Here is a 70,028-nt window from a genome sequence, read left to right on the forward strand (position 1 = left end):
AAGCCTAGGAGTTAGAGTTGAGCGCATGAGGCCTAGGAGTTGGAGTCGGTGTCGAGCACCGTGAGGTCTAGGAGTCGGAGTCAAGCACCGTGAGGCCTATAAGTCAGGTGTCGTGAGGCCTAGGAGTCAGAGTAGGGCGTTGTGAGGCCTAGGAGTCAAAGTCAGGCATCGGTTGTCGTGGGTCTTGTTCAAATTATGATTTTACGTGCCCTTTGACCTTTAGGCAGCTTTGATTCTTGACTTTGACCCAACCATGTGGAGGCCGACCACCCACCACATCACAAGTCTTCCCTTCAAATTTAGTCGAAGGAGGCAGTAGTCTGACTGATTGGACTTAGGTGTGTTGTTACTGTTTGATGGGTTTAGGGGACCTTGGGCTTGGTCATGTTCACCTGGGTTGCTGACAATCGTTGAGTTAGAGTGACTAGACCATGCATTGGGAATTGGTGAGATCCCACACCGTCAATTAATGCTCGTCGTAGTTGTGGCGATGGTGATCATCATGGCAATCAACCTGCCATTAAGCTGGGATTGCTTAGGTAAGGGTGCCAAATCACACGATCCGTTGTCAGACCATGCGGAGGGGATGACCGAGGTGATAGGTGCCACGTCGTTTAATTTGATGGTGGAGCCTAGATGTCTGCCTTTTAGGGCCCCCCATCGGATGGCTCGTGTAGGCGTGATTGACCTTTATTAAGGCCATCGCTTGTGAGGTGTCAGTTCATTTGACGCTTCTTCTTTCCCTTCCGCCGTTTCACACGTCCAACAACCTCTCTACTCCTGTAAGTTTTTCTTTTATCCATTAACTTTCCTAGGTTTTAGCCATGGCCACCGATGAGGCTTCTCCCTCTCTACCCTCATTTGAGATCACTCCTTCCGCTTTCACTAAGGAAGATAGGGTTGCGTTAAGGTCCACCTTCGGGGTTCCTCGCCATTATCGTCTCTGCATTCCCCAACCTGACAATTGGAATAAAAGAACTAGAAAAGTAGAAAGAAGTGGCCAAAGAGGTGTACCCCAGGGGGAAGGGGGCGGGCTTTTTATACTCTTCCCTCCGATAAAAGGGCAAAACCCACTATCCATTGTTCCTCATGTGTTCGTTGAAGGAGGGCTATGTCCTCAAAGGCCCCCTTACTTTATGACACACGCCGTCCCACATTTCCCCAGTATGCATTACTAACGCTGCCCCACAGTCCCCACATTCTCTACTAGTTTTGCTATCTTTGCCAAGGTCGAATATCATACCTGTCGAGGTTGGGTAACCTCAGAGTCAAAGTGGGTGTTGAGAGAACATAGGAGCTGGAATTGGACGCTGAGAAGCCTATGAGTCAGAGTTGAGCGCCATGAGACCTAGGAGTTAGAGTTGGGCGTCGTGAGGCCTAGGAGTCGGAGTCGGGTGCTGGCTGCCATGGGTCTTGTTCAGTTATGATTTCACGTGCCCTTTGACTTTTAGGCAGCCTTGACTCTTGACTTCGACCCAGCCACGTGGAGGCCAACTACCCACAAAATCAGTATTCATGATAGCTGATATTGGCCAATGCTGAGGAGCAACTTGAAAAACGGGAATGTACTTCTAACAGTCCTAACCTCATCGTTTTTTGAGTTTCATAAAAGGCAAAAGGAGTTAGTTGTGAGCTGTCTGAGAAAGAAGTTTAGGGAATACATGTCTAGTTGCCATGAAATAAGGTGGTATATTTCTGTCTTTCTATTTGTGTATTGTTGATAATTTCACCTTTTGCAATGATTATTTTTTTGTTAATCTTGATCTGAAAGTCCGAGACAGTTCTACAAACAAAACCTCTCAATCCAAGCATGCACCTAGGATTTTCAATCTTGGCGTATGCCAATTCCAGTACAGGATTTTCAATATGTTGCTTTGTCTTCTTTCTGCTATAGGTAATTTTCTCCTATCCAAGGTTACCAAGCTTCAGCATGATTATTGGTATTGGTATTTGTATCGGCCATATTAAAAACTTAGTATTGGTCATATCAAATTTTAGAATCAATTGTTTTAAAATAGTTAGAAAAAATAATTAAAAGATTTTAATTAATTTTATTGCTAATTTTAAATTACATAACACCCCCATCTCATATTTTTATTTTAAAAATTAAAATTAATAACTCTGAATATGAAACTTAGTTGTTTAAGTTGTATTCTATTTTGTTCCAGCCTATCCACTTTTAAACTATCACATACATAGACAAACCCTATCTAAAATACCTATATTTTTAATTCTTAAATTTAAAACTAAAAGTTATTAATATAAATTTTAATTAATATGGAAACCCTTTCATATTTAACATCGTCTAGGTGATTTAATAAATGCCTTATATAGATAACTACGCATTATCTTATAAGTAGATGGATGTACCATTGATCCTCGAAGCATCATTCTTTATGCTCTTGAAGTCAAAAACACTTCTCAAAGTTTTACAAGAAACAACCTCCTTGGCATTGCAAGTACCCTTGTAAACGACTATTGTTGCATTGGGATAAAGTTAAGGATATTGGCACTTGAACACTATGAGCTAGTCCCACATGCGTGCCAATGACTCTCCTCATGTATGTATGCTTCCATTTTTTATCGTAAATCCCACAACTCATGTTGCACAAATGCCTTAAGTTTGGTGAGCTCCTAAGTGATGGATTGCATATCCACATGGTAAGCATTTTTGCAATTGAGAATGACCTTCTTGGTGGCATCATCTAGCCCACCACATTCTGTCTCTACCCCATCTGGACATTTGGTGAGATCTCCAATAATGGACTTTACCTCAGACATATCTTCCTTCAAGCTATTGGCAATAATCACCTTTGATGCGGCAGAAATATACCGCCACACTAGAGATTGATGACAAAGCTTCCTCTCGCGACGTGGTCGGACCTGCATGGATCAACATGCATCAGAAGGCATTGGGAATCATCCCAGCGAAGCCTTCGATACTTAAGTCATCATGGGTGCCATGGAAGAAAATAGAATAATAAAAATGTAGAAGAAGTAAACTAGGGTTGGTGTTTCATATTAGAGAATTTTCTCATATCATTGACTTTACTATTTATAGAAGATCATAGTCCCAAACCCTAATTAGTTATTGGATCTCTGAGGTTGCAAGTTGTGTATGGGTCATCCCCCAATGTAGATCGCGAGTAATTGAGTTGGATATGCACCATAGAGGTTGGACTTGCTGAGATGGAGGGAGATCCTATTCTCCAGTATCACAAGCCCCTCTCTGAGTTAGACTAAGCAAAATCGAATGAAGTCCGACTTAGGGAGCATGGGGGTGCTTGGGCAGCTGAGCTATAAGAGCAACCTATATGATGTAGCAGGTACAACTTATATGGCGCATATCCAGCTTAGTTACTCACGGGCTATATTAGGGTACACACTACTTGCAATCCGCAACCTCAGAGATCCAATAACCTGTTAGGGTTTAGGATCACGATCCTCTATAAATAGTAAAGTCAATGATATGAGAAGGCTCTCTGGTATGAAACACTAACCTTAGTTTTCTTTTTCTATGTTTTTACTATTCTATTTTCTTCCATGACACCCGTGATGACTTAAGTATCGGAGGGATTTCGTCGAGATGACTCCCGGTGCCCTTTGATGCGTGTTGATCCATATAGATCCAACCATGTCACGAGAAGCTTCGCCATCGATCTCTAGTGTGGTGGTAGATTTTTGCCACATCGACCTCTATGGTGGCTTGCACCTTGGAAATAGCTTGCTCCAAGGTAGCAACCCATGCTTTAATAGCATCCGCCTTTATTGTCTTGTCACATCTACCTTGTGTTCACTGCTCCTTTAGTGCTTGAGATTGATTTCCTAGGACGGTGTCTGATGCCATTACTTTGCTAAGCACAATACTTGTATGCTGAATGCTGGAAACTTTGCTTTGGTATCTACTGTCACAAGATTGCTTCTAGTACCACTCACCTCTGCGGGCACTTAGACAACTTATTCCTACAGTTGCTAAAGTAAGTCTAACTCACTAGAGATGCACACTAGAGAAGCTAAGAGAGAGATTGAGAGGGCTTGAAAGATTAATAAGTAAAGAGAACTTATTATTCTTGAGGAAGAATCACAAATTAAGGGGAGGGAAAGATTTATAGGCACATTCCTTCCAAATATACAATATGGATCACTTTTTATCTAATCATATACATTATTAGAACATTATCTAAATGATAAATAAGATTATAGAACATTATCTAAAATGATATCAGCCAAGTTTGGATGCACTCTTCCATTCCCCATCAAACTCGGCTATCTTTATTGAATCGGCTGACATTGACAACTTGAGCTGAGGTCTGTCTAGGAATGGTGAAGTGTTCATAGGATTTGGATCCTACAATTTATCTAATATAATTTATTTTTCATATACGAATAGATATATTATTGATTCTATTTAACTAATATGTTATTTTTGCCTTATGCAGCAAGTCATGACTTTTATAAAATGGATGATAAGGGCAAATGTTAATAAAAAACCATTATATCTTGAACATTTTGTTAGATGATACCATAAAAGAAATGGTCTAATTGTACTAAATGTCAAACTTTAAAATGTTGTGCACTCTTATGTATAGACACTAACTCATGTTTGTTGGGTTTAAAATCCAACCTAAGGGAACATATGATCCTATTAAGTTCTTGAAATATTAAATCAATTCCCATTCTATTTGAGATTTAGATGCCCATTGTGGATAGTAAGATTTTGAACTCCAGATCACTATCTTGACAACTTTGCTCCGATCAACACTTAAACAACCTCTGTTGTTTAGATGTAATTTTTTCCCCCAGCGAGTCAGATTCTGTAATGTTTGTTCCCCGTTTAGCGGGCCTATTACTCCATTCTGACAAGTCATTGTGGACTCTAGTAACTGTCCCAGGCCACACACTGGTTTCCCCAGCACTGCACCTCCAACTAAGCTATTCTTTTTTGCCATACTTCCATGGAAGAAGCAAAGTAGTACAGATATTTGCACTTGTTCTATTCCTTGTCATTGTTGGTGTAACTTTTCTCTTAGAATACTGATTTGAGCTGGTTCTAGGAACAGCCCACACCACATATGTCAGCAGCAGTAGGATTTTTTTTCCCTTCATTTGTTCTTTTCCCTGGCTTGATTTGACTCATGTTAACTTTTGGAGAGAAAAATTACTGCTTTGAGTTGATGTTCTCAGAACCTTGTTTCCCTCTTTTTCTCAATATAGCTTGCCTGGTCTGTCTGCTTGTTCCTGAACCTCATCTCATCTATAGTTTCGACTTTGTACCAATCATGCTCTGGCTGTTTCTTATTGGTTTAATCAAGTAGCTGCAGGACAGTGGATTGTAGTGTGATACTTCCATTCATACCTTGGCATTGCATCTAGCTTTCTTAACTCGATCACTTGGCCTCAAGTGGCTTGTTGTACGGGGATACTGTGTCATAGGTGTTCTAGTTGTCTTTTTCTGCAGGTTGGGCACTAGTGTTCTTATCTATTGCGATCGGAAATGTGTTGTCCTAGTTCTACAGTTAATGGTGTTATCTTCCAGCCATAACAATGTGTTTTTTTTTTCTTTTTAAAAAACTCAACTAGGTCCGTTGTTCTAGCCAGACAAATGAATAACTGGTTCATAGTCATCTTCAAGTAGTCTCAATAGGAGATTATTGTGTCCCCGGGGCATAGTGCCGCGGTAGAACATCCAGGTTGTCACTCAATACGGTTCGATCCCCAGCTACGACGTATTTGCAGAAATTTTCCTCCAAATGGGGAGCGCAATCAAAGGATGTTGGACATCTGGGTTGGCTGTTGTGTGCACTTTTCGATTTATGGTGGCCGATGGGAAATTTTTATCGGGCCAAGCTGGTCACCCTCAGGGATAGTCAATGAGGTTAACTAAGATTTATCATTTAATAGGAGATTATTGCAATCTGCCAATTCAAACTGGACGTTGACATATGGCAAAGCTGGCTGTCGGGTTTTTACTTTGATTTTTTATTTTTTTTCTTGTTTGAAAGAAGACTTCTCTGTTACTTTAACCAATGATTAAAGGATTATCTCGTGTTGTTTTTTTAATCTCTAGCAGAACGATATAATTTTGATTGTGTATCTTGCCTACATTTAACATACTTTACACTTCTAAAAGCTAAGTGGCACACATGAGTTTTTATAATATTTATATACATTGCTTGTTTACTCTAAATATAAATTTAACATAATTAGAAAGTCAAATAATTAAAATTTTGAAACAACAAATTATTAAGATATGTTCTCATAATAAAATGAGTTGCGTCAGATATGGATATCGGATTGAAGTATTAATTTTTGTAGTATCTAAGTTTAATTTTATAAATTTTTAAGATAAATATTAAATAATGCTGCAAGAAACTTATATTAAATTTATTTTCTTTATATGTCTATAAAGTTCTTTGAGTTGGTGCAGATTTTCTTTACTACCTTTAGAGCGTGTTTGGTTTACAGTGATTGTAGATAATCTTAGTTATTTGTTCAAGGTTAACCTTGTTTGATTTAGGTTATGATGAATTTCCTGAGTAATATAGCTTTACAGCCACATAACAAATGACTTATAACTCCAAAATTCGATTACCTCGCCAGCTTAAGGTTTTTAGCGATTTCGGAGGTTAATGAAATTTTTTTCTCAAAATTATCCCTTTTTTTTTTTACGCCGATGACTTGTGAGCAAAGTGGTGGTGGCGACGAGCAGTGGCCAATGAGCAACGACGAGGAGAGCAGTGGCGACAAGGCGAAGGGAGTGGTGGCGAGGCGTGGCGACTGGCGACAGCGAGACGAGGCACAGGTGAGAGGGTGAAGACAACACAGTGATCGGATGAGTGAACTTAAGTTTTTTAATTAAAATTTTAGTTAATTGTATCAATTAACTCCTAACTGAAATAGAGTAGTTTAAATAGGCTTTTTCAAACCCTAATTGAATTATCCTATTAAAATATATAAATTTATTTTAAAATTTTAAAATTATAAATAAATTATATTTATTTATTATATATATTATCAACTTATTATTATCATTAATATTATTAATTTAATTTACTTGATTCTAAAAAAATTAATCAAATATCAAATTGATTTAGTTGCAAAAATATCTAGGATTGAACCAAGGATAATACAGTAAATGTTAAAATAGGTTATACATGAAACTTCCAAACAAACAAATTTTTATTGCATTTTCTAAAATTGAACCAAACAATCTCAAATTATATTTTATTTCTCATAATCTTGATTATGTGATTATTTGGTAATCATATAATCAAAGTTATGCATGATAATTTGAATCGTACACACTCTTAATACTTCAGCTGGCTGCTGGTGTTTTTTTTCTTTCCTCTTTTAGTGTTTTGTCTCTTCCTTTTAATTGGTAGACAGATTCAAAAGAAAAGTCAAGAGAAAAAAAAATTCCGATCACGATGTGATTGCTCCCAGATTTTGATAAACCAAGAGGGAAAGATTTTCTATCACGACAACTACCATTAATTTTGTAGTTTTCTTTTATTTCCTTGTGAAACAAAAGAGGAAGTCGAGGGATGATTCATGAAAAATAAATCTTTTTGTCTCGTTTGTTCCGGACGTTGTCATTCAAGATAAGCCACATCTCAATTTCCAACCACATGAGCAACAAGTGACATTTACACTTACAATATAATATCGATATTAATCAGCTCTCGGAATGATATGGTTCAGCTGTGTCAATGAAACATCGATCCACATTTGAGATGATATCTTTATCCTTTGTCTTTTATTTGAGTCTGTTACATGGAGGGAAAGAAAATTTGATACATCGAATATGCACGACAATGAATGACTATATGTATGTGGTATTTTTAGTTGGAACTCTTATTTTGTTTTTAAAAATAATTCTGGTCATCCTAAAGACTGTTTTGGTTGTCCTCTGGTTTCTATGTTATTGCGTGATCGTTGCACCTTTGCAGGTGTGATAAAGACTGGTTTCTGAAATCACATGCACGATTGACTATTAAATCAAGCTGGTTCACTTAAGTAACCTTGAAATTTCCAGTTAATTAGCTTGACCGCGCATGTTGGAAACAGATTAGTAGCCATTAGACTGCAAATTTAAATTATCCACAATTTAAATAATTTACCAGGGCAAGATGAGAACAATAGCATAATTGTGGAGAGGAAATTTCAATTTTCTCTCCATATTTCTTTCTCATTTCTGTAAATTTGTTTATAGAAATATCATATTTTGCAATCTAGTTCAGCAAATCTAACTGTCCTTTGCATCTTAACTTTATTTGTTCAATTATGGAGATCACCATGTGAGCTTGCAATGGGATAAACTAGTATCCAGTGGTCTTCATAGAATGTCATAGGGCAATTCAAATACAGAGCAACTACCATTAGCATTTTGTATAATCTATATCAATGGAAGGCCTTCAAGCCTCCATATTTATGATGAAAGCGGCTTTTGAAGACCTTGACAACATATTTAAAGGTTCTTACTATCTGAGCTAGTCAACATCTTTAATTGCCACGGGTAGTTGCACAGGGCCCAACTGACCATGACAGTTGTTGTCCATTACTCTATCAACTCTTTTTAATTGACAAGATTAATAGGCAGTGGAATGCATTGAAAAGTCTAAGTGTTCGTGATGTGTACATATCTGAATGAAAAACGAGTTGGTGTTATCCAAGAGAAAGTTCTACTACTTTAAGTGGTGATCAATTGGAGCACGAGAAAAACCATCTAGGAGGTAAGTAATTGAGTCCATTTTATTTAAATAATGTATAGCTTTCACATGCACGATTTGACTTTGATTTAATCTTTGTCCTCCACAAGTCAAAGATTGAGATTAAATCAGCCGGATCGTGATAATGTTTCTTATAATATTTTTTGTTTTCATTTTGATTGGTTTGTAACAATAGAGACAGCAATGGTTGTAAATCATGAACTAGTAGTATTCACTGACTGGAATGGTTATGTACTTGGTTTGGGCAATGAAAACCACCTGCTGCTTTGTCTGAATTCATATTTGTATCATTCAGGATCACTACTGTTTATCCTTACTCGTGTCAACCATCTATTGTTTCCTATGCTGCATTGTCTTATTAACATTTATTATTATGTTGCTCCTGTAGCTTTAAAAAACTATCATTAGCTCTTTTCTAACTTGCTAGCCATGCCTGCCTCTTTTTTTCTTTTCCTTTCTAAATTATTGGTTTAAATTGCACGTGGTTCTTGCCATCTTTATCAGCAAGGAATCAAACCATAGATCCTAGTGGCTATCTCTGTTTTTGTTTTTTTGTTTTTTTGGATATGTGATGATCTTTGATGGACAGAAGGTGATCTGTTTTTTTTATCATGGAAAACATTGGGTGCATGCAGACAGGGGAGGGAGATAGGAAGAACGGCCACCATTCTTTGACTGCGACGCCTCTGGGGATCGGTTTAGCTGGTGGGCACGGCATGGTCCGCACGCACAAGCCGCAGTGTCACGACGCCAGGCAAACAACTGTACGATCTTGCTTGCTCGGTAGATATGATTCTGACTGTCTCTTTACTTGTTAAGTCAACCTCCGATGAAATGCTTTCCTAGTGCATATATCATCCCCATTTACCATGGGAAAAAAAACTAATATGAAGAGCGTTCACAGGACTTTTTGTGAAGCCCCTTTGCCATCATTGACTCCGAGTGAAATCGATTTAACCTGATCAACAACCAAGATTACTTTGACCACCGTAAAAACTCTATTGATACTAGATTTATCTCCGCCAATAATTGTTTGGTCTTGTAACGATAAATTAAATCCAGAGGACTTCCGACCAAAGGTTTAATGACTCTCTTGGGCGAGGTTAAGGTTTATCACTCTTGCTTCAAATGGGGAATAATTTTATATCACTCTCTTGTACCTTTACAATATATGGAGAATTTATTTCTACTAGTGTGGCGGATATAGAGACCTGCATGTGATAGGGCCAAATCATAGGTCAAGTTAATAGGTCAAGAGTCAAGCAGAGTTGGATGTCAAAACGATCATCCAACTTGGTCCATTAGACTCTTTTAGCTCGATTATCTTACTTGATCCACTAGACTCTTTCAGCTCAATCATTTGACTCCCTTTACTCGGTCTATCAAACTTTTTTTGCTCAGTCCACTCGACTTTTTTAGTTTAGTCACATATGGTGAGGACCTATATCCTACATGGTTTATCATACCATTTTTCTTAGAGAATGTGAGTAAAATAGTTGTTTCTCTTGAAAGACGTGGACAACATAGTTGTTTCTCCCAGAAGACGTAAGCAAACACATGAATAATGTAAGGGCATTATTGCAATCCTTTAAAGGTTGTCTACTTCCGTAGGTGCAAGAGATTGATATCTTTTCTTTAAATCCTTCTACTATTCTGTTGCTTTATGTTGTCTCTAGTCCTTGTGCTAACTTGAGTGTCAGAGTGATCACGTCGAGTGCAACCTCAACACCCATTCTAATCTATAGTTGAGTTTTGTAGATATCCCAGACACTTTCTTCACCTTCAAAGCCTCCAATATCCCCCTTCAGTAGTTGTTTCCCATTGACTTGTCAGATTACGATCTCAGACATGATTGGCGTCATATGTGGAAATTTGCTTGAGATGAGACTTTGAGATGGTGGAACTTGGTGTTGGGTTGCAAGGGTGCAAACATAGTCCCACATCTAAAGTACATGAAAAAGATCATGGGGTTAAAAGGATGGAAAGTATCTCCATTGGTATGAGGCCTTTTGGGGAGAGTCCAAGAACAAAGTCATGAGGGTTTAGGCCCCAAATGGACAATATCATGCCATTGTGAAGATGTTTTGATTCCATCCGTACTAATAAGTGGTATCAGAGCGAGACCGCTCTTCACCGGACTAACCACCGGATGAGCCATGATCCAGATCTAACCATGTGGTTTGAACCTTAAAATAAAGGAAGTGAGTGCTCCCGTGTCTGAATCAAGAGGATCAGACACCAGGTGAGAAGTCCTAGTAGGTCGGGTGGACCGAGAGGCAAAAAATCCTAGTTGCGACTAGGTGGGAAGTCCTAGTAGGTCGGATGGACCGAGGGGCAAATAGTCCTAGCTGCGGCTAGGTGGGAAGTCCTAGTAGGTCGGATGGACCGAGGGGCAAAAAGTCCTAGCTGCGGCTAGGTGGGAAGTCCTAGTAGGTCGGGTGGACCGAGGGGCAAAAAGTCCTGGTGGATCGAGGATTCAGACATCAAAAACGACGTTGAGGGGGGCATGTGGTCCTTTATTTGAGGGAGGATTGTTGGGTTGCAAGGGTGCAAACATAGTCCCACATCTAAAGTACATGGAAAAGATCATGGGGTTAAAAGGATGGAAAGTATCTCCATTGGTATGAGACCTTTTGGGGAGAGCCTAAGAACAAAGCCATGAGGGTTTAGGCCCAAAATGGACAATATCATGCCATTGTGGAGATATTTTGATTCCATCTGTACTAACACTTGGGAGAACTGTCGAGGGTCTTAATTCCGCAGGAGACGTAGTTTGTGGTGAGACTATCAAATTGGATTCAGCAAAGACTCCCTTTGGCGAATTTGACTCCTGAAGAAGTACTCATTAATGTCTCGACGGAGGTGTCACCTATTTCCAGTCAATTGTCGATGGATCTAACAGGCCTTGCCTTTGCCGCCTTTGCTAAGCAACAAAGTAAAATCGTAATCCTTCCTGAAGAACACTAAGATGGATTGATGGTAGGAGAAATGCCTCTGAAGTGAAGGCAAAGGACCCTTCTTTGGGGAGGTGGTTCATCAAGACATGTCTTTCTTGATCCAAGTCTTGCGTGATGAACTACCTCGTAACTTCCGGAAGCCTCAACTTGAAGAGTATAACGAGTTAGCCGATCCCAAGGACCACTTGAGTCAGTTTGAGAATGTTGCCATGTTATATCAATATAAAGATGACGTCAAGTGTAGAGTTTTTTAACGACTCTCTCCGGCGTTACTCAACGATAGTTTAATCGACTACTAACCTCATCAATTTGAACCTTACTGATTTCAAGATCGCATTCCTGCACCATACCTCTTTCAATCTTTAGTGAAGAAGCTCCCGATGAATTTCGACCAACTTTTGGGTTAGGCACAGAAGTATATCAATTTGGAGAAAGTCCAAGTCGTGAGGAAGGATGTTGTGACACCAACATCAATATCAGCTTAATCTGAGCGCAAGACTCTACCAGCACCTATTCAGTACAAGAATTCATCCACCCACCACCATTATGTCTTGGCTCGGACAGGCATGAGAATGGTGTGAATCGTGGACGCATTCTTGATTTACGACCTTGAATCCAGTAGGTCGGACATTGAGAAGTTGAAGCGATATTGTGCTTTTCATCGCTCTTGTGGGCATTTCATTCATGAGTGTCGACAATATGCTATGAAACTCAAATTGCATGTGTACGTGGTCTAACTTCCTCATTAAAGTCTGACTTTATGGACTTGTACCAAAAAGTAGAAGTGCTTTCGGAGCCATGGAATCGAAAGCAAGGAGAAAGAAGAATAGAAAACAATGCGACAATGGAAATGAAGTGAACAGAGTTCGCGAGGTTGTAGAGATTGCCACGGACGGAGCTCGAAGATGAATGGAAGGACGAATGAGACGACAATCCACCATTGCCAGCCCTAATATAGTCAGTATTCAAAATGTCAACCATCAGATCAGGGAAATAAAAAGGCGGATTGCTATGCTGAGCCATTAGATCACGCACTTGAATCCACTAGATCTCAATAACCACCTTAAGCTGATCTCTTGGCATGACCTTGACATGTGTCAATCTCGGATTAGGGTGACATTAATAACCAGATATGACACACCTATCATAGCCTTAATACACCATCATGCGTATCGCTCGCATTAATGATGCATGACTCGCGATTGCCGAGGCATTCGGAGAATAAGGCGATGAAGTTTGGATGCCACATCAACCCTGAGTATGGGTTGGTGGTCAGACTGCAGTTATCCACTCCAATCAGTCGGACTTGTGCCTCCTTTGACTAGACTCGGGGGGAGACTTGTGATCTGGCGGATATGGAGACTTACACATGGCAAGGCCAAGTCATAGGTCAAGTCAACAGGTCAAGAGTCAAGCGGAGGTGGAGATCAAAGCGGCCATCCGACTTGGTCTACTAGACTCCTCCAGCTCGATCATCCGACTCTACTGACTCGGTCCACTAGACTCCTTCAGCTCGATCACATGGTGGGGACCTACATCCTACATGGCTTATCATATCTTTTTTTCGAAGAATGTGGATAACGTAGTCGTTTCATCTAGAAGATGTGGGTAAACGCATGGGTAACGTAAGGGCATTACTACAACCCTTTAAAAGGTCGTCTACTTCTGTAGGCATGAGAGGCTGTTATCTTTTCTTAAAACCCTTCTGCTATTCCATTGCTTTACGTTGTTTCTAATCCTTGTGCTAATTTGAACGTTGGAGTGATCACATCGAATCTAACCTTGGCGCCTATTCTAATCTTTGATTGAGTTCTATAAATATCTTCTGCAGAAGAGTTCTATAAATATCTCAAATGCTTTCTTCACCTTCGAAAACCTCTAATATCCCTCCTTAGCTACTTCCCATTGATTTATCAGACCATAATCTCATATAGGAACATCTACCATAAATTTAAATCTTGATCAACTTAAGTAGAATAATTCAAACACAGAGAAAAACAAAAATAGCTAATAGTTAATGTAGCTTGATATAAGCTTATAACAATATAAAAAAGTTTAAATTAATTAATATTGATATATTGGGGATCATATTGCTTCCCCACTTAGACAGCATGCACGGTAGAAACATCTTTGATCGGAAATATCTCTGCTTAGTCAGCATTTACTATCAGAACATCTCTGATCGGAATTATCTTTCTCTATAGAACCCTCTTAGATGGATAGTCATCCGTCCTCTGTTTCAACACGTCTTGATAAATTTAGCCAACAAAGCGGCAACGGCCGCTAACCTTGTCAAAATGACTGCTAGTAGTACTTGACACGAGCGACCTGATAAAGATAGAAGGTGTATGGAGTTGATGTTATACGTATGTTGTACTTACGTATGTGTATGCACGTGTTTTATTTCTCTACTCTTAGTTCTCTCTGTTGAGGTAGAATTGACTTAAGCATCGGAGGTTCTGTCAGTCATCACCGGCGCTCTCTGACCGGTGTTAACATGCATGTCTTAAGGCCGGCTAAACGCAAGACGATGAGCTCTACTAGTCAGAACTTACAATTAGGACAGCAGCAACACAAAATCTATCCTTGAGAAACTCCGCTCTTTTATTATCTTTTGGTTTCCTATAATCTCTATACACTTTTCAAGATTTCTCCTAAGCTCAAAAAATTTGTAGCATGTACAAGACTATTCGAGTATTGAAAGCTTTACTCTGACACTCATAATATACACTATCAGTTGTACATGCTCAATCCGATCTGATTTCCACAACACCAACAGGGTACTGTTCGCATGAATGCGACTCTGATGATAAAACAATGGAAATCCTTGGCTAGATTCTGTGGGGATATAGATTTAGAGCGATGACTCTATCTTGTTGGAATGAAATTACAAATCTTTCTTGCAGCTCAATCCCTACCTCAAGATATGAATCTGATCGTTTAAGTTGTGAAGTGAGGATGGATAAGTTGTGAACGACGGAGAGTTCTCAAGCTCTTTTGGTCCAATCTCAAAAGAAGCTGGCTTGGATCTAGATCTCAGTTGTTTTTTTGATAACTTAACCAACACTAGCGTTTTAAAAATTGGATTATTTGTTTCAATCTCCATTCAATATATATTGTCTTAGTCACGATAGAGGTGAAAAGTCATGTTGAAGGTAGATTTGCCTTAGTCCCATGAGCATGAAGGGGCATATTAAAGATATAACATTCATATTGATTAGTTCCATATGCACAAGTAGCTAGGATTATTCCAGTTGAGAGCTTGGATAGGTCGGAATCGTGTGTCAAGCTCAAGTTGGATTGGATTTGTGGTCATTTTTTGTTGGGCAAATCTTCGTCGGTACCTCAAGCGATAGGTCGGCTCAGCAACGGGTCGACCTTCTAACAAGTCGGCAAACATAGGTTGGCAGCATGTTAGTTGACAGCCCACGAGGTTGATATTGTGCAGGTCAGCTTCTTCGTGTTGTGGTTCGTGCAGGTCAACTTCCTTGGGCTAGTGAACGGTCCAACTCCAGGGTACTGTTGTGGCCGACGAGGTACTGCACTTCCACTCAACAGGGAAAAATGTTAGAAGGGTGTCAAGGTGGACCTCGACAAAACCCTAAGGATTCTTTACCTCTTATATCACCTTACCTCTTATATAATAGAGGCCCTATAACCATGGCTTCGTCATAACTTCACTTCCCAAATCCTTCACCTCCTGGTCAGTGGCTTGAACACTTAGCTTCTTGACCTCTTGAGCACTCGGGCCCAAAGTACTTGTGTGCTCGATACGTTCATCTCGGTTTAGTCCAAATTCGGAGATCTAAAGAGGGATGATATTGGCTTCCCACTAGGCTAGCCACGATAGCCTACCTTCTACTAGACCAATCTAACCTAGTGCACCTCCGAGCCTATCGTCGGCCGAGATTCCTTAGCACGCGGCCCTATTTACTTCCTCCACATCAATGATAGATATATGAAGATGTCATTCGTTAGACTACTAGTCATATTTTGGAGTGAATTAGACGGCCCTAATTCTGAAAGCTAGGCGTCATTGAGTTAATAGGTCATTATCTTGATATATTTAAGAGTTAGACACCACTTCATTTTAACAAACGTTCGCATGTCAATAAAACACCGAGATCTATCGATCGATTTTATTGTTTAGTGCGTCGTGATGCAGACCCATGATGATTTTGTTTTCGTAGCCTTCGTTTTCATCAGCAGCAATCTGAGCTCCAACTCCGAATCCGGCGTATCGAGAAGCCTAATTGCAGCCGTTAATTGGATCCCTTGGTCGCATCCTCCCAAAGAAACACGGGCCGAGTAGACGTCATCTAGATGGCATGGTCAGGCCTCACTGTGCTCGCCTTGTCCTTTTTTTTCCTTCCCCCTCTCAATTTGGCGGTTCCTCCTCAGCCCCGCTGGGCCGTCAGATATTTTCAATCCTTTTCTTCTTTTATGTAAAATCTTTTCACTAATCCTTTTATTTATTTTTTACTGAAATAAATAAATGGAAAGGTGGACCCCAGCAGGTCCCATACTGTGGTGTGCATATCACGTGACCCCAACATGGGCCTGCCCGATCAAATACTCCTCCTTCATTAGCAGTCAACAAAAAAAAATATAAATTGACGGGTCGAGGAGGGCAATGGCGGTGCGGGATATTCCCGTAGGGACCGTCCCGATTCATCTTCTTCCTCTGTGCCTCACTCTTCACTGCTCCACCGTCCCGATTCATCTTCTTCCTCTGTCTCCTCTCCTCTCTCTCGATCGAGTGGGTTTGGGGGAATCCATGGCAGTTCAGATCGCAGGTGGCTTACTGCAGTGGTCGCAGCTGTCCGCCGCCCCGTCTCCCTCCGCCGTGCGGATGGTTCTCTCCTCGCCCTTCCTCCGCGCCGGGGCCTCCAAGGTTTCGCGAGTTGGCTCCGTTGAGCTTCGAAGAAGACGGCGGAGGGAGGAGAAAGCGCTGCGCTGCGGCGCCTGCAGCGCGAGCGCTGAGCACTTCGAAGATGACGCTGGGGAGATGGAGCGGAAGATCGAGGAATTGGCCTTCGAGCTCCAGCGGCGGATGGGAGACGGGGGATGGAGGAGCGAAGGCGGTGGCGCTTCCTCGGTTGCCCCCTCTGCTTCGTTTTTTAGCCCCGATTCAGAGGGTGCTTCTGTGTCGCCTACGCCGAATTGGCTGCCCCTCCGGCCGGATCCGCCGGACTGGTCCAGCCAGATCGTGCCGGCGAGCGTGGAGATGAACGCCAACAGCGTGGATCTGCCCTTGTCGCTTCGGATCATCAAGCGGCGGAAGCGGCTGGAGAAAGGGTGGTTCCGAGAGGCGAGCGAGATGGCTGGCTGCTCCGTCAAGCGCGCCTTCTCGTCGATGGTGTTCATGATCCGCGAGCTGCTTAGTTACACTCTCCAGATGCGGGGCGAGCTCTTCCGCGGAGACCTCCAGGGGATCCTCGAGCAGGTGCAGCGCGAGATGAATTCTTCATTCGTCTGGCTCTTCCAGCACATCTTCTCCGGCACGCCGACCCTCATGGTCTCCCTCATGCTCCTCCTCGCCAATTTCACCGTCTACTCCATGGACCACCTCGATGCTGCCGCTATGGCGGCGCCCAATTCGCTGGCGCGATCGGTGGCCGAGTCGGTCGTGATTGAGGACCATCGCCAGAGCTACCGCGACCGCTCCCCCATCGTTAAGTTGTTCTCCTCCACTGGGCGAACTGCTTCGGTGGGAGGCAGCGGCGCGGGTGGTGGAGGGAAGACGAGGCCGGTGGACGGTTCAACGGGCGACGAGCGGCCGGATGATGGATCCTCTGTCCACCGGACGATCCTCCCTGACGGGATCTCGAGTGCTCCTGCAACCGGCAACGCAGAGAAGGTGGGGGGAAACAAACAGAGAGAAACGTTGGATGAAGCAACAGCTTGGAATGCGATCCTCGAGGAGGCGTCGAGGATGCAAGCGGCCACGAGGGAGGCGGTGCTCATGGATCGGGATACGCTCCGGCGGCTCCTATCGCCTGTGACGGCCGAGCTTGAGTCCGACGTCGACTACCCGGAATACCTGCGAACGGAGTTGATGTACCAAGAGGCCCTGTCGAAGGAGCCGGAGAACCCGCTTCTCCTTGCCAACTTCGCACAGTTCCTCTACCTCGTCCTCCACGATCTCGACAGGGCGGAGCACTACTTCAAGAGGGCGGCGTCGGCGAAGCCGGCGGACGCCGACGCGCTGAGTCGGTACGCGAGCTTCCTCTGGCTAGCGAAAAAGGACCTGGAGGCGGCGGAGGAGACCTTCTTGGAAGCAATCTCCGCCGATCCCAGCAACACCTTCCACGCCGCCAATTACGCCCACTTCTTGTGGAACACCGGCGGCGAGGATACTTGCTTCCCTCTTGACGAAGACAGCGACGACCAGTAATTAACCCTAAATCCTACGGCTTCCAAATCTCCGGCGAACCCTCCAAAAATCAAATCTTGGCCGAAGCGATTGTAAATGATCACTACCACAACAACTCTCGTCTTTTGAGACCGCGTCCTGTTTCCACGAGATCTGGCATCTCGTCGATGTGTAGAATAAGAAATTTCGCAAATTGCGCGTCTAAATCCATCTTCAGACTCACTGATCACAGCTACTTTTCGTTATTTTCATATTTTCGGCAACCAAGACGAAGATCCGTGTTCTCGGAATCAGAAGCTTCCTTATTCATCGGATCGAGAAGACTTTTCTGATGGCTGACTGCTCTAAATGGAGTAATGGACAGATCCCCATGGCAGCACGACTCTTGCTTCCTTCCTTCCAAAGCTAAGTTAAAGCAACACTCTCCACATCTTAGACTGCCCAAATCTCTGTTCATATTCCACTCGCACCTCAATAAATGAATCCTAACGACTGGAATTAGTGTCCTATAGAAGCAACACGTTAAACATATTATTTATTCTCATGACCATGCTGAATCTCTCCATATTATTTATTCATGGTCATGCTGAATCTCTCCATATTATTTATTTCATCCAAGCGTTTGAATAGGTTGCTACATTTTACATCGCCTTTTGGGACCAATCTCACATGGATGCGAGTTTCTAAAGGACGTCCTGTCCCTTGCACATTAGTCATGTACCGTACGCGATGGCATGCATGCACAAGAATAGGACACCACGTGTGACATGCAGGAGAGGGTCTCTAACTCTACTTTTCTTTTAACTGCTTACCAACGTAGCTTTTGCAATACATCAAGCTGTTTGCCAACACACTTCCACAAGGTAAATTTGTGTTAATTATTGAATTATTAAAGCCCATTTAAGAACAAGCTAAAAAGATGAACGAATTTTATGTTTTGACGTGAGGGACACCATAAACTGGAGCTTTTTGACAGCCCTCTTTACTGTCCTTAGCGTTAGCGAGCTCAACTGATTAAATTGGCATTGAATGCGAGAGCTACGGCACCAGTTGGAATCTTTACAGGGAATCTGTCAGCTTTTCGTATTCAGCCATGAGATGGTATCCCTTTGGATCCCATTGGAATCCAACTCATTTCTCTTTTTTAATAATAATAATTATTATTTTTATTTTTTTGAGGTAAAAGATCAAAACCGAACTATTTTTACTAAATTATCTTAGGTATCTTTTTTTATTATTAAAAGTATGCCCTGCTGCCTGTCCGATATATTTATTGTGAAAGGTGGAATCCGTAATAGCGGCCCCACACGATCGACACCACGACCATTTGTGAGGAGGTAAATTGAGAAACTACAGTTGGTCACGACGCAGGAGGGTATTGCCTAGCTTCGCCTAGATTCGAACTCTTGCCCTCTTCTGCAGCTGCCTGTCCGATATATTTATGCAGTGGATCTCTTCTGTAAAAAGGTGGAAATCTTAGCGGCCCCACACGATCGGCACCACGACCATTTGTGAGGAGGTAAATTGAGAAACTACAGTTGGTCACGACGCAGGAGGGTATTGCCTAGCTTCGCCTAGATTCGAACTCTTGCCCTCTTCTGCAAGTCTGCTGCGTCGTAACCAACTCAGCTATGCCTCGGAGGCTATACAGTGGATCTCACATTCATGCAATGTAGTGTCATGTTACATTTTCATATTGTGTTTTCATGTAGTAGTGTATCATGTTGAACAATATTACATCGTTAAAGAAATGTATCTATTTAATTTTATTATATTGTTAAAGAAAAATTACATCAACCGCTTTAATCTGTTTAGCGTACACGGTTAACCTGACTAATATTAGCATGTTGATCAAAGTTATTATTTAAAGTATATTTTTAAAATATCTTTTTTTAAAAAAGAGAGTAAAGTGATATAAGTTTTGTTATAAATAAATAGTGAACACGAATAAATAAATAAATCTATTTCTGTTGCTTTAATTCAAAATCATTATCATGGATGAAATGAACTGAAATAATCATAATAATAAATAGTATTAAATTTAGTAATCCCTGTCAACAACAGTCCATGACAATTCACATATTTTGTCCTAACTCCCTCCATCATTTAGATTAGTTAAATAATCATCTTTTTGTCTATTATAGTTTTTTTTTAATAATCTAGGTATATGAGGATTGTCTGATTAATTTTCGAGATAGATGACTTTCTCTTTGGTTCACCTATTAGATAAATCAGAAGTATAATTTATGCACATTCAAAAATAGATCTTAAGGATATTTATCCCATTTAAAACTCAAACTCTAATTTTTTTTATTATTCTTTTAAGCGCGTATTAGCTTTTTAGGTTGAATATCATTTGCATTGAGTGAAAACTTCATAATCATTTTCTTTCTTTTTTCTAAAGTGAAATTTTGTAGGCATGATGAAACTAACATTATCCAATTTGGAACATTGAGTCTCTAAACCTTCCCAAGCAAGCGCTAGTGCTATACTTGAAAGAATCGTTACATTCTTTATATGCAACAACAAGAAATAAGAGTCCCCACGGATTGTCATAGTTGGTACTACATGAGTGTTTGCCCTAATAGATCTTAGGGTCAAATCTCAAAGAGTCTGAAAATACTTTACTGGATGCTTGACCTCTCCGATGCAAAGGGTAAAACTTCAAATGATATCTTCTCCTTGCCATATATACACTGGCAATCATTAGTATAATTTCCTTGTCACAAATATATACAATTTTTTCTCTTACTATTTTAATGAAATTGTATATTTTTCAAGGAATTCTTTATTGTTATGTTGTATAATCTATTTGTCATTAGTGTCGGACAAAAAGTGTACTAAAACAATGAATATATTGATTGGATTATTGTTAATAATGTATAATAATTTATTAGATATTATTTTAAAAATAGTTTTGTATTTTTCTGTTAATAGTGTTGGAAATGATTAGCATGTAAATAAATTATATCCAATAAGGAGTATAAATTTAACAAAATGAAAAACAAACAAACAAAACAATAAATAAAAATATGCCGCCGCGTCACGACATGAGACGCGATGATAGGGAGGCAGCCGTTGATATCTAGCTCGCACACTCGCCGCTTCTCGATTCGGTTGCAGAGTGAGAGAGGGCGAAACGAACAACTGCTGCGCTCCCTTCTCTGCGCGGTCGCTCTCCGCCGCCCTCCGCCTTGCTCTGCACTCGCATGTTCACCACCGGAGACGCCATTTTCGTAGATCTGAGTGCCGTGGAACCCCCGCATCGGGCGGCGTCTTCACTGTACCCTTGGCGCTCAGGACGAGTTAGGTTTTCTCCATTTGTCTCCGCATTCTTCCGTTGATACGCCTCCTCCAATTTTTCTCTCGGCATTCTGTCGATTTCTGGCACCTGGTTTCTGATCTGCGTCTCTCTGTTTCTTTTCGTTTCCAAAAGTTGGAGCTTGACTTGAGCCGCTGCGGAAAATTGGGATCTTTGAGTGAGGAATAGGTTATCAGGAGCTTGTTTTCTTCGGCGGTGAGATTCGTGCAGCGAGAAGATGAACCGAAGCTCTGCGGCAGCACCGTCGCCATTGTCGGGGCGGGCTGTGACGAAAGGGGTGGACGAGGAGCTCGCCCTCTTTCTCGAGATGCGGAAGCTGGATAAGGAACGGAACAATCTTCTCCTGCATAACTCTGACGAACTCGATCCCCCATTGGGTAATGCTCTCTCTCCTCCTCTTGTTCGATTGCTCATGACTATGCTGCTCTTCCTCAATTCACATCACTCGAAGCCTTCAGATACCGTCCCCACGATTAGTTGTTGCGAAGCATTTATATCACTTGCTTTGGTTCATTCTGTGTCTCAGGATCAAAACCCGGGACTGCTCCTATATTCAAGATCGCCTCTTCCCCACCTATACGAAAGCCTGGGATTGACGACTTTCTGAATTCTGATGGAGAAAAGAATGACTATGACTGGTAACTTGATCATTGTATACATCTTTCTAGTGATGTATTTGAGTTTTTATCTTAGGGATGCTCCTTGATGCATCAATTCCTTCTATTTATTCTTTTATTTTATATCTATTATGTTTTCTTTGATGCGTTGCTACTTTCTAATTATTCTATCACATTCTACACTTTCCTTCTAATTATTCCATTTATTTGCTTATTATTTTTCTCAATGGATTACTGCTTGGCCAGCTGTTCCAAATGCTAATTCATTAGGAAAGCACCTAGTTTATATCTCAAACATTCCGTGTAACGAGTTAATACATCAAAAATGTGTATGCACTCACATGTGTAATTATTGGGGCAAAAGAATGTCAAAGAAAAATGTTAAGATCACCATATTCATTTTTCCTTGGGATGTTGTATTCATACTCCATCAATTTATTCAGCTAACTCCAGATAGTTGGGACTAATAGAATATAACTCATCATATTCAATTTGATTGTCTTGCAAATAGAATAATAGGCTTCTTTGTTGACATTTATTTTGATAGCCATGTTGAGAAACGATATTGAAATTAAATGGTGAGGTGAATCTTATAGTATGAGTAAGGGAGTTAATACTTTGCCCTTTCTATGATTATTGGTTCATCTAAATTTTTAAATATTTTTTAGATGGTAGTTTTTCATTTATATTCTAACATAATAAAAATTACTGAATATGAAGGGATCATAGAGATGTTAGGTGTAGATTAGGGGTATGATTTGATGACCTATATATGACTTGCTCAGAGAAGTGTGTGTCCATACTTCTTTTATAATTAAGTTCACTTCTGGTAGCAGCCAATTCAGATAAATGGAAAAAAGGCATGAGATAAGCTGCATGAATTATTCTTAACTGTTGGCGACTATGTTAGCTATTCCAAATTTTAGTGGCTTGGTGATCATATGCTATCAGTCTGTGCCTGTTTAGCTTATATCATGCAAAAAAAATTCCTTTTTCCAGGCTTCTCACGCCGCCAGGTACTCCATTGTTTCCATCTCTGGATACTGAATCCAAAAGATCTCCCATTGGTAGCATTGATACACCAAAAGATAGACCAAAAATGCTGAAATCAAGGGTGAGCTATCTAGTTGATATATATACTTAAATCTTTGCACATAGCAGATTGTTAGCTTATGTTATTTATGCATCCTAATCTGTCAAGTAATCATGCATTCATTTGAGGCATGATTACTGCCACAAGATAGAATAGGCTTTGACTTATTTTCTGTATTAGTTGGAGTTTATCTTTGTTTTTTCATCGAGGAACCCATCTATATGGAAAAGAATGACAAAAGTTGTATTAGCACCTTTATCAAATAAGTGATGTGCCTTGTTCATTTATAGTTAGTGGGTTTTGTTTGCTATTTGACTCTCCTAAACTCTCATATTGTCCAAATATTGTGTTGAATTGTGATTTGCTCATGTGATTTTAATTGCCCAAATTTCTCATATCTTCAGCAACTCATCTGTTTACAATTTCTGTCTCTGAGGTGGCAATGACTAATCTAAGTTCGGAAGGGGTAGAGGATTAAATGTGCCTGTTTTGCCAATAAACTGACTGGAAGAAAGAATTTTAGGCTTTTCATTTCATTTAAGTTAGAGTGAGGCTAGGTTAGAGGGTAAGAGGTTGCCTTTACTATTTTCATAGGCATGCAACAACACATTAGTTAAGAGAATATTTTACAACTATAAAAGGTGTGCAAGGACACATCTGAAAATTTCTTAGCATGCTGGTTAAAGCTTAGCATAATGTAGGAAGTCTTTCCCATGTCAATTGAACAGTTGGGGATATTACTAAAGTATGCCTTATATAGAGCTCAGTAGCAGCAGGATAAATCCATATACCCAACTCCTAATAGTTGGGACAAGCAGCTTCTTGTTGTTATTGAAGCCATGTCATTGTAGAGCTCTCAGTGCCCAAGTGTTGGTTGGATGTTACTGATATACCTGTGAAAATCATTGTACTTCTAGGTTTGCTAGACCTAGAGCCTAGTATATGTTCCAGTGGCAGTTATGTCATTGTGAGAGTTTAGATTGGAAGCAACATATATAGCTGACAAAAGATGTCCAAATTTCTAGGCTTGTTCGACTTAGGGCCTAGTTATGTTCCACTGACACTTGTGCCATTGTGGAACTCCCAACGCAGAAGAGTTGGTAGATTGTAAGCAACCTATATAGTCTGAAAAGATGGACATTGTGTTAGCAATACTAGACTAGTTGGTAACTATATTAAACCAATACAATTGTCCAATTATGATTTATTTTGACATAGCTTCATACTGGTTGTCTGTATGACTGGGCTAATATTTTTCTCTACATCTTATCACAAAAGACATTAAATAACTATAGAACCACTACATAATCCATTTTTCATCATCCTTCTCACTTGTTAATGTACGTGGTACAACTGAGATAATTAATCTATTCATCCTGTCTCCTAGGCCAGTTCATTTTCAAACCTAGCCTGGAGGCATTTGACTATTTTATTTTGCAATAATACTTTTTGTCTCTAACCGATATGTTTTGCATGACTAAAATAGAACTCTCCAAATTCTTCTGTTTTGCAATTCATATTAAGTAGTGTATGTCAACTCACATGGTTGTCAGTTTGAAAGTTTTGGAGCTCTTTGATAATTACCTGTTAGAGCTTTGTTTCCCTTCCCTATCGTATAAGAATTTTCAATCAATTTCAACAGTATATCCACAGTGTATACCATGCCACAGTGGACATTTATTGGCTATATCCTTATCCATTTGTATTAGAAGCTGAATTACAATTGCAAATTAGGCTGTTTAATTATTTTTCACTTGTGATGTTATACAGAGAGTCAATGGAATAGGTTTGTTTCATGATATCCGTAGAATTTTGGTAGCTGCATAGTGTACATTCAATATTTTTTATGTTGATAAAGTTGACAAAGATTTCATATTTATCTTTAAATCTGTCTACATTTACAATTATAATTCAACGATAAATTTTGCTACATTTCCTATTTTGATGCTAAGCTTCTGCATATCGATGGAATGTTTTAGTTATCAAATGCTCCAGATCCTCCCAAGAGCACATTGTTGAGGCAGCCAACATCATCATCTGGAACCAACTTGTCCGATCTAGGAACTCGTAGACCGTCTTCCTCTGGTGGTCCGTCTCATAGGGCCTCAAGTTCTGTAACTCCAGATGGTCGACCTGTCTATTCAAAACCTACTAGATCTTCCACTCCTACTTCACGAGCTACTTTGCCTTCAAAGCCACTGGCTCCTCCGCGATCTTCAACGCCTGTAAGATCTTCTACACCAACATCTAGGCCATCTGTCCCTGCAGCAAGCAAGCCTGCATCGAGGTCAGCCACCCCTGCGAGAGGATCCTCTTCCTCATCAAGTGTTCCTGCTTCCACTATACCAACAAGACAACCATCTTTTGTCGCAAGATCCAGTCCAACAGTGTCTAAAAGTTCTCTGCCAACAATTTCCAAAACCTCGCCAACAATATCTAAAAGTCCAGCACCATCGCGAGGAACCACTCAAACCATAAAACCCAAACCATTGAAACCCTCGGATATCCCTGGTTTTTCTCACGATGCACCTGCCAACTTGAAGACATCTTTGCCAGGGAGATCCTCCTCCATCTCTCGTGGTAGACCAGGAGCACCCAGCAATCGGTCATCTTCTGTTGAGCCTGCACCCACTGCCAGACCAAGACGACAGTCTTGTTCTCCATTGAGAGGGCGGGCTGCAAATGGTGCTGTCGCGAAAGGTAGTTCCGTTCCACCACCAAGCAGACAACAAGCAGGTTGTACGGACAATGTGAACCCCGTTATAATGGGAAATAAGATGGTTGAACGGATAGTCAACATGAGAAGACTTGCACCACCAAAAAAAGATGACCAGGGATCGAGCCATAATAATCTTTCCGTTAAATCTTCTCTTACTCCAGATAGTGCTGGCTTCGGAAGGACTTTATCAAAGAAATCATTGGATATGGCATTGAGGCATATGGTAATATTATTCATCAACCTGCATTTAGTTTTTCCAAGATTGTTAGCCATGTGCTATTTAATAAGCCAAGTTTAGATATAACAACTCCTGATTGGAGGTGCTTACAACTGCAGGATATACGACGAAGTGTTCCCAACAGTCTGAGACCATTGATGGCAAATATTCCAGCATCATCGGTTTACAGTGTGAGGTCAGGATCCTCAAGAAGCAGGGGAATCAGCATTAGTGATTCTCCTGTCGCCACAGGCAGCCCAGTCAGTTCGGAACAAAGTGTCAGTAACAATGCGATCCGTTTCGATGCGAGTGAACAAGATTACTAAATGAAACACATACACGTTAATTAAGATAAGATTTTGTAATGTAGGAGGTGGATACATTAGTTTCCATTGTGGTTGTCATCAGAAGAGGAGCCTCAAGTAGGTCACTCTGTGTACAACATGAAATACATATGTATTTGAAAGTTGATCTCTGTGGCTTGGTTATTTGTATGTATCATCTCATTAATATGTTGATTGTGGCAGCCTCTGGATCTATCATACTACAATGTTCTCGATTTCCTCTATATTGCGACTTTGCATAGTTTGTTGTGGATTGTGTGAAACTGGGTATTCATGCTCTGTTTCATTGATAGGAGGGAATGGTATGGAATTGGAATGCAATCAAATGGAGTAAGAGAATTGAATGGAATTCTACATGCTATTTTTTATTGGGTTGCTTTAACTGAATGGTAGAATGAGTGGGATGATTCATTTTGTGTTTAGCTAATCAGTTAATTCGATATGCTCAGTTTGTCGTCTCCTGGTGTGTTTGGATCATCCATCGTCTATCGTATATTTAAAAAGATTAGGAAATCATTTTTATTCCATTCCATCCAATCAAATATGACATAAGTTCATCCCACTAATTGAGATTGACTACATAAATATTGTCTTTGCATTGAATTGTTTATAATAATTATTATCATAGATAATTATATCTTTTTTTCTCTTACTCTTAGCACAAGGCAAGAAATAGCTGAGAATGTTACTGTCATTGAATCAAGCAAATTGCAATGTCTTTCACTCGAATGAACTTAAAAGGTTCGCACACCAAACTATGATTGCAAAGAAAGTTCAAGCAACTGGTGCAAGCAAAACTGTCTCCATCAAAATTTCGCATCCATCGATCCATTTGAAGTAGCCAAAATATGGTGATTGAGACGACAACTATAGAGCTGGAGTTTCCATTGCAATTTGAAGGAAACAAAGGATTAAGGCTTCACTAGCTCTCTTATGAATTGCTCGACTTGTGATATCTCTCCCGTCAACCCTGATGCCTCTGCCACTGTCACCTTGTTTCGGCAATGAGAAAAATTGAATGCCTCGCCAGGCACCCCGAGCGTGTACTCACTGGTTAAATCAGCAGCTGAAATTGCACTTCTCGATGCACGAAGCTTGTCGCTGCAAAAAAAATAAAGAAAAAAAAAACAAGTATCGCATCATCATCTAAGTAGAATGGTGGTATCGAATTCATGCAAGGATGTCTCCAATTAATCGTATACGAACCGTAGACATTTGAGCAATGAGAGAAAACATAGTGTTGTACTGGTGTCATCCGGTGTGAAAAAAGACCTGACTGGTTTTAGAGAACTCACAGATATGAAAACAAGGTAACATTTGGTACACTGCTTTCAACTGGTGGGTACGATGGTCATTACAAACATAACAAGGAAAGAAATAAACAAGGAAAGAACTGAAGTGGAAAGGAATTAAAACATAACAATTGATGTAAACATTTTTTATAAATAAACCAATGAGTAATTAACCTTTTATCTAACTAAAATAGTGAAAGAGTTTATCATATATATTTTTATGAACAGAGAAAGAAAAAACTTGTTAGCAGATTAATAGAAATACACGGAAGCCACATAAAATAGGCACCCTCATTAATCAGTTGTTACATCAATATTCATGAACAAAGACCACAGTAGCACAGCATAATGAAAAGATAATTTAGAAGAGCAAAATCTACTAGTTCATTAATCACCAGCAGGCATAACCAACACTTTCAACGCTTGCTGAGTGTGACACTTGCTCTTGATAAATCATTTTTCTCGTGCATTGTTTAGATATTAATAAAAGGTTGTTGAAGTATAGCATATCAAGAATGTTATGAGCCACCCAATTGTGAGAAGCCATTAAATTATCAAACCCAATCATCACCCAAAAATGCTTAAGCTCAGGTCATTATAACCTCGCGCATCTATGTTTATAAATCCTCTCCATTAGCCCACAATTTACAATTTATTATGTGGGACTAGACTAGGATCTTGTAATATCTCTCCATGACATCCCAGTGAAGGCTAAGAGTCCAAATAATAATCCAGAATTATCATTACAGGATGCCAAAGTGATAACATAATAGACTTTGGGGATAAATAGACATTTTTGAAAGTCTGGTGGGGAAGTTTAAGTATGAGAAGGTGTGGCAATTAAATTAGATCGAGAAGAGGAAAATAAATAAAAATAAAACAGAAAAAGGAAGCAGTGAAATAAAACAATAATATGAAATACAGAACAAGCCACAAAAGAACAAATGAATAACAAAAAAGCTTTCTCCTTGATTGTTTCATTTATTCTAAGGTAAAATAAGTCTTTCATCAGGTTTATGCCTCCTAAATTAGATATTGGTTATGAAACTAAACTGGTGCTTGATATTGAAAATTTCAGATAAATGATAGGATATCAAAGTCTCACATTTCCTTCTCCAACTGTTTCTTAATGAATTCCTTAGAATGTGCCGTCACTTTATCTGCTTTGTTGCACAGTATCAAAATAGGAATTCTCCGCTTCACCACAGTTGACTTTGTCAGTATGTCATACAAGTACCTAGCGGAAAGACAATAAAAAAACACTTATTCTCACTGCACTTTATATACAAGTGTAGGGTCAGAAAGGAAAGTCCCATTTAAAATGGTTACTACAGCATGACATTCAAAGGTCAACAACTAGGCTATAATTTCTAAATTATGAAACTATATCCTATTCCTAAAGAATGATACTGCAGATAAAATAGCACAGAATAAGTTTATTGTGCATCAGAAAAGTGAGTTAGCAAATTACTCAGCAGCAGCTCTGCAGTTTGGTAAGAAGTCCAAGCTATCCACAGCAAAAATGACACCAGCTGCATGAAGCAAGAACTCATCAAGCTTTGGTCTTAGCCTTGAATGCCCAGGAACATCAACCAAACGAACTGGATTTAGTTTTCCCTTCTGTGCAAAAGAAAGGAAAACGAATTTGTGATGAGGATCCTGCTATTGTTTCAATAACCAACTTGCTTCAGGCTAGTAGCTTTATGCAGCTAGTCGGATACCTTTTCCAGCTCAGAATGCAGCACAAAAGTACCATCATTTGGTTCCATTGATGTGACAGTTCCTAGATGGGGTGAGCCATCACGAAGCTGAAACACAAATAATCAGGAAGAATATATAGATCATGCATCCAAATAATAAATATAATCTGTGTCTCTTCATCTGCTTTACTCAATAAGTTTATTTGAATTTGGCCACTGTAGTACCAGTCTAAATTTGTTCCTCCAAATTTTTACAACTCAATATGCTCCTGCAGCTTGCTCTATTTCACATAACTTCAGAGGGAAAACTAAATCCAGTTCTTCAGAAGGAAAAGTGAAGGGAAAACCTTCATCATCTTGTAATGAAGAGAGAGAGAGAGAGAGAGAGAGAGAGAATACTCTTTCAAGTATTTATCAATTTTGAAACATGATTTTAATAAGTTATCTTAGTTTTTAGTTATTTAACAAAAATGACTCTTTCTTGAATATTTTGATTGAAAAAACGTGATATCAAAAACTGCATTAGACTGCTGATTAAGAATGCCTAAACTAAAATTGTTAATTTTTTTCAATACAAAAGAAGCAAGCTAAAACCCACCAACCTCTTTTGATGCTGCATCCATTATCAGAGCAATGAAAGAGAAAACTCCTAATACTGAAAGCCAAGCAACTAACATCAACAACTACCATTTACTAATTAATTAATCAAAACATGTTCTTATAGGATTCAGATACGTTACAATTTTCACTTCTAGCTCCAACCACTACAGAAAAACAATTTAAACTTATCTTCCAGAATGTAATAGTAAATTACCAACAAACAATATTTACATGAAACAAAAATACATGTAATACCTGATAAAACAGAACAGTTTTCCCACTACCACTTAAGCCTGCGAGCACTATGGTATTGGACTTTGTATGTCTCAGTATACGAACTGTAAAGTAATAGTATATTTGAGCAGAATTTAGTAGTTAAACAATCAACAGAAGATAACGTGGAAAGATGTTAAAGGAGATTATATATATATATATATATATATATATATATATATATATATATATATATATATATAAGAGAACTTACACAAAGCGAAGAAAGCAAGGGTAAATACTAGAACTGCAACAGCAACATAAAATTGCTCTACAGGTTGCTGACGAACCCATTCTTCAATTTGCAGTCTCCACTGATCCATACCTAGAGGAAAATAGTAAATATCCACTCACTTTCCTGAAGCATAATTGAAAAGGAAACGAACATAATCAAAATAAGTTACGGCAAGAAGATTACAATATTTTAGCAAATCTCAGTTTTACTTGTCGATTTGAAACCAAACATGTCTATACCCATGAAATTATTACATATTTTGACCTCTTCTCCTGGTGAAATGCTTGGCAAGAATGACGGGGATGCTTTAGTGAACGACGATCAAATGCATTATATCAAAAAGTTAACGAGTTGAACCGGATTATTATGTCGCGAAAGAGACTAAAAATCTTAAATCAAGCAATTCGTTCTATAGAATTTTTCGTGCGGCGACGAAGTAGCTTTCTCTTTTACCTGCCATGCGGCGAGTCTAAGGGGCGATCCGGCAAGGGGAATCCAAGAAGGCAGAAGAAGCAGCGCCCGGTCTCAGAGGGGGGAGGCGCGACTGATGGAGGTCCAGCAGGCGTGACGATATCGATCGGTGTTAGGGCTCACTGGAGAAGACGAAATTTAGGAAAGGGAATTAATTTCACCGGCTCGTATGTTTATTTGCAATTTACTCCTTGAAATTTCCAAAATCTTATTTTACCTTACAAAGGCTTCCAAAATTCATTGTATATATCAAACTCACCCAAAAATAAAAAACAACAATTCAGTACTTAAAATTATGATATGGCAAATCGTTTGGCTCTAAGAGCATCCGCAACGCGCTGTTAATCGGGCGTTAATAGCAAACGTGGAGGAGCGAAGGAAGGACGTGGAAGAGTGAGGGAGGAGTGAGGTATTGAACGCGTTCAGAGTTCTGAACGTGTTAATAGGTGGGCCCGTGCTTTTTATTTTTATTTTTTTTTAATATTAATGCGTTCGTAGAGGCAGCATAGTGTGTATGATGATCGACCACGTGGTCAACCACCATATGATGATCGACCACTGGTCGACCACCACTCAACCACGTGTTAGTGGACCCAATCGACCACCACTCACCTTCAGTCCATTTCTCATAATCAAAGATTATTACGTAATTTATTTTATTTTATTTTTATTATTTTTTATCAACCTCTTTTAATGTACATATTTATCATAATTGTATATAATATAATTGAAATATTTATTGATTATTTAAGTAGATGCTTATACATCTTAAATGTGTCTCACCCAATAACAACAATAATCATTCTGCAGGACTACTACAACTTAATCCTAATGGTGCAAGTAGTGGTCGTAGGTAAATATATATGACAATTGATGATCTGCTTGCCTTCCAGACTGCTTCAAATGTCGAGTTGTTTGTCGATAATTTGAAGTCACAACACATCTGTAGAAATAAAAAAGACTACTTTGTTTAACTAATCATTCACAGGGAAAACCTGAGACTTTACATCACAAGGAAGACATGGCAAGTCTTAACTATAACAAGAACACTCAAAGAGCAACTAACTAACCTTGATATTCAACTGAACTTTCATCAAGGATCAATTATCACGTAAAGCAACTCTGGAAAAAAAAATTCCAGAGTAGAATCTGTTAAGCTGATAACACAAACATCAACAAGAGTTTAAATGACCGAAAACATAGAAATGGCCTTGTACACTATGTATGAAGATATGTCAGTATCACCAAAAGAAAAATGATATAAAGACATGAAACAGATGTGAAATATACAATTAACGAGGTTTTTTGTGGCATTATCTCTTGTGTTACATGAATTTTTAAGGTTTTAAGCCAAGATGATCAGAAAGTCTTGGCTCTGCAAGAGTTGCAGCATTCTTCTTACGCTGTTGAGAGAGTCTGACCGAGGAGCATAATATCACCTGCGAGTGCAATAAACAGATGAGCAATACCAACTGCTGATCATTTGCATGCATACCTAGAAAGAATGAATTATATAATTCATTGCAGATTCTCAAGGGAAAATTGAATCAAGTGATTTTAAATCTTAGACGTGATGAAGTTGCCTGCATTATATTTTGGCACACCACAATTTGTTCGCACAATCTTGCTATTTTAGTATAGAAGTTTGAAGTGGTAATTAATAATCATGGTCTCACTATGGATCTACAATTACATGCCTTAATAATTCTGTGAGGCAGGGTTTCCCAAATGCTCACCTGTTGATGTTGTGGAAGAGATTATGATGCCCACCATGGGTGACTTGAATGACCTTGATATAGCATTTTGGAGTGCTAAGAAGGGGAAAAAACTAATTTGCAATCATTGTGGCAAGATAGGCTACAAAACAAGGACATGTTGGAACCTGTATCGACACCCCAGTGATAACAAATGAGCACCAATGGACAAGAGAATAAACTCAATCAATTCGACTTCACAGAAGATCATCTCCAACAACTGATGACCCTCATGAATAATTTTAATATTGGGAAAGATCATCTCAAAGATAAAGGGCATCAACCCACAAGATAGGAAAGTGATACATATACATATTGTCTGACATGAGAAAATTGAAGGCTACTATTTCAGTGATCATTCTAGATGGAAATAGTTTGAAGCCACTCACATAAGAAGAGTGGAAGTTGGACCAGGCTTCTTTTGCTTAGAGTAATGATTCTCAAGATTCGAAAATCCCAATTCCAATGATACAGAGAGAAGAGCCAGAAGATGCAGTGACATGCCAGAGTGAAGATAGAGAAGTAGAAAGAGGCACTGAAATGCAAGAAAGTTGGAAGAGAAGAAGAGTCAACACAACTTAAAGCAATGTCTTCGAAGAGACGAACTCACAATGAGATATGGACAATTGAAGACCTATTAATTGAGAAAGAGCCTATAAGGTGTTTATAGGCAGATTAAATTAAATGAAAGGTCAATAAGCGCGAATGCTTGGCTAATTGTTAAAGGATACACACAAAAGGAGGGAGTGGATTTCCATGAAATTTTTGCCTTAGTGGCTAAGATGGCAGCCTTTGATGTCTTCTCAATGTAACATTACTGAAAGATTGGACTCTATACCAAATAGATGTTAACAATACTTAAAGAAGCTTCTTGAAAATGATTTGGGTGTTGGTTTTAATCTGTCTATTCAATGGACTTATAAGTTATTTTGTAACACACGAGTTTCATGTCGTTACGAACAAACCCATTAAGTGTGATCTAATTGATATTAATTGCGGTTATTGGATATGGATTTATATGTGTAGAACTCATTAACCCGTATTATGTTATCAATGATGGGTTGATAAATAGGACATAGTCCCTATAGGATTGTGCAATTTGAGATCTCCCGCTTCCCATTGCTGAGGAGAGTACGGCATCATCACTCTAGTTCTTACGGAAGATCTATTTGTTGTTCTTCTTCTCAGGATCACCAGACTTTATGGACGACGTTGAGACAATAGCAAATCGGCTACATTTACGTCCATCGTCCTTATTGTTTAATTTTTTGTTATGTTGTAAATTTCGATGTTACCAGATCTTGTGCATGAATTTGTTCTTGAGTTCGTATGGTTTGTTAGAACTTTTATTAGGATTCATGATTAGAGAACCTCTATTGAGAAGTTCACTTGCATCGTCAAGTATTCTGGCTTCAAGCAGTAAGAGTCGAACTATTACTTATTTAATTATTCACAGGGTGATATAAACTTGATTGTCTTACTTTATCTTGATGAACTTATTCTTGTAAAAAATAGCCCAAATTTATGCTCAAATTTTAAACGCTACTTAGTTTGAGATTAAATATCTTAGGCCACCAAAGCACATCTCAAAATTGAGGTAGCAAGATGAAGGTCTACTTTTTCTTGTGCCAACAGAAGTATGTATTAGACATTCTTTAAGAATATTGGGCTGGAAGTCAACTTTGCAATGGAGCAACAACACTGATGAAACTCTACTAGAGAATCCTATAAGATAGCATCATCTGGTGGGATGACTCTTCTACTTAACCACCACTCTGCAAGAATTGTGTTGCTAAGTTAATATTATCTCACAATTATGTAAGCTCCAAGACGAGAGCATTGGGATGTTGGGACAAGAGTTTTACAGTGAAATCTAAAGAAAATTCCAAGATTAGAAATCTTGCTCCAAAGGTTGACTTCCCCTAACCTTGTCACTCAGATTTTGAAGTTGTCCATTGACTTGGTGTTCCCTACGAGTTCCTTTATCACGCTTGGAGGATGCCCTATCTTTCTGTGAGACCAAGAGATAAACAACCATCTCAAGATCCTTAGCAGAAGAAGAATAGGTCAATGGCAATAGCCAAGTGAGTTGTTATGGATAAAAGGTTTACTGGTATCACTTGGGGTCAAGCACCTCAAATGATGTACCTTTGTTGTGATAGTCAAGCCACTCTCCACATTGCAGCTAATCCAGTGTTTCGTGAACAGACAACATATTAAAATTGATAATCAATCCGTGAGAGAGCATGTTCAGTTTGTGGACAGTTTAACAGGTCGTGTCTCAACCAAGTAGCAGTTGACTGATATCTTCATCATGGCACTTGGAGGAGATTGTTTTCACTTTCTACTAGGCAAGTTGTGCATCACTGATGTGTATGCTCCAACTTTGACAAATCTTAGATAAGTCAAAAGACAATTCTTGGAAAAGTCAAAAAATATTTGATTGATGAGCACCTAACCAATAAGCTTACAATTCCGCAACATAGTTTGCAACTGATATCATTGTGTTAGTGTGTTTTAAGGTGAACAATGAAATGCATCAACAAGGTTGTATATTATATTTTCATGCTGTGAAGGAAGGATATGTAAAAGACCAAACATTTAGATGTTATACAAGATTGATTAATATATGTCATATAGTTTATTTGGTACATTTTGGAATAACAGCTCATTTAACTGTTGAACTTCTTTTGCATAGCCCATAAGCATTCACAAGATACTAGTCTTGCCCAATGCCATGATTGATAATTACCTATCAGAAAAAGCAGGATAGACTTTCTATTTTATGACACAATGAAGAACATAACAACCTAGCTGATACACTTTTTCAGCAGCTATTCGTCTACTTTCCTATTGGCATTCCCTTTTCAAGTAGGACAATCCCCATTGGTTTCTACTCACATGTATCTACATGTAGGCGCTGTTATAAAAAGTGCCTGTGGGATCTCAAGTGAAGTTGCTTGACTGAATGGCAAAGGTATTAATCTAGAATCTGGCAAAATAGACAGGCAATTGTCAGACTTCAAGTTAGGATGTTGTTGCATCTCTACTCTTGGTGTTTATAAATCTGCATCAACTCTCAATAGGGTTAGGCATCCCTCGTATTCATTAACCTTTGTTGAGAAAGGGTCTGCGATGAAATTGTTGTTGTAGATGTACCACACTATTAGTGTGGATCATTTGCCTAGTTCAGTATTATAGCCTAAATTGGCTAGCACATGGAACTTTTCTATGCAAGCCATAAGCCAATAACATGCTCCAATGTGCAACAACAGAGACCAAAGAATTAAAAGTTGCAATTTCAAGTGTGATCACCCTATTCAGTAGCGTCTAAAGGTAATGGACTTGGCCATTTAGGGGGGGAAAAACTTAGCAGTACCTCTTCTGACAACTCGAGGAAATGCTCTTTCACTTCGGCAATCGAAAGTGTCTTTCCTGTCCATGGGCATCTGCATACGTAAAGGCTGCCAGCTTTACTTTGTTGAAGACAAGATTTGCAAAACTTGAGAATAATCTTCTGCTCTTCTTCACGGCAAACAACTACTGTTGGGGGTGTTTGCCACATGCAAAGCCTGCTTCACGGCTTGCATCTGCATAGGATCTGAAAATGATTGGTAACTTGACTTTGCATAGAAATATTTCATTTAAAAGAGAGCGGAGAGGGAGATGGCACTTCAAAGTTTAAACTAGCAAAGAGGAGCAAGTCGTAATACTGGTTGGAGGATCATGCAAAACCACAAATGTAGCCACTTTCTTAAATTTGCGGGTTAATTAAATCTTGGTTTCTTTCTATAAATGATCAAACACATTTTAGTAGATAGATGATCCCACGAATTAAAACAGAAGAAATCAATAAAAGAAACAGTTTTGCACGACAATTTAATAACTTGCCTCTAGGGTTCCAATTGAGTAGCTGATTTGAATTGCCAAACAGTTCTTTTATGGGAGATTTAAGTGAACTTACAGGCGTATTGCAAAGATTGGCGTTCTCCTGCAGGAACACCGTGCCACCACATTCGATATCGTGCAATGAAAAATCAAATTGTTGGCATATATGATTCCAAAATTACATCAAAGATCCACTTACATGGCCACTGCCAACTTCATCTCTATTTCCGTTGCATCTGCGCGGCGATCGCCATTTGCCAGGGGACGGAGCCTTACAAGGGCACCCGCTGGACCTCTCTCACTTTCTGCTAGGGTTGGACTCCTCGCTCGCCCTCGTCTCTTTCGGAAGCATAGCTGCCGTCATGGCGGACTTGCTCGTTTTGGTGAGCCCCAGTGTCGGAGGATGAGGGTAACCACGAGACCGAGAAGAAAGAGGCAACGTCGTCGACCTCTTCTCTTTCTTGAATCGACGACGTAGAAGAAGAGTGGAGCCTTCGCAATGTGACTGCTTGATCGGGGATTTGATCGCATTCCTAATCCTTCCATGGTTTTACGCGGGAAGTGAATCTTCCCGCCATGGAACAGAGGTGGTACTGGGTTTACTATCCAGTATGTTTTAAATATATTCAGGTAAATTTTTATTATATTTAAAACTAAAATCAATTTAGAAAGTCAAATTCAAAATTACCAACATATAAAAAAAATCAAATGAATATAAAATCTAGAACTATATATATTTTTTAGTTTAGTATTAAAGTATGATTTTAACAAATACATCTGGATTCTTTAAAAAATTTAATTTTTACTGATGAGTGAAAAATATATTCTGTATATCAAATTTTGTGTCTGAAAAATTAATTTCGTGTCTTAATTTTATAATAAATATAAATTAAAATACTCAAGAAAGTATATAATCATTTGCAGTACAGAGAGCACAAGAATAAGACCAAATACAAGAACATGCACATCAAACTAAACAACAGATGGTTCACCAAGTAAACACCAGCGCGTAAAATGGTTTGTTTCCCGTCGTCGCTCACGCCGCCGCAGCGGTGGCGATGGCGATGGCGGTCGTCACTTTCTTCGCCGGCGAGTCCACGAGGTGTCCGTCGACGTCGTCGAGGTTCCTCGGCCGCACGTTGACCAGCAGCCCGTGCTTCATGAATAGCGTGAGCGACATCTTCTGCTGCACCCGGTGGCCTGGCACCGGCTCCAGGCGGTGGCGCAGCAGCACCGCCGCCGCGATCGACCTCATCTGCAGGTACGCCAGGTCCTTCCCCAGGCACGTCCTCGGCCCCGCGTTGAAGGCCACGAATTGGTACGGGTCCTTGGTCGGCTCGAACCGGTCGCCCTCCGCCGACAGCCACCTCTCCGGCCGGAATTCCTCGCAGTCTTTCCCCCAAATCGTCTCCAGCCTCCCCATCGAGTAGATCGAGTACGTCACGCTGGAACCTGCTGGGACTACCGTCCCATCTGGCAGAACGTCATCGGCTATCACGTACTTTGTGTCCTGTGGAACCGACGGGTACAATCGCAGGGTCTCCGCCAGCGCCGCCTTCAGATAAACGAGTCGGTCCAGCTCGTCAAACTCGAGCGGGCCGGCGAGCCATGCAGCCCTGTCAGGTCCGCGGGTCGCCCGCAGAACCGTAGTTATTTCTCCGACGATCTTCCGCTCCACGTCGGGCCGCCGCATGACGGTCCAGAAGAACCAGCTCAGCGCCACGGAGGAGGTGTCGCGGCCGGCGAGGAGGAAGTTGAGCGCGATGCGCTGGAGGATTTCGTCGGAGGCGAAGGCGCCGCCGTCGGAGGCGCGCTTCTTCATGAAACGGGAGATGAGGTCGTCTGAGGGGGTCTCCTTGCGCTCGGTGACGGCGGCCTCCATGTGCCGGTCGACGACCTCGAGGCTCCGGCGCAGGCGGAGCTCGCCACCGAGGCGGAGGGCCTTTTTGAGGCGCCAGAGAAAGCCGGGGAAAAGGAGGCGCTGCATGGTGGCCTCAGTAGCGGCGTCGAAAGCGGCAGTGAAGGGGTTGTGGGGGATGGTAGGAGAGAGCGTCTCGGGGTCCTTGCCGAAGGTGAGGCCACAGATGTTGTCGAAGGTGAGGCGGAGGAGGAGATCCTGGAGGTCAACGGCTCGGCGGCCCTCTCCGGCGGCCGCGGCGGAGAGGATGCTGCAGAGGCGAAGGATGGCGCGGTTGGTCCAGCGGGCCATGGCCTGTCGGAGCGTGCGGGTGGTAAACTCCAGCGCCGCCGTCTTGCGCTGGAGGAGCCACGCCTCACCGTCGGAGTTGAAGATGCCGCCGCCGAGGAGATCATGGAAGGCCGCCTGCATCTGCGGGCCCTTCGGGTAGTTGTCGAAGCGCGTGCGGAGGACGTGCTCGAGGTTGCGGGGGTGCGCCGTCACAGTAACAAGCCCCTGGCGGCGGGCGAGCAGGGGAATCGGGAGGATGCAAGTCTGGTAGGTGGCGACGCCGCCGGTGGCGCGGAGGTTGCCAGCGATCCAGTCGTGCATGCGGGCGCGGTTGAGGACGAGGCCCGGAAGGCTGCCGAAGAGCGGCCACACAGTGGGCCCGCTCAGCTTCCGGCGCAGCGACCAGAACCACGTCATGTACGAAAACACAATCACCAAAATCGCCGCCGTGAGCGCACCCACCGCCGCCGGTTGCTGCTCCCGCAGCGCCTCCATAACAACTTCAGCCACCATTTCAATGCTCTGCAACCGATTGATATGGAATTCACGTGATGGTCTCAGAGCTCGATCGAGGGCAATATATATTGGCGTCGAAGGAAGCGAGTGACTTGTGGAGTCGCCATTTCACCAGAATTTGTTTGACCGTCACCGAGCACAAAATGACTCCGTGGACGAAACCTGTTCGTAGAGATTTGAGCATGCAGAGTTAGAGACGCGAAGAAGAAAGGGAAGAATTATATCACAAGAATTAAGAACGAGGGACTCGAGTCAAGGTTTGGTCGACCTGTTCAGGGAAAAGATCGGTAATTTCATGTGGTTCCCCAAAAGAAACGATGGAGTTTTCCTTGGATTTGGAGAGAAGTACGTGTGGCAAAGGTTAATGCTACATGATATTATATCTTGCCCTTGATGTTTTGCTATCGTTCTGATGAACACAAGTAGGCGATACGTCAAGACTCGAAAACAGGCATGCATGTTTATACGAAAGCTAAACACAGGTAAGTAAACATCCCTTCAGCAGGAAGCTAGTTATTAAAGCAGGTTAAATCTATTTTAGATAGAAAATTATAAATAAAATAATTTTTAAAATAAACTATTATTTTTTGATAATGATAACAATCACGTGCCAAAGGGTGGGCCGTGGCGTAGCCTACTCCACGTCTAGTCCTTCACTTCCCACCACACACACATCGTCCAGAACCACGAATCGTGAAATCGATCAAAAAGGATCAAACTTTCTCCGCAAGAAACCCTAACCTTATTAATCGACGCCACGCTCAGTAGCATTCGATCGAAGCTTAGACGACGAGATGGGCTTGCTGCTGGGGAAGATCACGGTGGAGACGCCCAAATACGAAGTCCTCCACACCTGCCCCGACTACGAGATCCGGAGCTACTCCCCCTGCGTCGTAGCCGAGGTCACTTACCCCGCCGGTGACGATCGCGACTCCGGCTTCATGATCCTCGCCGACTACATCGGCGCGCTAGGCCCGCCCCGGAACCGCCGGATCGAGAAGATCCCCATGACCGCCCCCGTCATCACGGCCGGCGAGAAGATCGCCATGACCGCCCCTGTTCTCACCGCCCGCGGAGAAGGCGGAGGGGAGGTGACGATGCGGTTCGTGCTGCCGTCGTCCGAGTATGCGCGGGCGGAGGAGGCGCCGGCGCCGCTGGACGAGCGGGTGGCGGTGCGGGACGAGCCGGCGGTGAAGTACGCAGTGGCGAGGTTCAGTGGGGTGGCGACGGAGGCGGCGGTGGCGGAGAGAGTGGAGCGGCTGCGGCGGAGCTTGGAGCGGGACGGGCGGAGGGTGGTGGGGGAGTACGTGCTGGCGAGGTACAACCCGCCGTGGACGCTGCCCCCGCTCCGGACCAATGAAGTCATGCTCCCTGTGGAAGACTGATCAAAATTACATTTACAGGAGAATTAATGAAATTAGATATTGTTTCAGGGAAATGAAATAATATTATATATATATACTGATTGCTGTTAGATGTTCATTGTTCATCTACTTTCCATCTAGAAAAAAATAAAATAAAATAAAATTTAAAATTATCCGACATTCTGAAAGGCTCAGTGGCAATGACTTATCCGTAGTCAAAATAAACACCAAAAAAATTTATAAACATTTGATCTTTAATTTTTTTTTCAGATTTCATAATTTTTAATATCACGTACCTAATTTTCATAATACTTTAACTCATATAGTATATTTCCAAAATACCCTTGCTTTTTCTTCGTAGGTTTATCAATTAATTTTGGACACTTTCATAATACATAACTCATGTAGTGTATTCTCAAAATGTCTCTCCTCTTTAAGTCATCCATCAGTTTCGAACAAATTGACTAATGGATATAAACAATTGTAAATCACTTTGTGATTTGAGTTCGAAAGCGTAAATTAAGAATAATATTTTTTTTTAATTTATAATGGTTTGATAAAATTTATCGTAAATTCATTATAAGATATAGCCATACACACCATCAATAAATTTCTAGGACAATATTGATTTGAAAAATATCAAAATTTTAAAATTTAAATAATATAAATCTATCAATCAGTTTCTCATTTTAAATCAAAATATATATATATATATATATATATATATATATATATATATATATATATATATATATATATGCTATCAGATTTGATAGTGTAAATTAAGAATAATAAAATTTTAAATTTATAAAGATTAGATAAAATTGATAAATTACAAGTTTATTATAAAATTTAAGATGATGATACTCACTAATCAATATCATCAATGGATTCTTAAAACTTTTTGGTTTGAAAAATATAAACTTTTAAATGTATGTTTCTTATATTTGAATGTGACAGTATAAATTGAGAGTAGTTAATTTTTGAATGGATAAATTGAGAATAGTTAATTTTTGAATGAATAGGGTAAAAATTTATAGATGTGCTCTTAATTTAATTTATTACTTTCAATTTATGATATTGAATTTAAATCTAAGAGTATAAATAACTTCGAATACATTAATTTTGATTTACCATAGATTAATTTTATAAATTAGTATACATTTATTTTAATATTTATTATATTAATTTACCATAGAATTGTCAAAACCTTTAATAAATGTGGGAAGGATCAATTCATTTATTAAACAAATCATGTTCAAATAAAATTAATGCAATTTATTTATCAAATTTGATAAAATAAATACATTCAAAAGACAATTTCATCACCTTTTAGTTTATTTATTATATTTTAAAAAATCTTAGTTTTAAAATTATTAAAATATCTTTAGATGTTAAAATAATGGGAATAATTCTTATTATTATATTTTTTTATTAGATAAATTAATAGTGTGAATGATTCGGAGGTAACATGAGTCAGGGTTATTTTATTAATTGTAACTTCAAGGTGTATTGTGAATAAATATTAGGCTGTTGCCTGTTGGGGTCGAAATGGTAATTTAACTTCGACCTATTTCGTGTTTCAAAAAACACACAGACTATTCTTCGGCCGCATAAACCCTAAAACCTGGAACCTGGAAGATTCCATCTCTCGAAATCTTTGCTCCACCGGATCGCTCTGGTGGTGCTCGTAGGATGGACGACGCAAGTTCCTCGGCTAATCTTCGGAAGGAACAGGTACCCCTTATTCTCTTCTTCAATTCGTCTAAACAACTTCATGCGGTGGTCTCTGTCAAGGCAACCAATCTTATTCCCCGTTTAATAGACAGAGTGCTCTCGTTCCACCACTATTTGTATCATACTATGTTAAGTTCATTCCATTTCATGCTTTGGCACTCTGTGCCAGTCCTTCAGTCCCCAGCTGGATTAAATATCACATCTTGATCAGGGTAGATTGAATCTTTGTATTGTTTTAATGTTTCTATATCTGGAAATTGGTAACACAGGTCCTAATAGCTTGTTTGGTACAACTCTTAACAAAAAATGAGTTTTTTGGTTGCTAAAAATTATTTTTTTCAGGACAGAAAACTCTAACTTTGTGTTTAGAGTTCTTTTTGGCGTTACTTCTCTGAATTTTACTAAACTGACGCTGTGCCTATCATTTATGGTATGTTAAATTAAGGAATGGGCTGCCGTAAATAAAAAGGATCAATAATATCGCTGAAGATATTTGGAAGTTATATATTGCATACTGGTTGGAAAATTTGAGTCACAAGCTTTCTTGACCAAATCCTTCAAGTAATCTTTCAGCTGGGCTTCATTTTTCTGTGTCATCTGTTTTGTTTTAAACTGTATTTTATTTCCTCCATTTCACAGTGCTGTCAATGCCATTAGATGAGAATGGTTAATTTGCTATTTTCTCACTATTTTAACTCATTTTTCCTTGAACATTGCAGAACCTCGGGAAACTGGAGCGAGAGCTAGAGTTCAGGATAGATCTTTTCAGCGGGTAATGACTTTCAATGTTTTCTAAAGTCATTCACTTGTAGAGTTGTGGATTAAAATATCATGATTCAACATTAAAATTACAACTTATTCTTCTGGATGCTGGATCCTTTCTTTCACATTTTGTTTCTTATTTTGGTTTGTTGCTTGGTGTCAGTCCAATTTTTTCTTTTTCTTTGTTATTCTATTGATGTTTAATGTTGAGTTATATTTTCCTTAAACAAATCACATATCTTGCTGTTTATTGACAAAATCATTTCACAGCCTTCTTTATTTTCTGATTATGCAGACTTGTTAAGACATGTTTCAATAAGTGCATCGATAGAAGGTATACTATGTTCTCCTTCAATTACTACCATTCTTTTTAGTATAACATTTTCTGCTTTGGTGTCTTGTCCATGGCTATATTTTTTTATACTCGATACAAAGACAACAAATTTTTTTCATAGATAGAAGGGTTAATATCTAAGCAATTCGCCTCTGGTCCAATTACAATAAAAAATCATCGCTATTTGGCTAACATCATTAGTTGTAGCAAATTATGCAAAAAGGTCTAGGACAGACCCGTGTTCAAATCCTTGGTGGTAGAGGAGAGCTGACTTATAGAACTCGGTCAAGGATCATAAAGTCATTGAAATAGTTGGAAGGAATGTGTCGACACCATGTGCTAATGAGAGTGATGTTGCCCTTGTCGACACCAACTAATGCAGCTGCAATACATATATCAAGCAAACATGAATTGTGCCTATCAGAATTGCCAGCTGCACTTTCATTAAGATAGATACATTAAATTATCAGAAACTACAACCAGTATTTCTAGAAAAAGAAACATATCCAAAGTTTAGAAATTTATCACCAATGCATCCTCTAAAGTCTTCACCCATATGACTAATTTATTATCATCAGCATTTGTGAATGCATATTCTAGCTGCTCTCTGCTCTCATCTAAGAAACATTATTTTAGGGTTGTGTATAAAAAATATAATAGGACTTTAATACTGAATATGAGTCAAGAGGTTATATTGACTTTCTGTTGATGGTATACAACGTGCTGATAACAGATGAGACCTTTTCTTCTTCTTCCGACCATGCTTTACTTTACTGCTTCTTGTTGCACAGAACCCATCTTACTGGTGAACAAAGATCTCTCCCATTTCTCCCTTGTGCACCTCCCATGGAAGATGCTCCATCACTGTTTAGTATCTCATCATCTCCATCGTCTGGATTGTTGCTATTTAGTAACTTTCCTTCGCCTTCCCCTTCACTCAAACTGTAGCAACTATCTAGTGCCATTTTTTTTCTACATGAAGCTCCCTCCTACATTTAAAACCCGCCCAAGATCATCACTTTCCAGCACTGAGGTTCCTCTGGCTTCTTACCTCGGCATTGTGGGCTCAGTCAGCATTGAGGTTTCTGTGATCACAGCATTGAGAGCTTTTGACATTGATTTATTCTCATGACAACGAGAAAAGGCAAGGCTAGCAATGATAAGTCATGGATCAAATCACTAATGCCTAGTTAGGCAAAACTTTAAGGTTAATATGAGGCATTTACTGGTGATTTTCCTTTTTGGAAGGAGACCCAGGAAAGTTCCAGCAAGTAAAGTTAGCCAACAAGCAGTAATTTTGAATTGTAGTTGGATGGGGATTACAGTTGATGCAACTTGAATAGTTGAAATCTAATTTTGTTATAAATATGTCTCCGTTTGCCTGAATTTGTTAAAATGCTTCTGCTGGAATAGTCATTAGATATTAGCTTACATAAAGTGATTATGCTTGCTATCAATAACATCTAAGTAAATTCAATGCACCTTTTTTGCTTTATAATTTTCCAAAGTTTTAAATATGATCAATGGTTTTTTCCCAGGTATAAAGAAACTGAACTATATATTGGTGAAAACAGTTGCATTGATCGCTGTACTGCAAAATATGTTCAAGTAAGTTCATTTCTTCGATCCTATTTACTCGATGGAAAAACAATGTATTTTCTTAGAAGGGGAATGGAATTGCTTATCCTTTTGATTGTGTATATTATTAAAAGAAGAATTAGTTTCCATTTTCATAAATGAAAGATTTGAGAGAGTGAAGTAAAGAAAAATTGCCAAAGTTTCCTCAATGTATCAAAACTGCTGTATCAAACATTCAAAAAGATTTACAATGTACAATTGTTGAAATTTTTTACTTTTGTTTTTTCATTATCTGTTCAAAAGCATGGCTTACTTCCAGGCGTAACATTTCTGTTGCCTTTTCCAGAATTAACATTTCTGTGTGTCATAAATTCTGCTTTAAAATATTAACAATTTTTTTTATTTGATCGAAATTTCAGGCATCAAATATGATTGGGCAAATTCTGGCTTCTCAGAGACCATCGTCCTGAAGATTTGTTACAAACCTAACAGATCATAACACCAGAGCTGATGACAAGATGAGATTTATTTTTTTATCAATTTGGATCACATTTGTGAATTTGTTTTGATTGAAATTTATAATTTTTTAAAATAGCTATTGGCAAATCAATTTATGTTGCCCCATGAGATGGGGGAAACAATGAAATTCCAAGGTAATTTTAAGAATTGCAGAGGAATGTATTTTGAGAGAGAATGTTGATCCAATATTTGTATCTCACTGTTTTGATCATTTCCTGTTTTTCTTTAAGATGTTAACCATTTGTCTGTTTAATTGACAGGATAACAAAACTGAAAATTATTAGAAGGAAAATTGAACAACTGAGCTTCTCTTTTCCTCTTTATATGTACACTTTTTATTCTTTCTATTAGGAATTCTTTAACGTACTTCGTGTAAAATATTGTTCATGAGTTTAGGTTTAGGGTCATTTCAAAGTATTCATTTAAATGGAGAAATAAAATTATAAAGAAAATAAATCACTCTTGTTTTACTTCATGTCATCCTTTAAAACATGCAATTTACGGTAATGAATTTTCTTAAAGACCAGCTAAGAACAATTTTTTTCTCTAATTTCTATGAATAAATCTCTCTCCTTTTTTGGTTGATTAATAAAAATCTATAATTTTTTAAATAAACAATATTTTCATGCCTAATCATTTTAATCTTATGTTTCTTTCTATTCATTAACTTCCTGTTTTTAAATATTTGAGAGCAAATTTGATTGATTGGCTGGACAAGAACTTTTATATTTGTTCAATGTACAAAATTAAAAAAATGAATAAAGTTTGAACACTTCAATATTAAGTTAAATGATATATATATATATATATATATATATATATATATATATATATATATATATATATATTAAACATTATAAATAATCAAACACGCTTAAATTAATAATTAATTCAATAATATTTAAATAAATTAAACTCAAATCAAACTCACGCTGAAAAAGGAAAAAAATGAATAACTATTTTAGTAGTTTATTTCATTTTATACTCATCTTTATTTGATTAGTTACTTTATTAAATATTCCATCAAATATTATGGATGATTTAATCATTGGTCAATGAATAAGCTAATATACATGCTCTTATTACTGTTGAAAATGACGAAAATACCTAAAAAATATTTTTAAAGAGAAAGAATTAGAGGGGCACCGAGGATGATTCATAACAAATTACTTGACATTCAAATTAGGATTTGAGGGAGGAGAATTGACTAAGGAAATTAGAATTTATATGTGTGGATACATGCCTCAACAAGGGTGAGTGACTTTTAAAGAGCTGTTAACATGTATGTTCTCTGAAATATACACGTCCATTTATGATTGATTCCGAGATACTCGTTTCCGTTGTCCACATCTTTTGGGATATGTGGGAATTCCCCTATTTACGAAAGAAATAGTTATGCGGATGAACCAATCATATAGGCCCAAGTCGGGAGCAGGGTCGACTTTAGCCATAGGCCTTTTATGGCCTATGCCTAGGATATATATATATATATATATATATATATATATATATATATATATATATATATATATATATATATATATATAAAGAAAATAAAAAATTATTAAAATATTTTTATTGGATTTTATAGAGATTTGGCATGATCATTAAATTTCGTAAAGATTTTGTCATAATTCTAATATATTCAATATTTCTCAATTCTCAAAACTCTAATTTATTAGTTTCTTTATATTCTTCTTCTTCCTTCCTTATTAACCTAATAATCTATTTTGCTCAGTTAACTTCAAACAGTTTACTCGTTTGATAGTTTACTCGTTTATTTTAAAAAAAATTTAAATCCACCATTGTCGGTCTCAAGTCCGAATAAAAAAGGGTGAGAGATTAATCATTTAAAAAAAAAATTTCGTCTAGGACCTCTAGGAGGCTTGAGCCGCCCTGGTCGGGAGAGATGAGGTCAACTGTTGAAGTTGAGATTGACAATTGAGACTGAGCGCTGAGGTTGACAACTCTCGAAAGAAGGTGAGCAACCAAGGTTAAGATGAGATGTAGGTTGGCTATTAAAGCTAAGATCGGTAGTCGAGGTCTAGGTTATGTTCTATCGGGATGGACGACTTGTCTCCAAACTAGTTCAATTAGACTTGAATTCACAATCTATTTAAGTCCATTACCTCCGGATCTTGTTTGACTCACCTTGGCTTTGACTGATAGATCAATACGATTTCAGCTCCCACATCACACGTGGAGCCAACAAGTTTCCACCATATTATTAAATAATTTTGAACAATATAAAACATAATTAAAAACATAATTTGTAGTCAGACTCTGACTCATTTATAATCCTATTCTTTTCTATCAAAATAATTAAATAATACTTATTTTTTTCACTTGGAATAATTTCTCACTAGAACAATTATTTTTAAATGATTTTTTAATATAAAAAAGGTCGGATAAAATTGAATAAATCTGAAATTTTTTAAACATCAATTAGGAACAAATGAAACATTTTGATAAATTTGGAAAAAGCGTAATATTTGTTAATTAGTTTTTTTCAAAATAAATTAGTTTAAGCCTGTTTTCGTCGTGAACGCGCAGACCACCCCTCGCCGCCTCCATGGCTTCAAGGTCTCGCTTTCGTCCTCGCATGGAAGAGCGTCTCCATCGTCATTCTCCTTCTCATCGACGGCATTATCGTCAATGTTATCTGCCCATCGCTCCCCAGTAAACCCCCCGACGACCTCCCTTTTCCTCCCTCACCTGGTGAACAACGATGGATACGAGAGGAGGAGGCGACGCGATGCCCACGACGGCCGCCGATTCCATGGACGGGGGGAGCTACACGACGATGCATACCTTCTTCTTCTGGAGCTCGCATGTCCAGATCATCTTAGCCGGGTGGCCCGGCGACCCTCAGCATCTACATCCTTGGCTCCTTGCCCTCGAAGAGGCGCTCGTCACCTTCGCCATGGTTCACGCTCGTTCTCGCGTTCCTCGTCATGCTCGCCGTTGTGTCCTTCAGCATCGAGGTGATGATTGCCGCCATCGCAGATCGCTCCGTTGGGTCTCTATTTCCTACTGCCAAGTAGTAGGAATTGGGTTCCTTGTCGAGAGTCATCGATCGTTGTTTCTACCCTATTTCGACTTGCTCATGCCCTAATACCAGAACCCCAGAACTCATTTTTGATCTAGAAGTGTTGTGTTTGAGCTAAGAAATGGTTGTTTGCTGCAAGAATCATTTGAGAAGAACTATTTGGTCAAATGTTCTCTGTACATGACAGCTGAGCTCTGCGTTCTTTGTTGCTGGCATCGGGAAGTGCGCCGGAAAATAACGCACCAAACATCATGTCTTCCGCATCGCCACGCCTGTCCCATGTTTGCCAGTGATAGGTTCGACCAACCCCACATGCAAGCCAGGGCAACATGATGCAATGGGATCTCCTTTTTCTCCTCATCTCGTCTCTGGGCAGGTGAAGAGGGCAAGGGTGATCGGTTGTAGCAGAAGAAGCAGGTGAATGCGATGGCAGGCGATCGGAAGATAGGGGTGGCGCTGGACTTCTCCAAGAGCAGCAAACGTGCTCTCGAATGGGCCATCGACAACCTGCTTGGTCGGGGGGAGACCTTCGTTGTGCTCCACGTCCGACATCCCAAGTCATCCTCCACCGCCGATCTCTCTTCTGACTCTGGTATGCTTTTCATCATTCTACGCGCTCTCTTTCTCTATTCAACTTTGCTTTTCTCCTGATGATCGGAATGCATTTGTGGCCGATCTGCAGCTCTGATTCCTCTAGCGGAGTTCCGGGAGCCGGAGGTGTTGAAGCGCTACGATTTGGTGACGGACATTGAAGTCCTTGATGCGCTCGACACAGCGGCCAGGCAAAAGGAGGTCGGCGATCTCGTCACTAGGGTTTCACTACATTGATTTCCTTCCCATCACCATCTTTAGATTAAGATGAAATTAATGGATGAATCAGGCCAAAATTGTACTGAAATTGTACACGGGGGATGCGAGGGAGAAGCTCTGCGAGGCCGTGGAGGAACTGAAGCTGGATTCGCTGGTAATAGGCTGCAGGGGACTCGGTATGATCCAGAGGTAACAAGTAACCTTGATATCATACATGTGGAAACCCTGTTTCTTTCTTCCCATTATATTTGTCTTTGATCTCCTTTTGGTGGATTGTTTGTCCATATGTGCTATTCGATAATCAGATGATTGGTGCATCATCTTGAATTCTATTTGGATCATCGGTTGTTTTCTGCCGAGGATCATTGAATAATCTTTTGCTAGTATTTACACTTAGTTGTTCTTCTAATTTCTAGTTAGCTTCCAAATTTTTGCTGAAAGAGATGTTCCAAATTCATTTTATAGTTTCAGTCTGCTTATCCATGCATGCTGAGTTCATGGAAGTCATCGATAATAGAATGGTTCTAGAGCTTCTCATAAATATATGACTTTACCTATCTAGAGAGGAAGAGTGCTGTGGTCGCCACTTAGACTCTAATGAGGCAAAAATATAGGTTGTCAAGAGACTAAAGGTTGGATGTTTAGTTGGTTAGATCTTGTATGTTTCGTACTTGGATAATAGTTGGAGTCATCAGCACTCCTACGATTCCTTGATCTAGTATCTCTAGGGAAGTTATCAAGGTTGCCCTTGTGGAGGAGCACTTACATTCTCAGGTCATTAGATTGGATTTCACCAATGTTTGTATTGCTGAGATTGTAGATTATTGCTTTCGCTTCGTCCAACTTGCTTCAGCAGGTGTTTTTACATCCCACAACTTTAGCAGATCACTTAGCCCCTCATCTATTAGGAGAATAAGATCAAAGGTTTGCAATTCAACAAAGTCCAGATTGTATCTTCAATTTCTTATAATCAAATATTCCTGATCCACTTAATGCCTGAGTAGAGTTACTGATTACTTCCGACATGATGTCGATATGGAACTTTTTACTACAAATGGCTAATGTTTATTGTTTCACAGATATCATACTTTGTAATGGTATATTAAAGTGATTAATTTGTAATGAAAGAAAAATAACATGTTGGATATTGGGTTCTTAAACACAAGATAAACAAGTTTCAAGTCTCCGTCTAGCCTTGTAGAAGTGATTGAAGGAGTTTATTCATATGTTTTTATGCTAGCTTAAAATTGTGAGGGAATTTCTAAATAACTATTGATCTCAAGTTGGTTTAATCTGATGCATAGTTGTCTATAGAAATGGCATACGAACTCATCGGTTTATTGTTTTGAGACGGGAGTGAAGTCGGTGTCTATGCCATATGTTTCAGATAAAACCTCCAGTCTTCATTAGTTAGCATCTATATATTATTCCTTCCATCTTTCTACTTGCATTCTTTTTTTGTTTCAATTGTCATGTATCGCCGTCTATTACTGTTGATTGCTTTAACAAATCTTAGTTTTTGATGACTATAATTTGCTGCAATTTCTATGTAACTACTATTAGTCATCCCACTCCTTGGATGTTCCAGGATTCTTCTCGGCAGCGTATCGAGCCATGTAGTGATGCATGCAGCATGCCCGGTTACCGTCGTCAAATAAACTCTCCTATGCCCTTGACATACTTCGCGGAGCAAGCAGAGAATTCATGAGTGAAGAAGAACATCCCTGAAGAAGAACATCCTTCGCCCTAAATAAATGCTATATACTGTGAGTATAAAACTAAATCTTGTGAGCTTGAACTCATTGTGTGTTTCTCGATCTATGCCGGTAGTTTTATCGCAGTCGTATTGTTATTATTATTCTCTACTTGTGAAGCAAAAACATGAAAATTACTGGAACAGATTCTGTGTTGCTCATAAGCATACTATTTCACTTATCAATACAAGCCAAGAAGGCAAACTTTAGATCAAATCCATCACCCCTGATAAAACCTGTGATCACCTATACCTTCTGTCGACATGAAGTAGAATAAACTTGCTCAGCTTCAGTAGTAGAGTGAACCTGGAGGAGTAAAAAAAAAAAATTAAGAGAGAATACATAATTTTTTTTAAAAAAGCTTATAATTAGCATCAACTCTTTCATACCTTGCCACCATTCACCTCTTGTGGCAAAGTCTGAACTTCCCAAATCACTCCCTCCATCTTTCTTATACTGAAAAAAGGAAACAAAAAACAATATGTAAAATCTATATTATGCGAGTAAGGCGGGGGCGATCCAACCGTGCGTTGTAGTTGGATTTAATCTCAGCCGCACGATGTAGGAGAGTTGGCTCAGTGATATGGCATTCAAATGTGATGACTTACAGTACTGCTGGGAGTTTCAGAAGTGTTCATGGTCAGCGAGTTTGTGTAGAAATCCCTCGCACCGTAATTCACCGACGAGCCGAAATAAGCTGATTCGATCGGTTCTATCGGCTTCTGCCCCGGTTTCACATCCTTGCTCCCATGCCTTCTGCTCGGACAGCCCTGAGACTGGCCATCTTTACCTGCAAGTTTTGAGGCAAAAAGTATGCGTTTTATGTAGAGTGGCAACTCCATCAAAGACAAGACCACATGAAGAAGTAAAGCAACAACATGATTCAACTAGAAACCTGAAACCACTTTCTTTATATGATTCTCAGAGGTCGGATTATATGTACTCCCCTTCACCTAATTAAACCATAAAAATGATCACTTAATATGTCATTAAGAGCCAACATATTGGCACAATGAGAGCGAGAACCGATACCGAAGGAAGCTCGGAGGTGGCACCGGCACCGGCACCGGCACCGCCCAATAGTGAGGTTTTCTCTCCTTCCATCTCACCACCCTTATTGCTTTGCCATAAGCCAGTCACTCCTTTTATAGACCTTGAAAGCCACCAAATCTACAATTCACACTCTTTTGAGATTTATTCCGAGATTCCTCTAAATCTTTATCCCAAAACTGATCAATTCAATGGCGGCTTCAATTCATAGTTTAATGATCAATGTGCAAATGGATAAGGCATGATGGGACCAAGCAAGTGGATAAGCAACAATGAGGCTCCATCGAAGCTCTTTATCTTCTTCTATATCCCCGATAGAGATGAACCTCGTCGATATCTCAAAAGAGTGATCCTTAGTTCAGGAGCTCGAGAACTCAATAGTCGAACTGGTCGCAAAAAAGACTTAGGCCTCAATTCAGTGAAGCCATAATGAATGAAAATATCACAACTTGTGATTGCTATAGAACACAAATTTGAGACATCATTCAATTGAAAATTAAACGAATCAAAATTATTGGCGCCATTGATATTATATTCGTGTGGGCCATAGTGGGAGGCCTACCTCAAATGCCCACCGCTATTAAAAGTGAAGAGATAAACAAGAAATGGGCCATGGGAGGAACCTAGTGGTGTATAAATAAATTTTGGTTGGTTAGAGTTCACAAAATCAATCATACTTAACTAAAAATGAATCGAGATCGAATGTCAATTAAGAACAAAACTAGCATCTTGAGCTCGCAAACATCGAGGTCTTAACACATTTTTTCTTTCTGGACAAAAATAAAAAAGGCGCCCTTTCATTTTTCAATCATTAAAAAGATGCTCCATTTTATTTTATTTTTTTATCAAAAGAGCATTTTATTCACTGTTCAACCGTGTACAATTACTCAAATGCTCTCTAGTATTATTTTGTACTATTTAGTATTGTTATCTCTTTTCTAAATTTTAATTCCTGAACCAATTGAATGTGTTATAGTAGTTACAGTTTTCGTAGCTGCTACAATCATGTCTAACATATTTAACATTAAAATATATTCATATTGTAGCAGCTATAAAACTATACTATACTACAGTTTCATAGATGCTACAATGTGAATTCAATTTTGTTCACCTCAGGGCTGTCTCAAGGTTTTATGGGGCCCTAGGCTACAATTTTTTTAGACCTTTAATATATTTTTTAAATATAAAATTTTTTCTCATCTTTTTTCATTCGGATTTGGGACTTAAGTTATTCATGCATTAGGAAAATAATTTAATTTTTTAATACCTCAATTGCTATTTATAATTCTGGATTTATTATTTTTTAAAAAACTTTTAATTCTAAAAATAAATCTAAATCATCATAACATATTATGTGTTAAAAAAATTTCAAGATTTAAATATTTTATTTTTTAAAAATTATCATCAAGTAATTTTAAGTTTTTTATATCATATAAAATGAGATCCACAGTATTGATCTGTTAACTCTTGAGAGAATGAAGATATAAAATAAGATAAAAGAAAAGGAAATTGACATATAAATAGAATTTTATATTTTTATAATAATATAATAATTATAATTAATATAAAATTAATTAATTTTATTGTTATTTTTAGAATGATGCATCAATTTAGCCATGCTTAATTCTTATGCATGCAGCAACTTCTCATGCATGTAGGCGTGCAGACGTGAGCAATGCATCAAATGCACGAAGCGACATCAAATTCTCATATGTAGCCATGCAAACGTGATGTGGCCTTGCAGAAATTGAAGCACTATGATCTCAAGAAACGAACGCGTTGTTTAATTGATATAAAAAAAAATTTATTAAAATATTTTTTTTAATAATAATGTGCCCCACTAAAATTGGGGCCCTAAGCATAGGCCTTAGTGGCCTATGCCTTGAGCCGGCCCTGGTTCACCTACTATTCATATTGTAATAGCTATAAAATTATAATCACTACAACTGTTATAGTAACTATGAAACTATAGTTAATACAATGTGGATTCGATATGTTCACCTAATATTCATGTTGTATTAACTATAATTTCGTAGTTGTTATAACATGGTTAGCAGCTATAATTTCATAATTATTACAACGCATCCGATCAATTCAAAATTAAGTAAGAGATAATAATACTGAATAGTATAAAATAGTTACTGAACTATATGAGTTGAGATGTCCTTTTGATTTTTTATCTAAAGGAGCACTCGAACACCACATGATCAGAATTCTCACTCATTCATATATTAAATTTTGTTCATAAATTAAAATTATTTTAAATGATAATTATGATTCTCTTATGTCTAAAAATTCATCTCATATTCATTTGATCGATGCTAATATCATATTAAATGACCTTGTGCGTAACTAAACGGACTAGCCTTTTATCACTTGAATCTGCTTGCATCGTAACCCTAATTACAGTCTTAACCTAATTATATATAAATCAATACACTACAAAGCATATTAGTTGAGCCAACCTCAACTAATAAAAAAATTAATTAAAAAATAGGAATCAATTATTTAAATTTAATTATTATTATTATTAAGTAATTCTCGCAATAATATTTTTTAAGAGTTAATTAATAAAATTATTAAAAAAATCACTTACTCTAAATTATTATTTTTTAGTATTTTTTTAATAAAAAAATAGGAATCAATTCAAAGCCTGTGAAAGTGAAACTTTTGCATATTTTTGGCAAAGAAAGTTTCAGAATTATTAACAAATTAAGCACCATTTTTATTAATTAACTCCCTTATTTATCATCGCAGTGGATTCATTCCCGTTCTCCTCATCGTTGACGTCCTCACGCCTTCCTCCTCCTCCTCCTCCTCGAATCTTCAAATCTCGCCCTTCTCTCCCTTCGCTTCCTTCGATCCGATCTCCGATCCAGGTAACGTTCTCATCTGCCAATCCCTTCCCGTTACTTGCGTCTCCCGGTCGATTTCCGTCGCAATTCGTTGGTTTCGATGTTCGATTCCGTTTCTGATCTCTTCGTGCGCCTGTTCCTTTGTTCTGGAATCTTTCTGGTCGGATCTGATGCGGATCCGGGGACAGGGAGGAGGAGGCGGTGGAGATGGCGCACCGAGTCGACCACGAGTACGATTACCTCTTCAAGATCGTCCTCATCGGGGACTCCGGCGTGGGAAAATCCAACATCCTTTCCAGATTTACTCGAAACGAGTTCGCCTTGGATTCGAAGTCCACCATCGGCGTCGAGTTCGCCACCAAGACCCTTCAGGTGAGCTGCCTCCGATCTCCGAATCTCTGTTTGCGCTCTTTGGGTTAGATCCGACCGTAATGATCTGTCAACCCTGCCATCCTTGTTTGCTGGTCTATTATACGCCCACTGAATCTATTTCGTGACTGTAAGCTTTTTGCGTGTTTTTCTTTCTGTACATGATCTGTTGCCTGTTTGTTCAATGGGCAAAAATTATTCCTTTGATGCTTTGCGTTATTTATTAATCTTCAATCTTCACCATGCATGATTTTCAGATATATAGTTGTAGCAACGTTAAGGAGATTATGTAGATTTAAATTGCTTTTTTTAGTTTGTTATTGCGATGGCGTGAGACTGCAACTGCCAATTGTTAAAAAGATCTGATTGTCTTTTGCTACATGTGAAATTCCTAGTTCAATTCCAAACTTAAGCTGTCTTCCAATTAATGATCAAATGCTGATGGAGTGAGCAATATTGGTCATAGACAACTAAATGAAAGCAACTTGGCACAAATTACCCTTAGATGTTACCTTTTTTGTACTCTGCTCAATCACTTAGCTTGGCGTTGATAGCATTCAGGGTGGATAGTGGTATACATGACAGTATTCAGGATCGACTTAACCAAACATGAACTTTAATTCTTCAGTTGGTCAGAATTATCTTTAGTTCGTTTTCTCCTGTTGTTCGGGATTATCTTATTCACAATTTAGTCTTAAAAATAATATTTATGTTTTTATTAAATGCAAACATCACTGCTAAAGTCTGCAGCAGATATAGAGCTGCTGAATGTGGGGGTAGACGTTTTATGCATCCATGTGTGGTAATTGGGCAATTAATCTTCAAGGTTAAACACAGTCAAACATTCTAGTAGGTGTAGTTTCAGGTATACACCTAAATTGTGATAGTTGTGTTGCATCTCCGTTATTGCATATCTATTCTTTTGCTTATCCTGCCTTTCAATCACTTTGAACAATGCCCATGTTCCTTGGTTCTTTGTGTAGCTTCAAATCGATTTATCATGATTCTGGATATTCGTGGACAATCTATTGGCCCCTCTAAATGGTCTAAAGATAAGTTGTTTGTGTTCTTTGATATTATGTTTAGATGTCATTTTGGATTCTTCCACACGCTAGTTATGCATGAACTTGAGATGATGACTCACTGCAAGTTGATACAAAATTGTCATTTTTCACCTGAATGTTGATCAAATCAGCTGGCGGGGTCAAAACTACAAGTTCATGAGAGATTACAGTGTGAGGGGATCCCTTTAAGACCCACTTAGGTTGGAACTTAGGAAGGAATCAGATATCTAATTCATTTCATAAGCTGATTTGCAATTCACTTGCATTTGGATTTTGGAGGGAACTTGAAAATCAAGGTTAATATAAGAAAAAAAAAGTTGACGCTCAATTAGGTATAAAATAAACACGGATGTAATTTGGCAAAGGAAAAACTAGTAAAAAGGGTGTACTTTGGTAAAATGGCCAACGAAAAATAGCATAGGTTAGCATTTCTTCCTTAAAAAACATTTCAAATGGGAAATGGAGGTAAATGTTCAAAACATCTCCAGTTATGTTTATCTTTAAAATTTCTCAAATTTCAAAAATGAGATGGAGAAATACTAGATCCTTGAGATAAAAAAAGGTAAGGAAAATTCAACAGTTCATCTGAATTTACATAAATTAGTCATTGCTGTAAACGTGGCCAGACAGTTTCTCTGCTCATTCATTGCCAATGAATTAGAAGTAAAGGCGACCTATAAAGTATATCTATTTTCTTAGAAAGCAATATATTTTATCTGAATTAACTGGATCTTGGAGGAACCACTTTGAAAGAAAGCTACAGGTTCATGAGTAAATAGTGTAAGACATTGTCTACTTTAAAGTCCAACAAATTTTTTCTGCGCATTCCTAATGACTTCCTTTCTCTCTCCCTGAACAAGTCTTTGATCGTGTACTATTTATTTTTTTTAGAATTTATGCCACAAGATGATTTGCAACTTAGCTTGCGGGCCATTTTGTGCTATTTTTCACCCTCAGACATGCAATTTTTCATATGTAAGTTGATTTGCAAATCAATTGCATGATTAAAATCCCAAGTTTATGCAAAATTAAGGTGTGAGAGAGCTATTGTTGACCATATTAAGTTGGAAAGAATTTAAATATCTAATTCTTATCTAGAAATCATGGCGTAAGTTGGTTTGCAAATCAATTTTCTGGATCTTTTGTCATTTTTCACCCAGTAAAAAATCAGCTTGCGAGTGAAAACCCTAAGCTCATCAAAATCAAGTTCTGACGCCTTGATAGCCATCTTATGTTGGAAGGAACTTAAATATCTAGTTTTTTTAGTAATCATATTGCAAATCAGTTTGCAATTTGATTTTATAGAAAACTTGAAATCCAAAGATAATTTGTGAAAAATTTAGGGTCGGTGTATGTTTGGCAAAATAAAAACCCAATATAAACTTCGTTATTTGATAAAATGCCCTTTACATTTACCCAACTTTCCTTGCATCATGTTTTAGTATTAGAATGTTAAATATATTAGCAAATCTTTGCTGGGTAAATAAGCTACTTTCTATGCAAAAACATAGATATACTATTGAATTAAGGATACTCTTTCTGATTCATTTGATTTCTGAACGCCAATTATTGGAAATTAACAGATAGAAGGGAGAACAGTGAAGGCACAGATTTGGGACACTGCTGGTCAAGAAAGGTACCGTGCCATAACCAGCGCGTACTACCGGGGCGCTGTGGGAGCTCTTCTCGTCTACGACATAACGAAGAAGCAAACCTTCGACAATGTGCAAAGGTGGCTCCGGGAACTCAGGGACCACGCCGATTCCAACATCGTCGTCATGATGGCCGGCAACAAGTCCGACTTGACGCACCTAAGAGCCGTCTCCGAAAGCGAAGGCCAGGAATTTGCCGAAAAGGAGGGGCTCTCTTTCCTGGAAACCTCAGCTTTGGGGTCACAAAACATCGAGAAGGCATTCCAAGTGGTTCTCACTGAGATCTATCACATCATCAATAAGAAGGCCCTTGCAGCACAAGAGGCAGCGAGGAATGCCGGCCGCCCTGGCCAAGGCACGACCATCAACGTGACCGATTCTTCTGCTGCTGGTAGCTCAAAGAGTTATTGCTGTTCAAGCTAGAGATTTCCCTCACCTGGTAAGCACAACTCAAGTCACACTCTTAAGGGTCCGGAGAATGATAAATATTTGTAGATTATATTATTTTTGTTTGCACTGTGTGGTTTAGAGCTTAAAAAATTAGATATGTTTGGGTAAAGAAATTCCTCATCATGAATTAGTGACATCGCAGTGTGCAAATTGCTGAGTTTTGATTATCACTTGAATTTTTCTTCAATTTGTGTTGCCATGAACTAAAACTTCTTTTATAGGATCATGTATGTAGATTTTTAAATTGTCATTTATGTTATCCGAGCCACCACCCAGGAAGCCCAGTCTCCTTTTGGTCAAGATGGTGATCAGTGCCCAGCCAAGTTAACCTATGGCAGAGCCCTGGTCACGAGTGGAAGTCAGGGCAGCGCAAGACTCCATTGAGCCTGCCTCGGTACTCTTCCACACGTCGCCTCTGTCCACTGCTCCCCTCCGCTTGTGTGTCCTCCCCGGAGAGTTTTCAGCTTTCATCAGCCCTGCACATATTTTACAGCTCACACTTAACCCAGCTCTGTGCTTGCCTGCTATATAAATTTGAGCCTGCAAAGCGAGGAGGAAGAAGAGGAAGAAGAAGAAGAAGAAGAAAATAAAAGGATTGGAAGCCATGGCTTGGTTTGTAGTAGTGCTACTGGTACTATTGTTAAGTTCGAGCACTTCAACCGTTGGCATCGCTTCTAGCGATCGAGGACAAGAAGAGCATTATGTTACCTTGGGTTACTATTATCCTTCTCCTCCGGTCTCCGGCCAACCGCCGGCCAAGTATGGCAGGCCATCAACTCCGCCGCAACACCAGCAACTGACGCCGCCGCCGCCGCAACAGGGAGGCGCAGCGAAGAAAAAGCCGGCGCGCCGCCCCCGCCAACTCCTTCATGTGGACGGCCGGTGCAACCGCCTCCGTACGGCAAGCCACCTCCGTCGCCGCCCCACCACGGACGCGCTCCGAAGAAGCCGCCCCCGGCACGCGGCGGGCCGCCGCACGGTAAGCCACCGTGTCCGCCGCCGGATCAATCGAGAGAGCAGCCGCCGCCGCCGCCGCTGCCACAGTGTGGGCAACCGCCTGCGCCTCCGCCCTGTGCTCAACGGCCGTCGCCGCCGCCTCACTGCGGACAACCGCCGGTGCCTCCATCCCTACCACCGCCGTACGGCAAACCGACACCGCCATCTCCTCCCCGGAAGCACCCGCCACCGCACCACGCACACTCTCCGCCGCATCATGGCCGCACGCCAACAAAGCCACCACCATGTCAGCCCTCCCCACCGCCGCAAAGGCAACCGCCACCTCACCATGCTTATCCGCCCCCGACCTACGGTAGCAATCCGCCGCCACCTCCGACGTCCTACCTGCCGCCTCCGCCGCGACGAATTCCAACTCCGTCGTCGCCAGACCCGCATCCCCCATCGCGGCCGTATCTCAACTAAGTAAGCCTGTAGTGCAGTAGCTAATCGATATCGTTAAGCATAATGTCGGAGGTAATTATGTAGGCGATCGCGCGAAGTTAAGAACAATCGATGACGAGAACTACTCGTGTTTTAATTTGCAGTAAATAAACTGAAATAATGGCATCCAAACTGTTTAACTCCATTTTTTTTTTATCATAACTCCATTTTTAGAAATCATTTATTAATGGAAAGATAGGGCCTTTAGACGTCATCTCCCTCGCTCGCCACGTCGGACGGCTACGCTCCCACGTGACGGCACGCCGTTGTTCCCCTTCCTGTGTACGTACGTCAGAGCGACCGCCCCGCGTGGCCCAATGGACTAAGCTCCCGCCTTTACAATAGCGTGGGGCCTGCGTGCTCGCGGTGGTGCGGCCGCCGGTCATTTTTCCTCCCGAATCTCAAAGCACTTCAGAGGAAGCGATATGATTTTTCTTTCCATTAAATTATTTTAGATCAAATTATGAAATTATATTTCTTTTTAAAAAATGCAAGCTGAAATTTCCCTTTAAGGACCCAACAATTATAATAAATTAAATTGAGTATCCTTTATTATTAGTCATTTCTTGCTCACCAATAGTTCGACGAAATCTCCCAACGGGCTCCTCCACGGCAGCCTCGACATTGGCCAAGAACTCGCTCCCTCTCTCCATCTCGCCCTGTTCCTGTCCCCCACCAAACATATTCATCAACATAATCCCACCATTTCATCGTTCAAAATCAATGATCTGCTCGAGTTCGATCTCCAAAAGCTCACCAGGCGACGATGGCTGGCAGTACAGCAGTACTGATGCACAGGAAGAATCCGAGGCGACGCCGGGGACGCATTGCAGTCGAAGACAGCGCCATCGTTTTGCGAGCCGCCCAAAGCTTCGATTTTGATCTCCATTAGTGGATCAAACTGTGCGTTTTATTGATTAATCTATGAAATGGCTTGTCAGGTTGGGAAGAGGACGACGGTGGAGCAGGCGAGCAGCACCGCGAGGCCCTCCCCTCCTTACGGCACACGTTGTTTGATTCCTCCTCAGAATTCCCGACGCGCTTAATTTATGATTCCAGCAGCTCCTCCGTTCCCCTACGCTCCACTGACGCAACCCATTCGATGCGAGAAATAAACAAATGATTCGTCGCGAAAACCAACGACTCCCCATGTCAATCGACGCCATCACCGCCTATCTCCACCGCCAAGCTAATCCATCTGTAAAGTCTGTCAACTCGGATCGGCGCAGGAGGAGGAGGAGGAGGAGGAGGAGGAGCAAGAAGAGTACCTAAAAAAGTGACCTTTTTGGAGCAGAAATCGAATCATTCAACCAGCAGGCACAATAAAAAACCGAGCTTGAAGAACAAGAAGAAGTAGAACCAAAATTAATCTACTTGGGAGCCTAATAAAAAAGGTGCCTTTTTTACGGAACACACTCGCTTTCTCTTTCCGCTCCTTGCCCCCATTTGAGCTCGACAGATCGCTGCGTTTTTTCCTAAAGCGGAAGGAGAGAAACGAAGGTATGCACAAAAAACGAACAGATCTAATATATCATCATCTCTTCTATGGTCTCGCTCCGATCGATCACGAGTAGTCCCGCCAGCAGATGAGCATGGCGACGCACCGGCGCATGATGTAGAACCTCGCGCGCTGCTCCTTCACCAGCCCCGCGCAGCGGCTGGAGAACGACCTCGGCGTCGTCGCCAGCGCCTGCCTCCGCCGCCCCGCCACCTCCTTCGGTTTCAGAAGACCTCCTTCGCCGGCGCTTCTGTTCGCGCTCCGCCCGTCCTTCTTCGAGAGCCTCCATTTCTCGTCCGTGCACAGCTCCATGCCGCTCACCTGCCCGATGAAATGCTCGTGCGGGAACACAGAACAGAGCAACACAGGGCAGTTCGGCTAAGTAAGGAACTCAATGATGGAGTTCATAAAAGAGGAGAAAGAGAGCATCACCCTCTCTGCTGACTGTGTCTTACATCAGTACAAATTCAACATCTTTATTAGACAAGATAAACAACGATTAAAAAAAGCAAATTTTCCTCTAATTTCAAAGAAAAACAGGCAAATCAGGAGGCGAAGAAGGAGATTGCTGAGACAAAGAACATGAGAACAAAAGGAAGAGAGGCAGGAAAACGACCTGAGAGCTCAAAATAGCTGCTCCTGCTGTTGCGCAGCAGTTGCCTGTTGCATGATTACACCAGATTTCTGCACCATCTATACAAATAGATCATCTACAAAAATGATTAATATATATTAAATATAATCTCATTATAATCAATATAAAAAAAGATATAAAAATTTTAGAATTCCTTTTTTCTTTTTTTTTAAAACACCTATAATAATTACTTAATGTAATTATAATAGTTAAAAACCCACTCAAAACCTGAAATATATTATTTTGCATTATCCATATCCAACTCAAAACGCTATTAATAAAAGTATATTTCTATTTTTTTAAAGAAAAAGGAGAAATTATGAAAAAAAATAAAAGAGGTAAAAAGAAGTAAATGTCCAAAAGAAATCTCAGCCTTCCTTAATTACTTGACTTCATTCAATCAATTGCCTTGATTGATTTTCTTCTTCTATTCCCTCCCAATCGAAAAAAATGATAAATCACAGTTAATCTCATGGACTCAATCCCTGAGGGTGATCCTGGTCCCACGGAAGTTTTCCATCGACCACCAGGATAAATCGGGAAGCGCATACGACGGCCAATCCAGATGTCCAACATCCTTTGATTGCATTCCCGATTTGAAAAAAAATTCTTGCAAATACGCCGTAATTGGGGATTGAACCGCGGGTTCCTGGGTCACAACCCGGATGTCCTACCGTTGCACCATTGCCCCGGGGACTATTCCCTCCCAGTCGAATTGATTGGTTTGATTGAGTTCAATTAATTTATCAAGTTATTACTTAGAATTTAGTTAAATCATTTTTGTTGATTTAATTTTGATGATTATAAACTAACTTGGTTGGACTGCCCATTGATATTGATATGACGGGTCTTTGTTGGTTTGACGTGGTGAAATGAGTTAATAATTGATCTGATTTGGTAAGTCAATAGGTCAATGGTCAAACTACATTTGATTGACCCAATTGTAATTTCTCTCGGTTCGATCCCAAAAAGCCCTCGGCCGGGTTAGCCTTGCGGTCATATACACTCAATCATCTCGACCGCCCGACCCTATGTCTCGATCACTCAGCCGTACACTCCATCATCTCGACTAGATCGGCCACTCATTCTCTTTCTCAACCTCAGTCAGTTCGTCGCTCAGTCTTGTTCTCGGTCTTGACCAGCTCGATCACTCAGTCTCTTTCTCAGCCTCAGCAAGCTCGGTCGCTTAATCCTGCTCTCGGCCTCGACCAACTCGGCCGCTCAGTCTTGCTCTCGGCCTCGACCAGCTCGGCCACTTAGTCTATTTCTCAGTCTCGGCTCACTCAGTCCTGCTCTCGGCCTCGACCAGCTCGGCCACTTAGTCTCTTTTTCAACCTCAACCAGCTCGGCACCTCAGTCTCTTTCTCAACCTCAACCAGTTCGGTGGCTCAGTCCTGCGCTCGGTCTCAACCAGCTCGGTCGCTCAATCCTGCTCTCGGCCTTAACTAGCTCGGCCACTCAGTCTTTTTCTTGGCCTTGACCGGCTCTGCCTCAACGAGCTCAATCACTTTATTCGACTCCGACTCAACCATCCTCTGGTACCTCTCCACTAAAGGACAACCGAGCGGCAGGACAATCAAGCGTGTGAGTCCTACTACAGGATAAAGGCAGTTACTAGGTCGTCAAGCTTAGTTCCCTAGATCCTCCTGGACCTCCATTCTTGGCTAAAAGACAAGAATATCTGCACGACTAAGCCGTAGGACGGTTACGAGATTTGTAGACCTTGCCCCTAGATGCGACCCTATCAACTCACTTGTCAGCAATGCACAGAACTTGTCTCCTCAGATACCACCACAGCTTGCTTCCATGTCAGTAGGAATGTCTCCTTCAATGAGTATATAAACTCCTTTACAAATATAAAAAAGCTCTCTCGACTTTCATACACTTGGAGTACTGTTTCTTTTCTGTTTCACTACTTCTCTTTGCTAACTTGAGTGTTGGAGTAGCTTGTCGAGAATCTCAGTGCCTTGCTAACCCCTTCGCTCAACTTTTTCTTCTCAGGTTCGTTCGCCGGCGGGATCAGTGAAGGTTGAGATGACCTTATTGATAGATGGTTTGACCGTTTGCGACATCCAACCGGAACAGATATAATAGTATTGATATGATATGGATTTCAATTATTTTTAAATTGTCAAACATCAAACAAAAAAAATCAATTCGTGACACTTCGTCTTCTCATATGGTTCCGAAGATGAGTTCGGTGTTTCGAATCGAGCGATCCGAGATTCAGAGTGAAACATTAGATGAACATAGAACTAAAAGTATGTTATTTTGTAAAGCGCTTATTTATCCTCCTCTTCTTTATCTCTTCATACGTCTTCTTCTTTGTCCCCGGGGCAATGGTGCAATGGTAGGACGTCCGGGTTATGACCCAGGAACTTGCGGTTTGATCCCCAGCTATGACGTATTTGCAAGAATTTTCTTCCAAATGAGGAACGCAATCAAAGGATGCTGGGCATCTGAATTGGCCGCCGTATACGCTTCCCGATTTACCCTGATGGTCGGTGAAAAACTTTCATGAAATCGGACCGACCACCCCAAAGATTGAGTCCATCAGACTGATTAGGATTTTATCAATTTTTTTTTCATACGCCTTCTTCACAAGAAACAGTCTCGATGCCTATTCCACAAGCCACTTCTGGACCGCCACGTAGGATATCTCGGTGGGGCCCCACGAAACACCCGACTCGCTGCGGCGTCCACTCGCTCGCCAGACAAATGCCGGTGGGGAATCCACGAGCCCTATAAATAGATCGGCGCCAAGCTTCTTTTCCCATCTCTGCCGTCCCAAACTCCCCCATTGCGATAGGATCGATCTTCTCTAAGCTCGCTCGGCCCCTCTCTCGATCTTCGCGTCCAAAAATCGGACTTGTAATTTCCTTGTGTTGTCTCAATCGAGTCTCGGTGTGTAATCTGTTCGCTTATCGGTTTCCCCCTTTTTTTTTCAGGGAGGGATTTTTGGTGGCTCCGGTGCGAGGTCTGGATGCTGGACAGAAGTCCCTTTGCAGATCCGATCTTGCATGGGGGCAATGGAGCAGTAGCTAGTCGAAATTTCGGAAAAGGGAATCACTCGGGAGATTGCAGATTCCTCTTGGAAATTCCAACTTTTGGGCGATTCTTTTCGAGTGAATCACCCGACGGTAAGAGTGAGAAAAATTTCTATTTCTATTTCTAGTCTCATGCGGTTTCGATGTAAATGCATCAATTTGTTAGCACTTGTATTATGCTTTGATTCGTCATTTCTACATTACGAGAACTACTACCCCAAGGACAAGAAGGAAATTCCGAAAGGTGATGAGAACAAACGATCAGATGGGAAAGGTATTACTCTATGTTTGTTTTACCAGTAATTGATTCAATAGCTGCACAAAAAAAGTTATCTTTCGACTGAAAATGCAAGCAACAATTTAGAATTATCATACAATTTCAGTCAAATACAACATGTGTGTCTTTGGAACATTTTCTTCGCCTAGTAAGAATCAAAACGCTAATTTAGCCAATTGGAAATGTGTTTCTCGTTGACCACTCAAATTTACCAAATGTATTGAAGCATGTCTTGATAAGCTTTCCTTTAAATAGGATAAGCAGACAAATGTCTTTTAAAAATATTTTGCAAATTCTGCTGCTACCGATCGAGAAACACGAATTTGCTATCCATCCCATGACTATGGTTGCCATGAAATCTCATCTAAAGCTCTAGACCTAGAATTTCCAGTGGCCAAAAATCGAAAGAAAGTCCAACTTCATTAGTCTTGGGTCAGATTGAACCATTCTTTATTAGTGAATACTGAACACTGCCTTCGCTGTCTTTGAATTTCTGCCTTTCTAGGTCAATCAACACTTTCTTAGATAAGTGGCATAAAAATAGGCCTTCCAAGGTCCTACTATGATACCAAGTATAGTAGTGGACCAGGTCAAAATACAGAAGTTGTGGGCTAGAGTTGGCTAACTTGATGTCTTCATAAGTCACGAGCAAGCGTCACTGACGGACACAGGCTGGTCATGTACCTTTGGTGATTGTGAGGTATATCTCGATGCTCATAGATTTTGCAACAGAACATGTGAAAAATTTAGTTCTTATTTATTTAGTTATTCATTTGAAGTAAAAATTGTATTGCTGAATCAACACAACTATAGTCATTTCACCTAGTAGTTCTGGTGCACAAGTACGAGGCCGCTTTAGGGATCCCAACCTCATTTCCTAATAATCATTTGAAGGACTAGTTTAGGAGTTTGCTTCAAAGTTGTTTAAATAATAAGACAATATTTTATAAAATTAAATTTCACAACCTCTTTGGAAGACGGTGTATCCTTAGTATAGGTAGGGTAAAAAATTCAACGTAGAGCTGTTACATGCATCGACTTTTGGATATTCTGTAACTAATGTGAAAATGTCTTTCAGCTAATTGCTACTGCTCGAAGCCCCTCATTTGAGGCATTATTGATGTATCCAAAATAAGCTTGAGTTAAGAAATGTAGTCTGTTTTTTTATGATTACGATGTTACAGTTGTTCAAATTATTTAATAGCAAATATTCTGTTCAACTTTTCTATTTCAATTTATTTACCTATGTTTGTTTGCTTATATAGAGGATTCAAGCACAGATGATTTTGGAGGATTTCAGGAGAACCTATCAAAGAATTCGCAGAATGCCCTCAGTCCCTTACTTTTACTGGGACTTTTGGTTCCTCTGACCAAAAAGAGGTTCATAGGGATCTATTAGTATATTATTTTGTTCATTGTGATAACTTAAAAGATTTATTAATCTATGGAAAATCATATTATCTATTGTTTTATCAGTGTATCTGTGACCCAAGATCTTTCCATGTATTCGATATCATTAACACCGTGGCAGAGGTGCTCTTCTTGTAGGTCCTCCAGGCACAGGAAAAACTCTTTTAGCAAAAGCAGCAGCTGGTGAGTCTGGTGTCCCCTCCCTGTCGCTATCAGGTTCAGATTTCATGGAAATGTTTGTAGGAGTTGGATCTTCCAGGGTGAGGAACTTATTTGCTGATGCCGGACAATGTGCTCTGAACATAATTTTCATAGATGAAATTGATATGATTGGTCGAGCAAGAGGCCATGGAGGATTCACAAGCTCCAATGATGAAGGTGAAAGCACTCTAAATCAGTTACTTGTTGAGATGGATGGATTTGGGACATCTGGTGGTGTTGTACTAGCTGGCACCAATCGCCAAGATATCTTGGATAAGGCTTTGCTGAGGCCTGGAAGATTAGATCGTCAAATTGCTCTTGATAAGCCTGACATAAGAGCAGATATTCCAAATCTATCTCAAGAAGATTAAACCTGAGAAGGAGGCAGATAATTACTCTAAGAGACTAGTAGCACTTACACCTGGTTTTGCAAGAGCTGACATTGCTAATGTCTGTAATGAGGCTGCACTAATTGCTGCTAGAAGTGAGGGTACGCAAGTCGCAATGCAGCATTTTGACGCAGCTATTGACAGGATTATTGGTGGCTTGGAGAAGAAAATAAGGTACTTTCTGCTTAACAATAATTGCAAGAGTTTTATTCCTCATCCTCCGGAAATGCATTCCACTCTTGGTTTTGCTACTTCATCATTGCTCATACCACAAGGTTAATTGTCTAATGCTTGTTGATTGCCATAATGGTATATTTTTTTGATGTTCTTTTGATATTTCTTTACCTCCTTCCTTTATACTATCATCTTATAGCTGCAATGGCATTTCAAAGCATAAATTTACAATTCACAACTTTTTTTTTCAGTGTTTCAGCTACAAAAGTACTAAGTACCTGCCAAGTTGGCATCTAAAATTTTGTGTTTACAAGTTTGTGCTACTAAAGTGTTTCTCTAGCTTATGCATTTTGGGGCCATTTTTGAGTGACTGAAACCATGACAAATAAATGCAAGTATCAAACCATGCCTTTTGTTTATTCACATGATTTGAGCGAGCTCACAGCTAATTTGGATGCACTTAAAGTTGGATTTTTTTGGTGTCATTGAGAACCAATCTTTCTATTTACTGACTTGCTACAATGTTTTTCTTTTATTTTCTCATCTGATAAAAATTCCTCTCTTTGTGGGTTTGCCTGGAACAAACATCATCCTCAGGTAAAAGATAAACCCCTAACTAGTGAGAAAAAGTTAGAGGATTCACAATTGCTAGATGGTTGAGGGGGCATAAATAAAAGATACACTTGAAGGGAATGTGAGCACATCTATATAAATATATATAAAAGCTATGTGGTTGCGTTCCAACACACGGGAATTCCTTGCGTCGTTCCAAAGTTCTAGTAAATAGCATTGCTTGCTTTGGGATGCTGTTCTTGGACGTTATAATGGCAAAAGAACGAACACGGACATCTTGATTAATTAATTAAGAAGACTTTGGATTCCATTTTTTACCGTTTGTTTTTCTTTTAGTCTTTTAATGTTTGTCTATTTTGAAAAAATAAAAACATCTTGATTAATTAATTAAGAAGACTTTGGATTCCATTTTTTACCTTTTGTTTTTCTTTTGGGAGTCTTTTAATGTTTGCATTTTGAAAAAAAAAACAGCATCACATCACATCACGTCTTTTTTTTCAGCTCTTTGCCAATAATGCATGACTATATGCAGTACCCATCCAGTTCTATTAATTGAGCACCTATCATAAATTTGAGGATATGCATCTTTGGCTCACGATCATAAGTTCTGTCATTTGATTAATTGATTTCTTCTATAATTTCCATCATATTCGCAAACAAAGTAAGTTTTCTAATTTTTTGGTTCAATGTACTAAGTTATTAAGAATTGTTTATTTTTATGTGGTTCAATATGTGTTCTCATTATCATGATTTTTATCATTATCATTAAGTCAAAATTATGTATTATTATTTATTTGTTTAGAATGACACCAAACATTGATATTGATTGGCAATGTGGTCAAATGGTGGGTGATAACCCTAAACCAATATGATACAAATTTTGTGAAAAAGTTATAATCAAAGGAATTACGAGATTAAAATAGCATATTGTACATATTATTAGAAAATGTTGAGACATTGTCACAAAGCTCCTAAGGAATATCATCAAACAAAAACATCTTCAAGACTCTAAAGGCAAGTAGAAGTTTAATGCAAAGAAAATACAAATAGCCTTATATTCAATTACACAAAACATATGTATATCAGAAAGTGATAGTAGTGGTAAAGATGACATCAAAGATATAGAAAATCTAGAATTACAAAAAGTCATCAAAGAAAGTCGTTAAACAAGAGCCATTGAAGAGGAGATGCGTAATCACTATGGTCAAGGTAAACAATATTTTAATATTTTAAATTGTGTGTACATATTTTATCAATTTAATGTACTTAACTACTCCAAATTTTATAATCATAGGATTTTCTAGTTCTTTATCTTAAATCCCGACTTTGAGAAAAGGGATGTCTCAAAGCTGTAAGAGAGGGTTCTCGATTACCATCAAAAGGAATTGACTCTTTTTGTTTCCCACGAAATATAAGAGTATCAAAAATTGATTTAGTGCTGAAAAAGTAAAAGATGTTGGTAAGACAATATCAAAATGATTCCTATATATGCTATTCCATTTAATGCAACAAATAGTGGTCCATACTATCAATCCATGATAAATACCATTGTTGAGACTCTAATAGGAATAAAAGGTCCCACAGGACGCCAAATTAGTAGTATTTATTTATAAACGGAGGTGGATGAAATAAAAGGATATTTGAGCACTTTAAAATCAAAATGGTCAAAGTATGGATGCACAATAATGTGCGGTAGTTGGAGCGCATGCAACAAACATCCAATCATAAATTTGATGGTATACTATGACCG

The 70,028-nt window shown here is 39.6% G+C and overlaps 10 protein-coding genes across 10 annotated transcripts; 6 read left to right on the top strand and 4 right to left on the bottom strand.

Annotated features, from left to right (window-relative positions):
* Positions 1-16,317: 16,317 nt before the first annotated feature.
* Positions 16,318-18,606, top strand: LOC141832353 (uncharacterized). Its single transcript, XM_074719857.1, has one exon. It carries the CDS (start codon positions 16,320-16,322, stop codon positions 18,081-18,083), a length of 1,764 nt encoding a protein of 587 aa, XP_074575958.1. The 5' UTR covers positions 16,318-16,319; the 3' UTR covers positions 18,084-18,606.
* Positions 18,607-21,504: 2,898 nt separating this feature from the next.
* Positions 21,505-26,598, top strand: LOC141831937 (uncharacterized). The gene is made up of 5 exons (XM_074719368.1): positions 21,505-21,761; positions 21,911-22,022; positions 23,001-23,115; positions 25,074-26,036; positions 26,150-26,598. Exons 1-5 carry the CDS (start codon positions 21,602-21,604, stop codon positions 26,354-26,356), a joined length of 1,557 nt encoding a protein of 518 aa, XP_074575469.1. The 5' UTR covers positions 21,505-21,601; the 3' UTR covers positions 26,357-26,598.
* Positions 26,599-27,055: 457 nt separating this feature from the next.
* LOC141831904 (uncharacterized) lies at positions 27,056-31,067 on the bottom strand. Its single transcript, XM_074719324.1, has 7 exons — positions 30,928-31,067; positions 30,454-30,564; positions 30,222-30,304; positions 29,388-29,474; positions 29,138-29,286; positions 28,772-28,903; positions 27,056-27,475 (listed from the first exon to the last, which is right to left on the bottom strand). The coding sequence occupies exons 1-7, from the start codon at positions 30,932-30,934 to the stop codon at positions 27,286-27,288; spliced, it is 759 nt and encodes a 252-aa protein (XP_074575425.1). The 5' UTR covers positions 30,935-31,067; the 3' UTR covers positions 27,056-27,285.
* Positions 31,068-37,472: 6,405 nt separating this feature from the next.
* On the bottom strand, positions 37,473-40,199 carry LOC141831992 (cytochrome P450 86A1-like). Its single transcript, XM_074719446.1, has 2 exons — positions 40,033-40,199; positions 37,473-39,453 (listed from the first exon to the last, which is right to left on the bottom strand). Exon 2 carries the CDS (start codon positions 39,286-39,288, stop codon positions 37,624-37,626), a length of 1,665 nt encoding a protein of 554 aa, XP_074575547.1. The 5' UTR covers positions 39,289-39,453; positions 40,033-40,199; the 3' UTR covers positions 37,473-37,623.
* On the top strand, positions 39,941-40,743 carry LOC141831993 (heme-binding-like protein At3g10130, chloroplastic). The gene has a single exon (XM_074719447.1). It carries the CDS (start codon positions 40,086-40,088, stop codon positions 40,674-40,676), a length of 591 nt encoding a protein of 196 aa, XP_074575548.1. The 5' UTR covers positions 39,941-40,085; the 3' UTR covers positions 40,677-40,743.
* A 1,532-nt stretch (positions 40,744-42,275) lies between these two features.
* On the top strand, positions 42,276-45,748 carry LOC141832673 (mitochondrial import inner membrane translocase subunit TIM10-like). The gene is made up of 5 exons (XM_074720132.1): positions 42,276-42,392; positions 43,112-43,164; positions 43,450-43,488; positions 45,027-45,096; positions 45,486-45,748. Exons 1-5 carry the CDS (start codon positions 42,351-42,353, stop codon positions 45,534-45,536), a joined length of 255 nt encoding a protein of 84 aa, XP_074576233.1. The 5' UTR covers positions 42,276-42,350; the 3' UTR covers positions 45,537-45,748.
* Positions 45,749-48,983: 3,235 nt separating this feature from the next.
* LOC141832208 (universal stress protein PHOS32-like) lies at positions 48,984-51,346 on the top strand. Its single transcript, XM_074719696.1, has 4 exons — positions 48,984-49,226; positions 49,317-49,426; positions 49,515-49,633; positions 51,033-51,346. Exons 1-4 carry the CDS (start codon positions 49,061-49,063, stop codon positions 51,100-51,102), a joined length of 465 nt encoding a protein of 154 aa, XP_074575797.1. The 5' UTR covers positions 48,984-49,060; the 3' UTR covers positions 51,103-51,346.
* Positions 51,347-51,369: 23 nt separating this feature from the next.
* Positions 51,370-52,302, bottom strand: LOC141832209 (uncharacterized). The gene is made up of 5 exons (XM_074719697.1): positions 52,231-52,302; positions 52,094-52,151; positions 51,807-51,988; positions 51,588-51,654; positions 51,370-51,504 (listed from the first exon to the last, which is right to left on the bottom strand). Exons 1-5 carry the CDS (start codon positions 52,300-52,302, stop codon positions 51,488-51,490), a joined length of 396 nt encoding a protein of 131 aa, XP_074575798.1. The 3' UTR covers positions 51,370-51,487.
* A 2,702-nt stretch (positions 52,303-55,004) lies between these two features.
* Positions 55,005-58,825, top strand: LOC141831442 (ras-related protein Rab2BV-like). The gene is made up of 3 exons (XM_074718799.1): positions 55,005-55,127; positions 55,292-55,475; positions 58,120-58,825. Exons 2-3 carry the CDS (start codon positions 55,311-55,313, stop codon positions 58,609-58,611), a joined length of 657 nt encoding a protein of 218 aa, XP_074574900.1. The 5' UTR covers positions 55,005-55,127; positions 55,292-55,310; the 3' UTR covers positions 58,612-58,825.
* Positions 58,826-61,619: 2,794 nt separating this feature from the next.
* Positions 61,620-61,890, bottom strand: LOC141831365 (small polypeptide DEVIL 11-like). The gene has a single exon (XM_074718721.1). It carries the CDS (start codon positions 61,883-61,885, stop codon positions 61,640-61,642), a length of 246 nt encoding a protein of 81 aa, XP_074574822.1. The 5' UTR covers positions 61,886-61,890; the 3' UTR covers positions 61,620-61,639.
* Between the last annotated feature and the right edge of the window lie 8,138 nt (positions 61,891-70,028).

This window comes from Curcuma longa, chromosome 7, assembly GCF_044706935.1.
Source record: "Curcuma longa cultivar G26 ecotype Majalengka, Jawa Barat chromosome 7, ITB_CL_G26_1.1, whole genome shotgun sequence".
NCBI lineage: Eukaryota > Viridiplantae > Streptophyta > Magnoliopsida > Zingiberales > Zingiberaceae > Curcuma > Curcuma longa.

Coding starts and splice junctions, on each gene's coding strand:
- LOC141831365 (XM_074718721.1), bottom strand. CDS start 61,885: ATGGAGCTGTGCACGGACGAGAAATGGAGGCTCTCGAAGAAGGACGGG.
- LOC141832208 (XM_074719696.1), top strand. CDS start 49,061: ATGGCAGGCGATCGGAAGATAGGGGTGGCGCTGGACTTCTCCAAGAGC. Junction 49,227..49,316: donor CGATCTCTCTTCTGACTCTG/GTATGCTTTTCA, acceptor GCCGATCTGCAG/CTCTGATTCCTCTAGCGGAG. Junction 49,427..49,514: donor CAGCGGCCAGGCAAAAGGAG/GTCGGCGATCTC, acceptor TGGATGAATCAG/GCCAAAATTGTACTGAAATT.
- LOC141831937 (XM_074719368.1), top strand. CDS start 21,602: ATGAACCGAAGCTCTGCGGCAGCACCGTCGCCATTGTCGGGGCGGGCT. Junction 21,762..21,910: donor CGAACTCGATCCCCCATTGG/GTAATGCTCTCT, acceptor TCTGTGTCTCAG/GATCAAAACCCGGGACTGCT. Junction 22,023..23,000: donor GAAAAGAATGACTATGACTG/GTAACTTGATCA, acceptor TCCTTTTTCCAG/GCTTCTCACGCCGCCAGGTA.
- LOC141832673 (XM_074720132.1), top strand. CDS start 42,351: ATGGACGACGCAAGTTCCTCGGCTAATCTTCGGAAGGAACAG. Junction 43,489..45,026: donor AATAAGTGCATCGATAGAAG/GTATACTATGTT, acceptor GTTTTTTCCCAG/GTATAAAGAAACTGAACTAT. Junction 45,097..45,485: donor GTACTGCAAAATATGTTCAA/GTAAGTTCATTT, acceptor TCGAAATTTCAG/GCATCAAATATGATTGGGCA.
- LOC141832353 (XM_074719857.1), top strand. CDS start 16,320: ATGGCGGTGCGGGATATTCCCGTAGGGACCGTCCCGATTCATCTTCTT.
- LOC141831442 (XM_074718799.1), top strand. CDS start 55,311: ATGGCGCACCGAGTCGACCACGAGTACGATTACCTCTTCAAGATCGTC. Junction 55,476..58,119: donor TCGCCACCAAGACCCTTCAG/GTGAGCTGCCTC, acceptor GGAAATTAACAG/ATAGAAGGGAGAACAGTGAA.
- LOC141831904 (XM_074719324.1), bottom strand. Junction 30,305..30,453: donor CCTTGCTTTCTTCGCTTTGT/GTAAGTTCTCTT, acceptor ATTACTTTACAG/TTCGTATACTGAGACATACA. Junction 28,904..29,137: donor AACTGCAGAGCTGCTGCTGA/GTAATTTGCTAA, acceptor TCTTTCCGCTAG/GTACTTGTATGACATACTGA.
- LOC141831992 (XM_074719446.1), bottom strand. CDS start 39,288: ATGGTGGCTGAAGTTGTTATGGAGGCGCTGCGGGAGCAGCAACCGGCG.
- LOC141831993 (XM_074719447.1), top strand. CDS start 40,086: ATGGGCTTGCTGCTGGGGAAGATCACGGTGGAGACGCCCAAATACGAA.
- LOC141832209 (XM_074719697.1), bottom strand. CDS start 52,302: ATGGAAGGAGAGAAAACCTCACTATTGGGCGGTGCCGGTGCCGGTGCC. Junction 52,152..52,230: donor CCACCTCCGAGCTTCCTTCG/GTATCGGTTCTC, acceptor TGGTTTAATTAG/GTGAAGGGGAGTACATATAA. Junction 51,989..52,093: donor TATAAAGAAAGTGGTTTCAG/GTTTCTAGTTGA, acceptor CAAAACTTGCAG/GTAAAGATGGCCAGTCTCAG.